This window comes from Echeneis naucrates, chromosome 24, assembly GCF_900963305.1.
Source record: "Echeneis naucrates chromosome 24, fEcheNa1.1, whole genome shotgun sequence".
NCBI classification, from domain to species: Eukaryota; Metazoa; Chordata; class Actinopteri; order Carangiformes; family Echeneidae; genus Echeneis; species Echeneis naucrates.
The window spans coordinates 9,189,745-9,251,937 of NC_042534.1; the positions used below are offsets into that span (position 1 = coordinate 9,189,745).

General features: G+C 40.3%; 6 protein-coding genes across 9 annotated transcripts; 3 read left to right on the top strand and 3 right to left on the bottom strand.

The window, feature by feature from the left end:
- Positions 1 to 2,777: 2,777 nt before the first annotated feature.
- Positions 2,778 to 5,844, top strand: baalcb (BAALC binder of MAP3K1 and KLF4 b). The gene is made up of 3 exons (XM_029496610.1): positions 2,778 to 2,958; positions 4,298 to 4,497; positions 4,867 to 5,844. Exons 1-3 carry the CDS (start codon positions 2,778 to 2,780, stop codon positions 5,029 to 5,031), a joined length of 546 nt encoding a protein of 181 aa, XP_029352470.1. The 3' UTR covers positions 5,032 to 5,844.
- On the bottom strand, positions 4,328 to 9,221 carry nme6 (NME/NM23 nucleoside diphosphate kinase 6). The gene is made up of 6 exons (XM_029496609.1): positions 9,084 to 9,221; positions 8,914 to 9,009; positions 7,666 to 7,768; positions 7,420 to 7,459; positions 6,299 to 6,459; positions 4,328 to 6,208 (listed from the first exon to the last, which is right to left on the bottom strand). The coding sequence occupies exons 2-6, from the start codon at positions 9,004 to 9,006 to the stop codon at positions 6,057 to 6,059; spliced, it is 549 nt and encodes a 182-aa protein (XP_029352469.1). The 5' UTR covers positions 9,007 to 9,009; positions 9,084 to 9,221; the 3' UTR covers positions 4,328 to 6,056.
- A 10,329-nt stretch (positions 9,222 to 19,550) lies between these two features.
- Positions 19,551 to 25,112, top strand: eif2b4 (eukaryotic translation initiation factor 2B, subunit 4 delta). Its single transcript, XM_029496934.1, has 13 exons — positions 19,551 to 19,595; positions 20,072 to 20,109; positions 20,203 to 20,374; positions 20,555 to 20,770; positions 20,855 to 20,937; positions 22,070 to 22,161; positions 22,265 to 22,379; positions 22,648 to 22,724; positions 22,830 to 22,932; positions 23,053 to 23,180; positions 23,455 to 23,632; positions 23,717 to 23,897; positions 24,081 to 25,112. Exons 1-13 carry the CDS (start codon positions 19,574 to 19,576, stop codon positions 24,278 to 24,280), a joined length of 1,605 nt encoding a protein of 534 aa, XP_029352794.1. The 5' UTR covers positions 19,551 to 19,573; the 3' UTR covers positions 24,281 to 25,112.
- atraid (all-trans retinoic acid-induced differentiation factor) lies at positions 24,985 to 27,994 on the bottom strand. Its single transcript, XM_029496935.1, has 7 exons — positions 27,890 to 27,994; positions 27,596 to 27,729; positions 26,968 to 27,036; positions 26,472 to 26,543; positions 26,239 to 26,360; positions 26,051 to 26,151; positions 24,985 to 25,926 (listed from the first exon to the last, which is right to left on the bottom strand). Exons 1-7 carry the CDS (start codon positions 27,986 to 27,988, stop codon positions 25,822 to 25,824), a joined length of 702 nt encoding a protein of 233 aa, XP_029352795.1. The 5' UTR covers positions 27,989 to 27,994; the 3' UTR covers positions 24,985 to 25,821.
- A 654-nt stretch (positions 27,995 to 28,648) lies between these two features.
- On the top strand, positions 28,649 to 51,106 carry snx17 (sorting nexin 17). 3 transcript variants are annotated; one of them, XM_029495946.1, is made up of 15 exons: positions 28,649 to 29,464; positions 33,416 to 33,490; positions 35,082 to 35,199; positions 36,562 to 36,626; positions 38,221 to 38,331; positions 39,611 to 39,701; positions 41,656 to 41,743; positions 44,909 to 44,978; positions 45,384 to 45,476; positions 45,753 to 45,956; positions 48,013 to 48,141; positions 48,288 to 48,365; positions 48,599 to 48,673; positions 48,765 to 48,806; positions 48,982 to 51,106. In XM_029495946.1, the coding sequence occupies exons 1-15, from the start codon at positions 29,168 to 29,170 to the stop codon at positions 49,099 to 49,101; spliced, it is 1,656 nt and encodes a 551-aa protein (XP_029351806.1). In that variant the 5' UTR covers positions 28,649 to 29,167; the 3' UTR covers positions 49,102 to 51,106. The 3 variants fall into 3 exon arrangements, with proteins under 3 accessions (XP_029351806.1, XP_029351807.1, XP_029351808.1); XM_029495947.1 differs by having other exon boundaries at positions 33,416 to 33,454; positions 48,982 to 49,101; XM_029495948.1 differs by lacking the exon at positions 33,416 to 33,490 and having other exon boundaries at positions 48,982 to 49,101.
- A 1,323-nt stretch (positions 51,107 to 52,429) lies between these two features.
- Positions 52,430 to 59,857, bottom strand: znf513a (zinc finger protein 513a). Of its 2 annotated transcripts, none has more exons than XM_029495945.1 (5): positions 59,668 to 59,857; positions 58,465 to 58,601; positions 57,365 to 57,499; positions 54,424 to 55,197; positions 52,430 to 54,319 (listed from the first exon to the last, which is right to left on the bottom strand). In XM_029495945.1, exons 2-5 carry the CDS (start codon positions 58,502 to 58,504, stop codon positions 53,367 to 53,369), a joined length of 1,902 nt encoding a protein of 633 aa, XP_029351805.1. In that variant the 5' UTR covers positions 58,505 to 58,601; positions 59,668 to 59,857; the 3' UTR covers positions 52,430 to 53,366. The 2 variants fall into 2 exon arrangements, with proteins under 2 accessions (XP_029351805.1, XP_029351804.1); XM_029495944.1 differs by having other exon boundaries at positions 52,430 to 54,325.
- Between the last annotated feature and the right edge of the window lie 2,336 nt (positions 59,858 to 62,193).

A 62,193-nucleotide genomic window follows, 5' to 3' on the forward strand; every position in this document is an offset into this window, starting at 1 on the left:
CATTCCCCCTTTCACAGCTCACGCCTGTCTGTGTAGTGGGGGAGGTCTGCAGCTCTTCTGTCATCTTGTCACTGCCTTTCCCGCCATTATAAACTGTCCATTAGTGAAGAAAGATGCGACGTAGAGAGTTTACACACCGATAATGCTCGCAAGACCTGTCATAGACCTGTCACATCTGGCAATTTGAAAGGCTTCATAAAATAATGTATTTTCGTGCATTTCTTCCATCAGATAACGTCTTGACAACAAGCCTCATAAAAAGTGATTCATACTATGTGCAGCCATTAGAGGTGGTCATCACTAATTGACCAGGGCAGACACGGCATGCAGCCACACATTATACTGCTGTATGACGGGGACAAGTGGTGAACTTTCCCATTAGTGAATTGATCTCACAGATAAAGCTCCATGCTTTGTCTGCTTTGTAATGTGCTTTATTGGCAGCTGATGCACCAGAAATAAATGGCCGTCATTTCCCCGAGCAGAGCGCAGAACTTCAGTGAGACAAGGAGGAAGAGAGATGCCATTTATTATTCTCTCAGTTCACCGCAGAAATCAAAAATTCTGACTGACCACGGAAGACATCTGTGCTGAACGTGCACTTTGCTTCCAAGTCTCACAGGCGATCAGTGAAATTTAGTTTCAGGAAAGAAAAGACTCTGTGGTCAGACTTTATATTACCCCTAACATCTCACACGATACAAAATATTTAACTGGTCATTAGCATTAACAAAAGACCACACTGTCCCCTCCTTTTACAAAATCCTACTCTCCAAATTTGAGCAACCTAGGATTCGTTTTACTTTTGAAGAACACGTCTGATCAGATGTAATTCCCTATGGGTATATGAAGCAAAGTCTTCTTCACCTGTGACCTTTTCTTGGTGTGTTTTAATTTCCGCTCTCGATATTTGCATCATACCATGTTACCATGATCCTAATGATCCATAATGAATTGTTTCTTTTTCAATCGTGTCCTTTGTGAAAAGCCCTGATTCACGTTTGTTTTAGGTTTACAGATATGCCAGCTCTGACTCAGCAAAGACAGTAAAAGAAAGAAAACAAACAGACATGATATATTTGAGTCCTTTCTAAATAAAGCCTTTTTTCTAAGGATTAAGGGAGTCTGTTTTACTAGTGAGCCTGGTTGAAGGAGAGAGTTCAGGAGTGCGCTGTGACTGTCCTCTTGTGGTCAAAGTAGTGAAGATCTCATTGCGTCAGGGACAGACCATCACTGTGTCCCTGTAGACCTGTGTGTTTTTCTCCAAAGCAATGAACTTTATTTTGAAAGTCACCACAGCCTAAGGCTTTAAATATGAAATAAATAAATAAAAAATAGGAAGAATCCCTCAATGTTTTATTTTAGTGGAGGGAAATCTATAATGGGCAGCAGATCCTCACTGAGGTTTTCCAGCTCCCACAGCTTTACATGATGAGAGAGCTCATTCTGTAGATATCAGATCAGTTTTGGAGGAACCCTATTTGGGGGGGGGGGTTAATTTACCTGGCAACAGCTGAGGTAATCTCTTTTTACTTTTCTTTAGAGGTGCGGGTTCCTCCTCATCGGTGTTCACAGTCAGTGGGCTGAGGGTGAGCAGGGCGGCCGAGCGGAGCAGCATGGTCCGGGTCTGTGAGGCGGACGACGCGGTCCTCGGTCCTCAGTAAGGCTTTTTCCTCCTTTGTTGTCCATCTGCCTCAGCCCCCTCTCTCCTTCTCATTTCCCCCTTTCCCCCGCCTGATCCGTGCGCATCTGCCGCGTCGTTTTTGCCCGATCAGACCTTCTGCCTCTGCAGCGATGCCCGTCTGGATTCCCTCAAATCTCCGAGGAGAGACGATGAAATCAGTGATCCGACCGACACAATGGTTTATTTGAGGCCTGATAGAGAGCAGCTTATCGGGTGGTCAGAGGATCTGAGCTGGTTTCCAGGCTGCAGGTCTGTTTGGACCTGATTCAGTGTGGTCCAGCTGACTGAGGAAAATGCCAAGAAGAAGACCCAGTGGGCTGTCATTTCCTCACCGGCACACTGTCTTCCTCGTTTTCTTGCCCTGCAGGTGACTGCCTGGTGATGAGCAGCAGGATCCTGTGTAAAACGAGACTCCTTGGCCTGAGTGACAATTAGAAGATGCTGCCTCCAAATGCTCATGAGGAAAAATAAATGTGACTGAGGGACGACTGAAGCCACTGACAGCCTGAGCTTCACCCATATGAGGGCACTCAGCCGGTCCCACAGCTGTGTGCTGTGCTGTAAGTCCAGGTCATCTTACTGGTCCAAAGTCAACAAGTCCAAATAGAAACAGATTATGGTTATTATGGCCAGCTGTGTAGTTATGAGCTAATATATGGTATCATATGTATTATTTATATTGTCAGTTAATAGGTCGTTTTCTTACTCTGCTTGTAAATGTCATGAAATTGTAAAACATGCACAGTCTCCTCAAACACAAGCTGAGGTCTTTCACTGAAGACAGGAAAAGTATCAAATCCATCTGGAATCTTAAAAAAAGAGAACATTTAGAGCTAATTATGACATTTCTTAGTTGTCCAAGTTGTAGAAAAAACTTAATGATGCATAATTTTTAAAAGAAAAAAAATGGGAATACTTCAGTGTCGTAAATGTTGTTACCCCTCTGCACTTTCTTTCAAGATGAGAGAAACTGGTTAGATACAAATTTAGTTCACTCTGTCATCACAGTGGTTAAAGTGGGATCCCACGAAAATCTGTTTTCTTTTCAGAAGAAAAGTTCAGCTGGTAAGAGGAGCAGCCCTGAGGCAGCACAATGGGCTGTGGGGGCAGCAGGACTGACGCTCTGGAGCCTCGCTACCTGGAGAGCTGGACTAAGGAGACTGAGTCGACATGGCTGACCAGCACAGACGCCGACATACCCCTGTCGTCCATCCAGAGCATCGCTTCTGACAACTCTGAGGCCGGCTTCACTTCGGAGAAAACAATCAGCCCTGGTAGGAAGAAAGACTTGTGGTTGAGTGGATGGGTGAGTGTATGCTTAATTGATTTCCTCACAGGATTTCATGTCATTGAACTGCTGAATAGATGGATAATACATTCAAGGTTGTAGAAATTGGCACTCCAGTAGATTCCCACTGCAGAACACAGGTCATCTGCAATTATAAAGTTATTTTTTCTCCTTTTAAATAACTATATGGTATGTTAACTTTCATTTCTTGTTAAATACGTTCATTTTAATTTTGACTATTATTCACACTGGTCTTAAGTTCAAGTTTAGAGTTATACTGGATCAACAGTGTGTGTGTCTGCTGTCTTTTCCCTGAAGGACAAATCCTCAGTGAACCAGCCTTCCCTTTCACATTAAAGGCCTTTAGAAAGTGTGCATGGCTCATTAAAAGAAAGTGGGTACCTTATTGTACAAGGAGTGTTGACATGACGATGAAAAAATGACATGGAGGATGGAGATCGTGTTTTCCTTCTGTGCACAGTTAATCACCTGTTCCTCTGCATCCAGCCGAGAAGGAGATGGATGCAACTACAGTCCTTTTGTTGTGTGCTTGTTTGTCTTTTCCGCTGAACTGGGTTGGAGAATTTTCTTTGAAGCCATCACGATAAACCAGTAAACTGCCATAATAGGTTACATCAAAGCCAGCGTGCTCCAGCAGGACTTGGCTCTCATGGCAACAGATACAGCTGTGAGTGAATGCAGGCGGCAGAGCCTTGATGTTATTGTGGAGAAAAATTCAATGAATCACCTTTTTATGAGATGAATAACCAGAGTTCAACTGAAAGATTATAACAAATAGTAATAAAATAAAAATGCTCAGTGCCGTGTACATCTGTTTGATTGTTGAACATTATGATGTATAATGTGCTGTAAAAAGCTGTGACATTCAGCTCAGCACCTTCAGACTGTCTTCCTTAACTGTTCTCGCTGCAGGCCAATCAGTTCAGTGGAGGCACTAATGGACCAAAAAGCTGTTTTCAACACTCGACCTGCAACTAATGAAGTAAAAATACCAAAACTCAATACGCCTGTAAACATGACACGATCTCCCAAAGCCGAGACACTGATTGGCTCATTTATAATCATCACCAGCATTAAGCTGGCCCAGAAAAAGCCACGCCAGATTGTCCCTGAGATGTTATGTTCACAAGACCCAAAATGTTATGGCAGCACAGGTGGTTGAGTGGTTAGTGCACATGCCATGTGATCACAGTATCTTGGGTTTGGTTCCAATCCAGGACCCTAAACAAGTACTGCACTGTTTTCTGAAAGCTCAATAGAAGAATAAGCAAGTAAACAAAGGAGCTTTTTTTTTTTCGTTTCAGTTCCAGATTTATTTGAGGACAGCCTCCCTCCTCCTGCTCAGGCATATCTGAAAGTCTGCTCAGCTATTTCTGAAGCAAGTCTGAATGATGTGAAACCCAGCAGCGCTCCTCAAATCCTGGCCTCCCCACCCAAAGAGGAGGCCCTGCCTTCACCCAGCGCCATGGTGCAGCGGCGAAGTGTTCTACACACCGAAGAGATCGTAAGCATCTCTGACATTTTTAAAAACTCCCCAATTTAGGAAATCAAACATTAGTTTGATTTTCTTCATTCACTGGGAAAAGTAGTGTGGTAGTAGTAGCTGTGGGCAACCTGCAGGTGACTATTTTTTGTTTTTATGTCTCGCTCATGAACTGAATAACTTTAGGTTTTGTGTTGTTGGCCAGAAAAACCAAGCATCTAACAACATCAGCGGGGCTTTTGAAAAGTGAAAATTTGAATTTACAATATTCTCTTTTGCTTTACAGACAGAACAATGAAAACAAAAGAATACAAATGTGCTCCTTTTCATTACACTACTATTAATATGCAAATTTTTCATATCACATCTGTCATTCTTTACCATTAACAGACAAAATGGCAGGACAATCGCATGTCAACCAAGCAGGTGACGATCACAGTGACACAGAGCATCCATCAGGTGGACAAGAACAGGAAGGTGAAGAAGTCGCTCACCACCTATGAGGTGATGAAACCGGTGGAAACTCTAAAACAAGTATCTGCACAAAACACCTGAGGCGCAGGTGAGAGAGGAAGAAGCCAAAGAAAAAAAATAGTTGGAACAGTTTTTATGTGACACTTAAACACTTAAAAAGGACGTGTGGCTTTACCAGATTGTCATTTTGAAAACACAGCCCTTTTTCTCATATTTGACTTGGATGTATTATATTTTATGCTGTGAGATATAGTTCTATGTTTCCTGTTTCCTGTGGTTGAGTGTTTAACGCGCATGCCATGTTACCACAGCGTATTGGGTTCAATACCAGGACCTGCTGCAGGACCGACTGCAGGTCATTCCCCTCTTTCTACCGACTGCTCTCTGCCACGTAATAATTCAAGTAAAAGCATACAAAGACCGGAAAATAATAATAATAAAAAAAAAGGAAACACAAATGTGAGATTTTACAGCACAAAGAGTATCAGAATATATCGAAGAAGGCCTGGACATAAGAGGAAGTAGGTGTTCCTACAGTGAAATACAATCTCAATTTGAATGTTTTTGAGAGTGAATTTATGTATTTATGTTATTTTAATGTTTTTACTGTGTTGAATTAACAAATTTGAACATACACAAAGCTTAAACTATTATTGTTTTGTTATTTGAAGGTGATGCACAACAGATTATTGCTGCTGTCATAAAATCTGAATGGCTCAGGAAACTGGAATCAATCGGGGCGACTGCACTGTTCAGTTACACCTGTGATATGTTTGTTAATAATGTAAAAGCTGTCTATCTACATTGTGTTGTTTTGTACAACCCAGCGTCCTACTTTCTTATCTAGCCAGTACTGTTTTCTATAATGACAATAAAACATGTATGGCTCTTGTATTAAAATCCAACTTACGGCAGGGAGGGCAAAGTCACATTTAATACCACAGACATGGGCTGAATATATTGGCACTTTGAGAAACTGACAAACCGACAAATGTGCATTTTCAAAACATTAAGTAATGTGTGAGCCCGTCAACACTGAGTTTTTTTTCCTACGAGCATGTCTTTGTGTTTACATCTTTGGCCTGACATTTTATTATATTGTGAGGTCAGCTTTGTGCTGTAAGCGTGTGGATCAGTTTTTGATGGTCAAAGTGGATCTGGCCTGATCTGAACAGTGGCTCTTTTCTCTCCATCCACTCCTTCATACAAAAGTCTGGGAAGAAGAAACTGATCTCTCTTTGTGCCGACTCAACAGAATCTGGAAAAACAAATAAAATTATTATTTTTTTAATCACACTGACCAAACTTAAAAAGAGCTTAAAAAGGACATCCTCCTGAATTTTTCTACCTGAGCCGTGAGTTGTGTTTCGTGTGTCAGTGAGTCCAAACTGGCCCCTGAGGGATGCCGGGGAGGTGTATTTGGCTCTGAACACCTTGGTGGGTCCCATCAGCTCTCTCCAGTGTAGAATGGCATCTTCTCTGGCTAAAATGTAGGCACGCATTGGTCCACTGTGGCAGAGTCCAATAGAGGAGTCAATCATAGTTAAATGTTACGCAGTCCAAGCTTTGTGTGGTTGTTACACACAGAGCTGTGGATGTTTTTAAGCCCCTGAGTGTAGGATTCAGTGGTATCTAGCATTAATGCTTCACATCGCATCCCTTTCCTGTCGACCTGACTTTTCTAAGCACATAAACAAACATTTATGAACAACAACTTAAGGTAACTGTGGGCCACCCCCAAGTGAATTATAGAGGGCTCATTCTTAGCTAATAAAACACAAATATTCTCATTTTCAACTAAATACACATTAATTAAAACATGGGATTGATTGTTATATTCCATTTCAGTTCAATTCCCATAAATCCTGCACACTGTTCTTTTAAAGTCAGGCTAAAAGAATGTTCTCACACATCTATTCACTCCAGAGAGAAGTCTCTTATAAATACATGTCCAATATATACAGATGGATTTAGCAGTTTCAGCAAAGCCATGGAGCCTCAAGCGGACAATGCTATGGATGCAGCCAGGTTGCTGTGGCTGCCACTGACAAGATGAATATGACGTGATTACAAGCACCTTTTACAGTCCAGTGCGTGTTCACTGTATGTGGAGCAATTGTGAGTAGATTACTTTGCAGTTTTCAGACAATTGCCTTCAGGGTGTTTGTGTTTAACAAGGCAGTCCGCTCATGATTGAAACTGCTGTTGTGAAGTTTCAAGAAATGATTTATTGGTGACTTGCTGAGCGTGAAATAGGAGCACCATATCACAGGGGCAAGTTTTTTCTGTGCCAGGCCAGTGGGTTAAGTCATACAGCAATTTTCTTGTTATTCCATTTCTAATACATTTGGCTGAGAACCACATTTATCCAAAGGCAAAAAGCAAGAGTATGTCTCCACATGCAGTGAACCAGCAGTGTCATGGTTTAAGATTTGTGCATTTATGGTGTCAGTGTGAAGTAAGTCTTACCTTGACATGAATTCAACAAGCCTTTGATAGAAGAATCGCTCTGAGAAGTCAAACAAATGTGATCCCCAAAAGGTTATCAGAAATTATTTTCAGTGATGACATGATTTTTTTTTTCCCCTTTCAGTGAGGCTGCTTAAGTATAACGTGAATCACTTGCTTTAACTGACACATATCTGCTAAGACAGGGTGAAGAGTTTGTTTGTTTCGTTGAGTGTTATCAAACTCATCTCCTAGCTGCAGTCTCACCTGAATGTTCAGCGTAAAACTGCTCAGAGTCCTGTCTCCTCCAAGTCAGATCTTTGCACCTAACAATGACAAAGTTGTTGTCCAGGATTTTCTGGTGAAGAGCCTGACAAAAAAGGAAGGTTGTAACTGAGAGAACAGTTGTATATCTGAACATCTTTTCATCATGACTACATGCTGTGTCCTCTGAGCAGAGCTCTTCAACAAAGCTTCAGGGAAAGGAGGATGTGGCACATCTACCACAGGGATGAGACTTACCAGCTTTAGGTCTATAGGTACTGAGTACTTCTTTTAACTTCGAATCCAGCAAATTAAGCTTATTTACCTTTGAATTAAATAAAGATAATAATAGAACAGACTCGGTGGAATGGACAAACAGACAAACTCCCTTAGATTTTGTTGACAAATGAATGTGTGAATTTATACAAATATAAAAACACTTGAATTAACTCCACTCCTGTTTCAGTATGTGAAGTCAAAAAGACATTGGACTGGACAGTATGGATAACTTTATGTGAATGGTTGTTGTTGTGACACAAAAGCCTTGTATTGGGTTTGTTGTCCTATGGACAGTTTTGTGAAATGTTCTTTTTTTGTGTGAATTTCACTGACTGGGTTTAAATTCCCAGTCTCAGACCCCAGCTGTGCATAACAAGTGCACATTTTAAAGATCAGGTTCCTTTCTCCTACAGCTGTGTGAGCAGGAAAATGCTGTTGTGCACATCACATCAATACTGAACGGACTGAAGAGGAAAAGTGGGCAACTTTAGGGACACAAGAGCAAGATGGCCCCGTTCTACTGAAATGGTGTACAGGCTGTACCAGTGTGTAACAGGCTGTAACAGGCTGTATCAGTGTGTAACAGTGTGTATCAGTGTGTAACAGGCTGTATCAGTGTGTAACAGGCTGTATCAGTGTGTAACAGTGTGTAACAGTGTGTTACAGGCTGTACCAGTGTGTAACAGTGTGTAACAGGCTGTACCAGTGTGTAACAGGCTGTATCAGTGTGTAACAGTGTGTTACAGTGTGTTACAGTGTGTAACAGTGTGTTACAGGGTGTTACAGGGTGTATCTGTGTGTATCAGGGTGTTACAGTGTGTATCAGGGTGTTACAGTGTGTTACAGTGTGTATCAGGGTGTTACAGTGTGTATCGGTGTGTTACAGTGTGTATCAGGGTGTTACAGTGTGTATCAGGGTGTTACAGTGTGTATCAGTGTGTTACAGTGTGTATCATTACAGGGTGAGCTCACCTCCATCATCACAGGATGAGCCACTGCGTCCGGTTTGATGACCGCCAGGGTGAGCTGCAGCACTTTGGACAGGCGGCCGGCTGTCGGTAACATGGTCTGCGGGGACACCAGCTTCAGTCAGCGTTTTAACGGTAAAAACATGTCGCCATGTTTCTCAGAAACATACGGACCTGTTTTCAGAGAGCGGCCTCTTCACGTTCAACACAAACACGTTACTGCTTCATTCGCCTGTACAAGTCATTTTAAATGATAATAAACACTCCAATGTGATTATCGGCTTATAGACGCCGGAGTCCACAGTCCGTCCGGAAATACTGTCCCCGGAAACAGGTAGGACAACATGGTTCCCACTGACAGTAAAATGACTAACTGGGACCAAAGATAAATAAAGATAAAGTTATATTTATGTTGCTCGATTAGTAAATAATTACTTTACTACTCTAAATATTACCATGGTTGTCTTGTATCAGCACTCTAATACTACTATATGCTTTATCCACTAACCAGATCATTCCAAAGGTAAGAAGTAGAATTTAATCTGCCACTAACACAACTGAAACAAGAGTATGCCTCCACCTTGTTCATTTTGTTTCAGTCGGTGCAATCGCTTTGGTTTAATTGCAGCCAGTCCTTTGGGAGAACCAGCCACGTTCATCTGCAAGCAGGAACTGGAGCGATTTTGGTCTGAGGAATTTGATCAATGTGAGAGATCAGACAAACAGTATGAGTTACAAACACAGAGCACATTCCAGCAATACACAATGACCACACCCAAGAAAGCAGGATATTATGTGTGTGTGTGTGAGGTTTGACATTCAGAGAGAGAGAATAGGAGGGAAGAAAAGGGGGATGGATGTCCCACATAGGTTTCTCCCACCTGCCGTTGTCATGTGACTCGGGGTGACACCACAGCTGTTACCTCCCATGAGGGGGATGGAGAGGATGAGAGGTGTTGGGTGGCTGTGGAGTTGAATCAGACACATTTATTAAAATAAAGCCTTAAGATCTTTATAGGCATATTTAGTCGTACAGTTCTATATTACAAAGATTTTCCTTTTTTTTTTTTTATTATTATTATTATTTAATGGTCAGAACGTAGGAAGGTATGCCAGGGAAAGGTTCTTATTTTAGTTCTGAGGAAGACCATATAAACACTGAATGTATTACATAGCTTCCATTTCACTATATCTTGATTATATATCTACATGTTTATTTATAGTTTACGCTGTAAGCTACATCACCTGCCCATCGCCTTCTCTGATATCAGACATGCAATAAAGATGAGACAGTAACCAGATCATCAAATGATACGATATACAGTAATCATGCCAGATCACAGTTACACAAGCATCCGGCTTGTTAATGTAGATACCATTTGGCATTGTATTTCCTTCTTTACAATGGGCCAAATACAGCAACACAGAATATTACTGTATCATGGTCAAAAGGCCAGCGATGGGAGCCTTTGGCTTTAAATAAATCCACATATTCAATATAAAAATCTTAAATAATCAGTGTCTGTATATGATGTTGTTTTTTTTGTTTTTGCTTTTTTTAGCCTGACCTAACTGCTAAAACTGAGTGGATGTGAATGAAGGAAAAAGTAATAATAGGCCAATCCAATTTCTACTTTTCTACCAGTATTGGGCTAACACACATAATGGTCTTCCCAGTTTCTCACCACATTGTCAATGTCTGATATCAGAGTCTCATCAGCAGGAAGATTTTTCTATTCTTCATAAAGAGATGGAAGACTTTATTATGTTGATTAAATGACTTACATTTGGTAAGTTGGACAGAACAGAGAGACACACTGATGGCTGCTGACTCTTTCTTTAAACATCCTCAGCTGGGCAGCTGATTCAGCTTACATGTACCCGCCAACCCCCACAGCTCACCCCCATCCCCCGCCGCTCGCTCTCTGCCCATCATAAACCCCATCTCTGTTTTATCTCGGTGTCACCGCTGCTGCTGACTGCTGCTGCTGTTGCTGCTGGCTCTCCTGCAGTTGTCATTCCCTTTTGGTGGAAGTTGGGCAGCAGCTGAGCGACGACCCCCACAGGCTCTTGGGTATCCAAGAGCTGCTCCCCATTCATTCTCCTAAACCACCTAAAGGAAGACGTGAAATGTGTTCCACAAAGCAGCAGGGAAAAGGTTTAGCATTTTGAAACTGCAGGCACAGTTCTGAGGCTCTGAGTAAAGCTCCAGCGGAACAGTATGAGTAATGTGTTTTGTTTTGTTCTTTTTGTATGTGATATAAAGCCTGTGTGTCTGTTGATGCAGCACCTTATACAACTATATGTATTTTAATAAACAAGAAGTGAGCAAATATATTATTATAAAGGAAGGATGGTGTAACTGGGTTAGGGTTAGGCTTTTATGGAGAAAAATGATTATTAATGAACTCTTACTGAATGCTCCTTTCTTTAGTGAGGGTACATCAGGTCTGCTGAACATGCAAACATTAATGCCCTAAATATGAATGACTATTTCGTTGCCTTTAAATAGAGCCGCTCTTTCAAGAAAATTCTTCTGAAAGGCACAAACTACTTATTAATCCAACAGATGATTACATTTGCTCAACGACAGTACCTAAGTACAGCTTTGAAATTTTAGCCCTTCACTTTAGTCTCTAAGTTTTGTATTTCTTCACTGATTAACTTCACAACATCATAGATTATCACAATACTGTTGTCTTTCTCACTCCCCTATATTTGATTTACAGTTCCTGTCATAATGAAGTTCTGAGAATAAGATTTTTTAACAAAAACTGATCACTTTATAAAACTTGATCTACTGGGAAACTCCAGGATTTTATAAAGTTTGCTCCAGCCACAACTTAACCAACCAACTTAACCTTATGTAACATATAAGTAGTAACGCACTTGAATAAATATTTTTTTGAATCTACCTTTAGTGCTGGGGTACATTCTGATTATATTCCAATACTTTTGGTTACATTTTGGATGTGGGATGTTCAGTAGCTGTACATCTTCTTGTATTGAAACCAGCATAAGGAAAAATAAAGGATCAGATGGAGGAATATTGAGATTTACAGTTTACCACAAAAAATAATGTTTTCGTGCCAACACATGCAGTTGTCCTTGTTTCCTGTCTAATACAATTTTGTGATGACCCTCATGAATATCAGTACAGGGTCTTATGTAAATAAACAACATCACTGTTACCACACACTTGAAAAAACCTGTCATGCTGGGTCATGATCGGGCCTCCATGGCGACAACCACGACATGTGGAAATGAAATCTCCCGTCAGTTTTAACCTGCATGCTGCAGTACACATGCATGTGTACTGATCCACCACATTGTAGCTCACCTGTCACCCGGTCACTCAGAGGCCGCCGCACCATTAAAACAGGGCCATTTAGGGGGACGCAGGCCCCAGGGTGACACCCAGGACCCTTTTATGTCTTAATTGTTTGATGTGTGAGAAAAGAAAGATGTGTTTCCTGTCTTAACACCTTTTGGGGCTTCAGTAACAGGTGGGAGCCTAATTGGAGTGTGACATTACTGGAGATGAAACATAATATAATCAAAAGTGACCACCTTTTGATTCACCTTTTGACGGGTGGTGGGGAGCGTCTTTTGATTTTCAGATTGGTTTTCATGTTATGATGAAAACAACACTTGTATTTTACATCCAACGATAAAGATCCTGCTTTATAATCTCTAATTGCTGCAGTTCTTTACTAAACTTAAAGCATCCCTCTAAATCCTTCTGTCCTTTCAGAGAATCACCAGAGTAAGTTGCCTTCACCTCTGCATCACCTGTTCTCTCTTCAGCCTAAATGTTGATGACCTTTGACCTTTTCTGCTCCATTGCCTCTCCACACGGGGCCAGGCTCCTTGCAACAGCTGTGTCAACCTCAGTCCTGGCAACTGGTGTGCCCAGGGAAGGACAGAGTGGCATTAAAATCAGATCACGTATTGAATCAGCAAGATGCTGCAAAGATTTAGTTTTATCTTTGTTGGGATCAAGAAGCTCACTTTTACTTCTTTTCTTGCTGTTGAGGCATTATCGATCGTTCCAACTTTAAAATTTAAGCTTGTATTTTCATCATGTTGTCACTTCTTCCTCCTGTGTGCTGTGATCTTTTTACTCGTGACTTTCGTCTGCTGAGACTTCTAATTTATCTTTTACAAATGTTAGAACTTTGAAGAGTGTTTCTCTACATAATTCCCTACAATCAACTACATGACAACATTTTTACTATCACATACAAACCTAGGTACATTTCTGTGATAGCAAAATATATAAGTACACCACGTTCAGACAGATTTGTAAAGCTAACTCTGCGCCCTCTGTAGGGTTTCCTCTAAAGTACAGAGGTTAATCTCTGAGGTTGTCCCTTCCTGTGCACGGCCAGGACCTGGTCTGGTATCAGCTGCCAGTTTATTTATACCAATCAATGCCATCCACACTTTCTTCTGTTGAAGAAACCGCTCTGGTGTGAGTGAGTCCAAGCCCTACCTGCTGTCCCAAAGGAAATAATTTCCCTCTGCCAACAAAAGCTTTTTTTGTGACATTGGCAATGGGGAAGATGGGCTTGACAGGGGGGAACAAAGTGATTAGCAAACGGGGGCCCCAGTATGTGAACATGAGTTAAAAATAACCATGGTGACCCAGTTTGTAGATAACATGCGACTGGTCTGCTGAGCTCCTGTGCCGTCATTCTCACATTTTGATTTAATTGTTCTTCAAAATCAGGTGGATTTATGAAGGATTCAAATCCAGTGGCGAACTCCATCCTCTAGATAAGCATTTTCCGACATTCAGGCCCATCTTAACTGTAACGTAATGATCGGAGCTTAAATAGAAGAGGGGTTGACAGATAAAAAAAATCAGAGTAATATGAGATCTTTTGCATGATGCGTGACACATGATGAAAGAGAAACAGATGATTAGATGAGGCACTTAGGTTGGTCAGCGTGTTGGCAAATTCTTGGCCTGAGAGCCGGTGTGTGACAGTGATCAGCTGTCCCGTTAAGAGGAACAGCAGGATTATGATTTGTGTCTTAACCATTGTGTCCGGTGCGAGCGAACAAGAGTGCGCTCTACAACAAAAGCCATTTGATATTCCTAGCACCCAGATATATCTGGCCAGGCCTTGGCGCATAGCTGACATGAGTGGAAATGTTGCATTTGTGATACTCCCTGGCCCCTGGCCATGGGAAATATTGAACAACTGTCGAATTTAGACAACATCCTGTGGCAGGGAAAAACGGGAGCTACAAAGATGCGATGGGGTTTCTATTTGTGGACGACGAGTGCCTCGAAAATAGCGAGAGCGTTGGGTTTCAGTGTAAGCCCCCCTCTCTGAGCTCGAGCTTTCTGTGAATGAGGCCCGGGTTCCTATCACACCCAACCCTAGAGCTGATTTTAGAACACAGGTGTTGACCTTAATGGAGCGGCTTGTGCTTGCTGCAGAGGAAAATGAACCCCTGAGCTCGGCCCATTTGCTCCCACAGTATTGGTGATCACAGCGTGATTGCATCGATGCTTCGAAACACACATATATGGACCCACAGGGTCTATATGATCACTGTATGATTTCCAGAAAGTGCAATGAAATACAATGAAAAACAGACTGGATGGCTGATGAGGCAGACATTATTACATTCATTTTTGCGTTGCCAAAGTGCCACAGTGGTCAAATTGTGACCAGTGGAGAATAAATTGGTTGATCGTTGATGCCACAAGATCACAAATATCACTTATTTCCACTCCTGATGTGTCATGAGCTGTTTCATTAAAAGAGGTTTACCTTTCAGCGCATTAAAAGATTTACCATTTAAAACCGCGAAGCAGCTGCCACATGTGGAATAAACTCTTAAGTCATCATTACTGATACAAAATACAAATACACATAAAAATTAGCTTGAAAATCCCTAAATGGTTTTGAGATGCTACTAAATGCTTTTGACAACAGTGTGTGTAATTTTAATGAAACTGAAGTAAAGCCCAATAACCAGACTTGGATGAAATTCAACCTTGGCTTCAGCTGTGACTCATGTCCGCCTGTAACTGCTGTTCTGACTGTAGCCCCAAACCCCATAAAACACGCCCATCATGCAGTTGCTTCCTTGTTTCTCAGTATCCCTCCCTTTCCCCCATTTTCTTTTTTTTTTCCTCCAAAAGGAGCCATTGACATTCGGTGTAAAATAGAGCCGGGGTGGGGTGGGGGGGCTGAACAGAGGAACGGCAGGGGTGTAGGGTGTCTCGAGCCCAGTGTGAACAGCTGAGAGGTGTGATTTCACAGGCCGGCTCCCCCTGTCAGGGCCCTGATTGGGCCGGACAGGAGGCGCAGGAGAGGCCCGGGCTTCTAAAGGACACCAACAGGTGGGAGGCCGCTTTGGAGGGGGGCGCTCCTGGTGGGATAGAAAAGGCCGATCTGCAAGGCCTGTTGTGGGCACAATCCACTGGCCAGATACGGAGGAGGATGGTTGATCACAGGAGAGCTGAGGTGAAGATCTCAGGAAGTGGAGGGACAGTTTGAGATGAGTTTTGGCTTTGAGTGCAAAGGGGAAGCTCCAGGGAGTCAGGTCGGTCTGTGTGTTTTTGTTCTGTATGAACAGAAAAGCCTTTAAGTGATCATTTTGTTTTCATTTAAATCTTTTTACGATGGACTGTTGTACAGTATATTCATGGGTGATGATTTTCTGTAGATCCACATGCAGCAGGGTTTAAGTCCCTCTGTCCTTTAATTCCACTCACTGATTTGTAGCCCAGTGTTGCTGACTTCAGGTGTCAAACCAGCTGCTAGGCGTTTTCTCTCAGTTTTATGACAGCGAAGCTCGCTCTAGAAGAGTCCCACACCTCTGTCAGTTGAAGGGAAGCTGAGGTGTGACACAGGAAAAAATCAGGGGATTGGGTGACTTGATGGGGGAGACTTCCTCATGGCCATTTGGTTTGACACAGCAGATCTATCAAGCAGTCATCATTAGGTAGATAGTGACTGTGTAGGAGAGGCAGTCTGAACCCGCCGTGGCCTCCAGCTCAACTCCAGCTGCTCATCCCCAAGAAAACCTCAAGAGGAGACACACAGAGTTTGAGGAAGGTGAGTAAAATGCAAAGACACCTATTCATGCTCTTGCTATGTGCCTTTTTAACATGATCTTTTATTAACTGTGTCCTCACAACAGTTTTACAAAGGACATTTTTACACAGTTGAGAGGATCAACATGACCTGGCATGGCATGACGTTAAGGGAATAACATGGATTGTGACCTTTGTCTATTGGAAGTTGGTATTTGCCTCGCCCTCTAGAGTTATTTAAACACAGATCATCATCATCATTTGGCACAACCCATCAGAGCGCTGCATGGCCGGGTCTTTGCCAGTCTTAATCTTAAATAGTCTGACGCCTGTTGTCAGGGTCAAACATTTTCTTTTAGAGGTAAAAGGTCATGTTTTAGTAGGATGCACTCTGAACGAACATGAAACTTCCACGAAACACAATTTCTTGTGACTTTGTGGTGCCAATGTTGGAAATGGCCATGATGTGTTTCCGCAGCTCTGTCCCTCTCCCCTCTGTCTGTCACAGTTAACCATTGTTAAGCTGGATGTTCCCGCTACTCTGCATCTGTGACTATGAAAGGGTGCTTTGTGTCCAAGGAGCCGTGAATCCAGTTGTTGCCCCTTGTGAGGACATGCTTCCTTATATCCCCATATTAATACACCACTTATGGAATGTAAGGAAGTGTGTGGTTTCAAGGGGTCCTGAACACCAACCACAGTCGGAAGACATGATGTTTTTGAATTTAGCCTTTATTTCATGATTTCTTCTTTCTTTTATAAGTAACTGACAAGCTCTGAAATATGCAGTAATTGTTTGAGCACGCCTTTGTCTGTTTAATGACTTGGAAGGGGGAATGTAACAGTGTGTGTGTGTGTGTGTGTGTGGTACAAGGCAACAGGTGAAAGGTCTGTTCCCTCTCCTTCAGCTCAGACACGTGTACAGTTAGCATTACTCTCAGGGCCGCTGATCGGGTCTCAGGGACTTCTTGAAAAATTCCTGCCCTGCCCCAACTGCTGACAGTCAAGGAGGATTGACAGACCACAGCTGTCACCCATTATAGCAACCACAGGACTTTCAAAAAAGGCAGCAGGGAGGGAGGGCAGAGATATGGTGCTGTCACTGAGGGTGAAGGTTTCCTCCTGTAGGCTGGCTTTGGAAGGAAAATGGACGATGTCACAGTCTGTCAGGGTTCCCAAACCTCTAAATAGGAACTTTCTGCTTGGTGACACTTGACACTTGTTTCTATGTTGTATCTGAGCAGGTTAGATCAGTAATGGCTCTTTATTGATACCGTATCCTTCTTCTCTCTGTGTTTCTTCAGGTAAGGCAGAAGAAGACATGCCAACCTGCAGATGATGGCCACCTTCCTCTCTTTTTTCCCTCTCTCATTTCCACCTTTTCCGTGCCTTCTACCCCTGTAGCTTCCCCTCCCCTACCCCTCCTGCTCTCTCTTGCTCTGCCTCTTGCAGCTGAAGAAACACGCCTTGCTGTGGCTGGTCAAACGGAACCAAGTCAGGTGTTTCTGTGAGGTTTGGTCCCCTTCAACCAGCTACTGCGTCGTGAATTCAGTCAGCAGACCAGCGTGGAATCAAAGACACAGAGGCGTTGGGGTGTAATGCTGCACAATCTGGAGGTGATAGTCAGCAGTAGATTGTATCTTTCATTTAGTGCTTTGGTGTTTGCTGTTTTTTGGGTCCACTCTGTGTTCTAAAACAAAAATAAAAGATTACTGAAACAGAAAGTGGTGATTTTAAATGTTTGCATATAGTGCCAGGTGGGTAATTTGTGTGGGTGAGTTTCATGTTATTGATCAATGGAGCAGCCATCGTATGACACAAAATAATGTGACTGATTACAACTGCAACACAATTATCATTTATTCATGAAATTAAAAGGCAGGCACTGTTTTACATAAAGCTCAATAAGGGAGTAAAAATGGCACATAACCTGCTCGAGGTGAAAAGTTTAGACTTTTTTCTTGATAATCAATATGGTGCGGGATTACTTAATTGTTAGAGAAGTGCTGTTTTTTATATTATTTATGTACACAAAAAATATTTGTTGCCAATGTAATTATAGCATACTATGTATTTTTATATATACATATATATTTGGAACAATAAAAGCTGCATTAATAGATCCTGAACTATAATCAGCAGGGATATTCTGAATATTTTGAGTCCTCTAAAATAAATGTTTTGGTTTGTCTACATGTCTGTTAATTTTACATTTGACAGTCCGGAGAATCTGATGAATCGGCCCAGGTCAGTGAGATCAGAACCATGGACAGCACCCATCACTCTCACAATAACAATAATTAAGTTGGACGATTGTAGAAAAAAAATGTCCTGCATGACCCATTTGCATCACCCTTCAGTGTGACCTTGAAAACTACAGTGAACCTCTAAAAGCTCACGCATCGTAAAGGAAATTAGAAAATCCTGTACAAAAAAAAAGGTTTTAATAGGTGATGACAATGTGATATGTTTAATACAATAAACTAAATATCACTCTTGACAACCGGGGCGGAAAGTGTGGTTGCGAAATAGCTCCCCAGCAAACAGGTGGCAGGTAACTAAAGACTCTGTGATCGCACCCTTCCAGACGCTGAAGAAAAAATTGCCCAAATCTTAAGGTAATGTTTCCCTCAGCTCAGTGGGTTATATTTCAGTCACCTTGTGAAATCTTACAGGAAATTTCTTAGTTAACAGAAGCAAATGATTATGTTGCAAACCATAATTTGCATTCGTGGCACACGCACCCCCTCAGTCTTAGAGGTTATCCTCTGCAGGAAATCACATGCAGCTGCTCTATCTCATGTGTAAACATGGATTCCTGTATCTATAAATGTTATTTATACATCAGCAAGATTAGGGGGCACACGTGACTCTTTTTTCCCCTCCTTACTTCTGTTTCAATTAACCTTTGGACCAAATCCTCTTCTGTAGTTTCTGACAGCTGTTGGCTGAATAATGTCGAGCACAAGGATTCAAAAATCATTTCTGAAAATAATTCAGTTGATTCAGTTTTTGTGATCACTTTGCAGGATGTGGCTTCCATTGCTGCTAGACTCTACTGGACTATACAGAGAAATGTTTCTGTTAATAAGTTGATATAAACCTGGAGGACATATAACAAAACACTTGTCATGGTGACCCAACAGCACCACAATATGACAAACTGCGGCCTCCAAAAGGCTCAGTACATACAGTTGAATCAACACCTCTTTAAAAAGGTTTCGACACAAACAGTACAACATCTAAATCTTGTTACATATTGTTGAGGACCGTTGATACTTACTGAAAAAATAAGACAAACTTTAGGTTGTGTAGAAGACAGTGGCTGAACAAAAAAGACCTCTACAGACAATAAATACATTTAATTAAAAATGTAAGTAGTTCTCAGACTAGAGATCTGTTAGGGATTCATGAGATTGACTGAGATATAATATACAGCAGTAATTTTGTTCTTTTTTATTTGTAAACTCTAAATCAGAGAACTGGCGATGAATTCCGTATTCACAGCACATCAACGCATGATGGCCTTTCTCCACTGGGGGCGCTATAGTTTGTCGCGGATGTAGACACTGCAGGATGGAGGGAGCGATGAAGCGTCGTAAACATGGCTGACAGTGGAGTGACAGGTGAGTGGAGGAGCGGCTAACATCTGGTCTTTACATCTGCTTCCACCTAGTTTCATGTTTTATGTTTTTTTTTACTCTTATCGCGGCAGTAAAACATCGTTGATGTGTGACTGAGGTCTTATGATGTTTTCTGCTTTGGCCCCCAGCTAAGCTAATCTCCAAATGCTAGCTGCGCTAACGTTAGCATTGCACGCCAGACAGTGCAGTTAAACGTCAGACATCCCAGCGTTATTGCATCATCTTCTCTTTTTTATGTAACGGTGTAACTTTAACAAAAATCAGTATTAAAGTTGTAACTCTGCTGTGAAGATGATGGCTGGATATGAGTTAGGTGACTGCTGTTCAGTGCAGGCAGCTAAACTGAGACAGACAGTAAGGCTAAAGGAAGGCTGGTCCTGTCATCATGAGCTGCTTTCAGCAAACAAAACACAAATCTTTGATACATCTGTATGTATCACTGCCCGGTTGTTTTGCAGATGGACCTGAGAACAGAGATGACATTGAACGAGCAAAGGTTGGTGTGTGTCTATCGTCGCATTCTGACATTTTTGCCCTTTAGCTGCTCGGTCTGAGCGACACGTCAGGTTTTCTTTTGACACTGTTGCAGACTGAAGGCAAAGAGCTGACGAAGGAGGAGAAGCAACGGCTGAGGAAAGAGAAGAAACAGCAGAAGAAAAACAAAGAGAAGAAGGATGAGAAGGCTTCACGGGAAAGTGACAAAGAAAAGAAATCAGCTGCTCCAGCATCCCAACCTCCAACCCAACACACAGCACAGAAAGGTAAATGTCACGTAGGCAGGAAACAGCACCACTTGGCCACTCGTTACAACTCAAGGGGGCAACATTTGTCACAACACACACTTGCTAATGCTGGGTATGTAACTTAGGTTTAGTTTTACTTCAGTAAAGTACACTTCCTGTCTGTTGACACCTTTGTCTGTGTGTTTGTGTCTTCTCCAGCTCCTTTAGCAGTGCCTGCTTCTGCACCAGTTCCTCTGCCTGCCTCAGAAGCTCCTGTCCCGGCAGACAAGCCCGCTAAGAGTAAAGCAGAGCTAAAAGCTGAGAGGCGAGCTCGGCAAGAGGCAGAGAGGGCATCCAAGCAGGGCAAGAAGGGAGAGGTGGGTCAGCAGGCTGCAACGGGCAAAGCCAAAGCACCGCCGAGTGAGCTGCAGCCAGGTACTGTAGCAGCAAGGAGGTCAGCACAGGTCCCCACAATCATTCAGACAAGCTGAACGTACATGTTGTGTACTATATTTTCAGTGGTAAAGAGGCTCCCAGAACATATCCAAGTGGACAACCCAGATGTTTTAAAGAAATTGGCCAAGAAGTTGGAAAGACAACAGGTTTGCTACTTTATTTATTTCTAAAACTTTTATTTGTGTAAGCATGCTTTGTTATGACAGTGACATATTTTTTAATGCTCCTCTGTGTGTATCCAAAGTCTTGAGCGCATTAAAGATAAATTCAGTTTGAAAACATAAATAACTAACCATAGGTGGAGGGCTCTATTTTACTGAAAAGTAGTAGAGCTTTGTGGGAACTCCTAAGATCTTGGTTCTTGAAATCAGGTATCTGTTACAAACAATGTCTCATTCGAGGCAAGCACTCTGTGGAATGAAATATGTGAAAGAAAATTCCAAAGAAGGCCTTTGTGTACTTTTTTTATACAATCAAAAGTATCTAGACTGAATAACTACCAGATGATGGTTCAAAATGTAAAAATGTAAGATAATGAAAACTTGATGTCTGCCTAAACATTAATGATGAAGAACATCATGAAGCTCTCTGGCATTTCCTGTAAAACAAGTGTCACACAAACTTCTCTATTAGCCGAACAGGATGGTTTATTATTCTAATTTTTTTTTACTTATTGTTACCTTTTTTCACATAATTGTCAGTCATAACTGCATGTGATGTGTACCTAACATTTCTTTCAGACACATGGGTACAATGCTGCTGTAAAGGTCAAGGTCTGATTTTTTTGAATGTGTGCCATTGACATGTGCCTCATTTTGTTCCGTTTGCTATCGTTTTACAACATCGCTCATTAATTGGAAAGTTAGAGATGTAGATTTTCTGTTGAACACAGTTGGTATTTCTGTTGATGGGTGTGTTTGGGGAGTTGTTGAGAGCTTGTGTAGTGTTTGTTTTCTGTTCTCTGGGCTCATTTACAAAACACAACTGTTTGCTGTGCAGATATTTAGTTGTAATCCATGCTGCTTTTCTGTTTGTGTTTGGAAAATTGCAACAAAATCAATGACAATGGAAAACATGGACAAGTCTCTGTCAATATAATCTAATTGTAGACCTTTTTAGTAGCTGGTAGTAAATAAAATTTTTCTCTGTGGTCCACAGACTAATCTGTTATTGAATCACGCTCAGGTTGTGCTGTGACTGTTTCCCAGACTGTGTCCATTTTTAACCCCTGATCTGCAAGGTATTTATGTCTGTCAATTGTAATTTGCTTAATTTCAGATCCCACTTCGGTCAGACTATGGCTACAAAGTCAGTCTGTTTTCTCACCTTCACCAGTACAGCCGCAAAGCCCCTCTAACACAGCAGCTCAGGTAATTGGACTGTGTGCAGTAACGCTGTCTGAGAAAGGTTTGATGTATGTATTGCAGCACCTTCATTCTTAAATTCCCCATTGACTCTGTTTTTCTGTCGCAGCATTCCCTCCACAGTGATTCACCCTGCTATTGTTCGACTGGGTCTCCAGTATTCACAGGGCATTGTGGCGGGATCGAACGCTCGCTCTGTAGCCTTGCTACATGCCTTCAAGCAGGTAGACACACAGAACGTAGACCAATCATTCTGAGCGTTGTACAGTCTTACTGCAGTAAAGAAATTCAGTATCTGTGTGAAATTATAGTTTTGAGTTGTTAAACTTTTAGTTTTACGAACAAGGAAACAAGATAAGTGAACTTTTTGCATTGATTATGAAAGAATGTTCGACTCCAAAAGTGCACCCAGCATGTGGCCTACTTTTAACAAGGTTTCCATTTGTGCTGAATAAAATTAATAACTTGCACATGTACTGTTTTAATCCTCAGGTTATAAGGGACTACACCACACCCCCTAAAGAGGAGCTATCGAGAGACTTGGTCAACAAGCTGAAACCGTATATCAGGTACGGTTCAGTCAGTTAAGTCTCATAGTAAATCAAGTCAAACAAACTCATAAGCTATAACATTCCTTTTCACAGAAAAACACTTAACTCTTTTCCCCCTCTCAGTTTTTTGAATCAGTGTCGCCCTCTGTCAGCCAGCATGGGTAACGCAATCAAGTACATCAAGAAGGAGATCTCCAATATTCCTAGTCAGTGCAAAGAAGAAGAGGTTGTTGTCACATTTGTTTTTTCTCACAATCTCACCAGATATCATGTTATAGCTCACATCTTCCATAGACAGAGATTGCATTTAACAGATATTAATTTAATCTTTTCTTTCTCTGTTTAGGCAAAGAGAAAACTGCTCAACTGTATCGAGTGCTATATTAATGAAAAGATTGTTCTGGCTGCTAAAGCTATAGCCAAGTACTCCATAGAGAAGATCAGTGATGGAGATGTCATCTTAGTTTATGGATGGTAATCCTCTTTAAAATGCTATGCTATCTAACCCCTTGTGCTTAGTTTCAGTCATTAAACCTCTGGTTCTTTGTGACTTACTATTGCTAAATTGTTAGTCACCATAAAGAAATGCAACATTTGTGTATCCAGATAGCTTTTTTTTATTTTTTGCCACCCTTTAACGCTTTCTCTTCCCTGTTTTTTTTCTTGCGTTCCCCCTTCCTTCCACATTTTTGTCTGACTTTATCACATTACCACATTACCATCTCTCGCCTCCCTTTCCTCTGCTCAGCTCGTCGCTTGTCAATCACATCCTGTGTGAGGCTTTTGAGAAAGGCAGGAAGTTCCGTGTGATAGTGGTGGACAGCAGGCCACGGCTAGAGGGCAGAGAGGCCCTGAGGCGCCTGGTCCAGAGAGGTATCAGCTGCACCTACGTCCTCATCTCTGCAGTCTCTTACATCCTTCCAGAGGTAATAATACGAGCAGGTTATGATTCATGGAATAGCCAAAGTGTTTTTGCTCCAAACACATAAAACTTTCTGATTCTCATGTAGGTGTCAAAGGTGTTCCTTGGTGCTCATGCTTTGCTGGCCAACGGCTACGTCATGTCTCGCGTGGGGACGTCACAGATTGCCCTGGTGGCTAAAGCCTTTAACGTGCCTGTGCTGGTGTGTTGTGAAACCTACAAGTTTTGTGAGAGGGTGCAGACTGATTCTTTCGTGTCCAATGAACTTGGTAAGGAAAATACTGTGGCATATTAGATTTTTGGAATCATCATAGTGCTTGATTCTTAGAAATTAGATCATTGTTTCATCCTTTGAGTTTAAAGGCTGTTTTTATTACTTTCTAAATCAATTTAAGTCCAAGTCATTCAGTTAGAGCTGCCAGAATCACCACTTCTATCACCACCTGTTCTAGATGACCCTGATGACCTCATTGTGACTCGTAAAGGAAAAACTCAGCTAGAGGACTGGCAGAAAGTGGACTCTCTTGGCCTGCTTAACTTGGTGTATGATGTGACGCCTCCTGATTTTGTGGATCTGGTCATCACAGATCTGGGAATGATCCCATGCACCTCAGTTCCTGTGGTGCTGCGAGTCAAAAATGTGGACCAGTAAATGACCTCTAACTCCCATCAGCCTGAGCCAAGAGTCTGTCTCTCTGTGGTTTGATGGAGGAGTTTGTGTGCTTGGAAGCTTGCACACAACACACAATATCGTGCTTTTAGCATGCAATAAATATATATCTGAAATGGCATAAGCTTTTTAAACAGAGTCCTTGTGTGTTTTGTGGTAGCATTAGAGGCTGATTGATTGATTTTTAACACTGGGGAAAAGACTAGATATGTTAATCTAGTCATGTTATGAAGTTTTTTTTGTTTTTTTTTTTTAAACACATAACTGTTGAATAGCCAGTTTTTGGAGCAGAACAATTCTATGACGGTTTACAACATGCTCTGGTTGTCAGCCACTGCATGCAATTTGAAACTAGCCACAAATGGTTCCTTAATTACACTTGGATCTTGGATCAGCAATATCTCAGAGGAATTTTATAGCTGCCATAAATTCTGAAAACTCCTTTTAATGACTTGATCGACTTTAAATCATTTGTTATTCTGTCCTCATGGCTCAACACATGATACTCAACTGGTTCAACTTTTATATTGGCACAAATATTAGTTGACCACAAGGGAAAGCTAATGTTGGAAAAGGCAACATGTTTTGCATGTTGCTTGTTTCTTTGCAGGATCATTTCTGTTGTTGCGGTATTTGATATTCAATGTATTAATGCATTGCAGTGACAATCAGACATTAAGTCATCTTGAAGTTGATATTTTGTCCATCTTTATTTAGACTCCAGATAAGTGATTGTATTCTATGTATACACATAACTCTTCATATCGAGCATATGCATGTGTTGATAGTGGGAGTTCAAAAAAAAAGGAACAGATGTACTGTTTTGAAATCTTTGTTACCCTGAACCCTTTTGGGAGGAAGAACTGCAATTACTTGCACTACCCATGACAGATTAATACTGACAAGTACACATTTTTATCAGACACTGGAATAACCCAGCAATACGCTCACCAGACTGAAATAAACCATATACGGTCATAATAAGTGACAAATAAGTAGTTAAAATTAATACTTTTGATGATGTACATGATAATTGTTCCATTAACCTGACTTCAAAAATTATCTCAAGATGCAGTAAATGGTGAAATTTTACAACTCCCTTCAAAAAAGCTTGAGAAAATGTAGTCTCACTGTATAAACCTAGTCACTGCGTGTTCAGCACAGTTAAATGAGAGTCAAAGTAATTGTACCACAACCCATTAATCAATAACCTGTGTTAGTCCACTATACTGAAAGTATTAACAGTGGTCCTTTTTGGTAAGAATTAAATAAAGTAATGGGAAAAACCTTTCCCTAAAATTGCACTTAAAATTTGGAAATAAAAAAAAAAAAAAGTAAAATGCAAGACTTTTAAAATTTCCGTCAGTAAAACAGCTGCCCCAGGAAGGTGTAAAATTAAATAAAGTGTCTAAAAGCAACCTGGGGTCACCTCAGACCATGTGTCAGCATTTTTCAGAATAGTCAGTTTCAGCTCAGCAGATCATCGCAGGTCAAATGAAAAACCGGACCACGGCAGTTCAGCGTCACAGGGATTTGGCCTTTCTTCTCTGGGTGACCCACAGCAGGAAAGAGATCATGACTGTGGATGCTCCAAGAGGTCCAAACACCTGGACAGCTGGGAACTCACCCTATTAATTATGTTGAAAAATGCACAACTTAAATAATCTGAAGATTCAAGTGCACTCTTGTTGAACTTGGTATTAAAATTATTGATAAAATGAATAATTCAAATAAAGCTATTTCAGAACTGACCTTCCGAAGACACTTGTATCCATGATAGTTGTCAGCACAGCTGCACTCAAAGAAGCCGGGGCCATACGGGGCACAGAGGGAGTTCTCTGGGCAGGTCATGGCTGAGGATAGTCAGTTATTATGAGATGAACAGATGTCACATGTTCCCAAAAAGCTACCGCAGTTTTAATTTCTTTGTGGGAACTTACACAGTTGTCCAGTCTGGTTGCACATATTTTTCTGTCCTTCGCAGATACGATTTCCAGCATTGACCTCCACCTTAGACCAAGATATGTTGCCCCCTGGACAAATTATGTCTCCAGGCAAAATCCTGAAGAGACTCAACTTGAGTATATTGGAATAAAACTTAACTTAATTAACTTTATACTCATGAGTGTTATATACAAGCTTAGTGACAGGCTTTTTAGAAGAATATACTTACATGTAATTTAACTCAGTAAATCCTTGAAATGCAGTGTCACTGATGTTGACGGCAGGATTGAGTGAGAGATCTCTGCAAAAAAAAAAAAAAAAAAAAGTTTTTAAAGCAAATTACTTTTGAGGCAAAGATGAAATGTTTCATACAGACAAAGAAATTAATATAACTTTGTGGGAGGCAAATTTGATTTTGCTTTGTTTACCTCAGTCTTTGCCAGTAGGAAAGATTCACATTTTTATTTCCCACAGTGGAAAAATTTTTTGCAACACCAAGAACATTTGGAGAAATGTGGGACATGCGGAAATCTGCAACTATTTTTCATGTGGTGCAGGCTTATTTTATCGGAAAGAATCATCAGGCACAGTGGTGATGAACACGGTTCTGCAGTGTTTTAGTCTTAAAAACAATGTAATAGAGTCACAGTTAGAATTCAAGCTGGGTACTCATTGCTTTGTTTTCCCTCTATGAATTGGTATGACATTGTATTTCCTATACATACATCATTAACGCTGTTGATGCCTCATGAAGATCCTCAACATGAGTCAGTGAACAATTGGATAGATCCAACCTAACAAAGAAAAATAGCATTTTTAAATATTAATAAAATTACATTGCGAAGATCTGAAATGCCCGTGTTGTATTTGGTGGCAACAGACACAATGACAACATTCACTGGCAAGCTAGAATACACAACAAGTCTCTTTTGACACAAATTAATGATTAAGCAATAAAAACTTTTCTCAACTCAAAAAACTAAATTTCCAATTTTGATTGTTTCTAATGGAGATAACTCAAACCACATGCATTTTCTCTTGGTAATAGTTTTTGGTGATTAGTGACAATCAAAGCAAAGCAATAAAAACAAGAAACGGACCAAAATTAAAATACAGAAATATAAAAACAAATACAGAATTACTGAGAAAAAATACGGAAATAATTTCTATCTTACTTGTTTTTCTATTATTTGTTCATTGGCCTTTCTACCATATTCTTGTATTTTTTTTATTGCCGATCTTCAGCACAGTTTTATGAACTTTCCCAAATCTCTATATTCACAGCCAACTCGCTGAAACTTAGCTAAATCTTTATATTTCCGACACACCCTGGAGGCAACATCGAAGTCCTACCCGATGATGTGTTCAGGGTCGGTCGTGTTGTCATTCCTCCGGCAGCAGCGCCCGTCGATCTGCCCAGCGGATAAAGAGCAAAAGTGGGCCACGGCGGAGTCCTTCAGGACGAGCCCGGTGCAGAGCTTACATACCTGGCATCAGAAATCAGCACGGAGATAAATGAAACTAAATCTCCCCTCATCGGAGACTCGTACAGGACAGCAACCAAAACATTGTGTTTATCGGCGATCTGCGTCATTTCTTTGTTCCAGTAAAGACCGCGGTTGTGATGTTGACAAATCCCAATCTTACCTGCTGCTCAGACAGCTGACAGCTCGCGTTAAAACACAGATTTACAATCAAAATAACCACCACGGGTTGCTGCTGGCTGTGTCCAGCTTTCATTTTCATCGACTGAGGTCATATGATCCTAATGTAGCGGACATGTGACAGGAAGGTGGTTCAACAAAACTTTGCTAGCTTTTTGCGCTGTAATTACGCATAGAATATTTTTACTATTTTAACTATTTAGTAGGGGGGTGTACATGTAAAGCAAAAATTATGTTTGTTCATTTGTGTAGAAAATATGATGGTATGTTGAAATACCTGATTCTAAATCTAAACAAAAAAAAAAAAAACCCAAACAAACAAACAAGTTTTGGTTTATTAAAATGCTGTATAAAAGGTATTCCAATTTTATTTCATTACATATAGTGAGGGAAAATTAGTGAGGGAAACAATAATAGTTGCATTTATTTCATAGAATTTTGGACAAAAATCGAGATACATTTTTTTCTGACTAATAAATTCTGGCTGCGCTTTCACTGTCATTTTGGATGTCACCAACCAATCGGGGACATCCTGTTAGACGCTTCATAATATTCAAAATGAATTCAAATTCGCGTATGTGGAACTTGAGTAAAAATAATTACATATTATAAATTTCTGTGTAAAACAAGAGACGGGAAAAAAAATGAAGTGTTGCATATTTTTTAGTCGGAATGATTGAGGACACCCCCGGCTGGGGGTGAGATGGTTTGCCCCATCATAGATTGTTGCAATGCCTCTCGACGGGCCAGCAGATACACGCAGCGGAGAAACTGCTCGGAGCTGAGTGTACGTACGTCGGCGTTTTCCTATGATTTCTGTCACATTTTATCCATCTTTACATTCCTTCGCCGGTAACGCTTCTTTTTGGCAAATGTAGGGGAAAAGGAAAGAACAAAAACAAGCAAAAGAAGCAAGTGCAACTGCCCCCTCTCATATTCCGAAAGGTTTTTTTAACCAACGGCTCTGCGACGGTGAGGGCTCCACAAGAACCGACTAAATCTTTTAACCCACAAACTTCGTCTCTTGCCGCCAATGAACCGAATAACCTGTGATTTTTTTTTCCTCTAACAGTGAGTGGCTTTAACTAATCACCGTTTACTTATAAAATAAAAGCACAAAAAAGTTCGTGCGAAGAGATATTTCCACGCCAACACTGAATGTGTAATTACTTAACACTTGCAACATGGCTGCTACGGGGACGCCAGTGAGAAAAGTTTAACACTGACGTGGGAGAAGTTTTATGTGAACGCTAGCTGGTACATGAGTTGTCGTCCTGATAACGAAGTCGTCGGCATAGCTTTTCCCCGGATTTCCAAACCAGTGGATGATCCGAGATCCAGCCTCCTCCTCCTCTGTAGTCAGCGCCGACAGTCACTGCAGTGGACTTTGTGGGGAAACTCTGGTGTCTTCTCCATCGTAGGCTGTGCTGACGTTGAAGGACTTGGCAACAGCACAGTTTTTTTTTTTTTGTTTTTGTTTTTTTTTGTTCCTGTTAAAATGCATTTTTCCATCCCCGAAACTGAGGTTTGTTCTGGAGAAAATGGATCGACCTATGTGGTAAGCATGATAATTTGTGTGTTTGTTTTCTTTTCGGTTTTAGCTGGCCACGGGTCAGGCTAACGTCAATGCAGCACTAGTTTTTGTGTTTACTGTTATAAATGATCTGATTGCAATAGGAATGATGTGTCAGCACAGAACAAACGGATGCCAAGTGTACTAAAAGATCACTGTTATGACACAACATGCCCATTTGTAACACATGCAGTTAATGCTTTCTATAAGGATAGAGTCCAAACAGGTAAATAAACTTGATTTGGATAAAAGTGAGGACGTCATGAAAAAAAGAGGTTTTCTTTCCAAGTGATTCCTGTTTAGATAAGATTGCCACCGAAAACATCCCCAGGAAAGCAACCCCTGGCCTAGCCCATGATTTAACGTTTTACCTGACATTGAACTTTATCTAACATGGTAAATTTGATACCGTGGTCCTAAAATGTTGCACTGCTCTGGTACTTCTTAAGTTGGCTCAAACTGACAAGTCATTTATTGACACTGGATGACCTCAAAAGAGTCCCTTTTTTTAACAGGTTTGAGAGTCAGCATTTGAGTTTTGCCATCATCATGATATTGCAATCCTCCTACTTTTTTTTATTTAGAATAAAAATATTCCCTAAATTACTGAACCGCAGGCTCTCATAGCCTGGGTTTTTATTTCTATTCTCTCTATTCGGTTTCCCATTGTCTTTTTGAATGTGGTTTTATACCCCATCTAATACACTTTGAATGACTGCATCCCTTGGACACATTGGCAGACAGTCACTGTAGTGGTGAGAGGGTATAATTCATGGGGCTTGGTCAAGGACGGTCACAGTGAAGAATCAGACATAAAACATTTTAAGCTTTTCATCACTGTTTTCAGTCACAGAGACAGACAGGATAGATTGTCCTAATATGTGGCAGACACTGCATTATTCTAAACAGTCTTGTCAACTCAAAATCATCTTCACATGATGATTTAATAACTACACTACAACACTGATCTGAATGTATATCCTTCACATGGCTATAAACAAGATCTACCCATGAAACAAAAATCCTTATGTTGCTAGGTAACGGTTAAGTTCAAGTTTATTTCTTGTCTCTTATGATTATGGTATATACATAAACTAAAACAACAAACAGATGTATAGCATTAGGTCTATTATTTTTAGCTAAAAATAAATAAATAGATGTACAGAAGAATCATTACTCCAGCTACTGTCATGCACCATATGAAGATCTGCAACGTCTGATTTCAATGCAGTACCACACTGGCCATTCTCAATGTCACAGAACTTGCTTATGCCCTTCTTGCATTTTGACTCCATGTACTCCAAAGAGGAAGGAGTTTGTTTTTTCTTGTTTTTATTTTTTACTTGTGTGTTCATTGTTGATGTTGTACAAACATGTTCAAAATTAGCTGTGGTTATAAATTTAGATTAGTCCCTTGAACAAATTATCAACATAGTATTTTATGTGGAGTAATTTAGGCTATTATCCATTATTCTCCTTCCATAATGTTGTGCAAACACTTGCCACTGCTGCTGGAAGCCTGTATCTTTCTAAACTGGGCACTTAAGGTGCCATATCTAGTCCCTTTCAACCTGGCAGTGCATTTTAGCCTGTACTGCAGTGGGAGCTTTAGCGACAGCGTTTCACTTTTCATCTGATAGTCCCATGACTGTCATTGTGACTGTCCCATAACCAGTCCATAGGAACGGACTTTGCTTGATTATAATGCTGAGAGATGTGTTGTGTACCTTGGAACCAGTAGGCCCCATAATCTGCAGTTTGCACAGAGCTTTTTAGAATAACAGCTGCAGTTTTTTTTTTAAATATGGAGGAAACTATTATTGTGCATACAAAGACAATATTTATTTCTGCTTGTGTTTCCTCTTATTTAATACACTCACTGTATCTTCTTTGTTGTTCACGTGATATTTGCAGTATCTTAATTTTATTGTGGGTGTGTAAAAGAGAAATAGACTTTGGTGATACTGTAAGTGATAGTGAGTCATTTACTTTGGGTGAAGTAGGCTAAGTTTTCGATATTCATCTGTTTCCCTATATGGTTTTGAAATTGTGGAAGGCATGCTCAGCAGCATACGTTTTATCAACCCGTACCTGGGAGAGAGAACTATTTGGAAACAAACAAACATGATATAAAATGTGTTCAAATGGGCTCTCAACTTTGTGATCCCAGTCGGATCTTTGTCATACAAAAAATGTATAGGCAATGCTTTGATCCCAGTTTGCACAAAAAGATTTGGATGACATTTCAATTGTAGTTAGATCTTGCTGTTCAAAATTTAACCCGATGAAGATCCAACTGGGATCAAAATGTACAGACTTTAAATAGATTTCTGATTTGGATGTAGAGCAAAAGGTCACCTATTCAAAGATAGTCATTTACCCTGCTTAACTGTCCTTGAGTTGAAAGGCTTGCAATTCACAATTTTTTTTTTTTTTTTTTTCCCTGTTTCTTTCTTTATAGCTTTATCAAGCAAAGCCCAACATATTGTGCATACTCATTCTTCCTTCCTGGCTGAAAACTGCCTGCATGCACATTTTTCATCTCAGCTATTGGCTTTCCTCCAATGTTTTAGTCTTCCTCTTTCTTACAAGAACTTTTAATTTGTGCAATTCCTGTTCCTATTGATTATAGTTCAATGTACGACTGTAGGTCTTCAAGAATCCTTTTGTTTTGACAGATGGCCCACCATGATGATTATAGACATTCACTGAGACAGAAGGGAAAGGTTATTAAAGCAGTGAGAGTTTGTGCATTGACACCCAGATAGGAAATCTCCTCCAAAAGCATACCGATCACATTTCCTCTCATCCCTGGCCAGAGCGCTATGCAGCCAGTTGGAAGCACATATTTCTTTGTAAGTCAAGAAGGCAGTTTTACCACCAGTAACAAAGTAGCTCAGACATCATGAGTTAATTTCTTCAAATTTAGGTGCTCTTAGTGAATTTTTTTGCAGGATTAAGGAAAGGTCTTCAAAAGTGTAAAATTTGTATTATTTATTTATTTTTAAAGGAATCAATAGCAGCCATCAATTGTCTTTAATCACATCAGCAGCTTTTGACCATGAGTTTTAATTTGTAGTGTCATATTTTTATCTTTAAAAAAAAAAACAAAAAACCCAAAACAAATAAAGTAGAGGATTGACAGTGGCTACAAAGTCTTGTTGTACACTGAAAAACACTACATTCTTTTGCCATGTAGAGTGCTGTTATGTGAGTGAGAATATGCTTGGAAAAGAGTCCCACCTTCACTTTGTTATTCATGTGGTTTAGTGTTATTTCCAACACTTAATTAGGCAATTGATTAAATATGTGCCTGCAAGTTGATAGCAGATACCAATTGGTGGTTTTGTGGAGGAATATGCAACAATAGCTCCTTTCAAAATAAGCAAGGGATGTCTTCGAGAATGAATTAAAGACTATCTATGTGCCCCATATTTGTTAACCTCAGCATAATGCAAGTGACAGCTGTTTTTATTGGAAAATATGCAGCAGGTTATGTTTTTCCCTGTGGAAGTCAGAAGGCTTGATTGAATCCACATTCATACTTCATTTGGTCTTCCTTAAGGAAAACAAAGAGGAGGAAACACTCAGCAGTAAGATAAGATGGAGAGGGAGTTTGTTTTGAGGTCCTATGTGGGTTGAACTGCTTTTGCTTTGATGCCCTTCGGATTTTCTTGTACATTTAATTTATAAATTGTACCCTTGGGAAATGTTTTCAACTTTGGTGTATTTTCCTTTGTGGAACCTGTAGTTGAAGCAAAGATATTTTTATTTAATGTAAAGTGTGAGTTTTATTTTGACATTTAATGTCTGTGATTCCACCTACACATCTGTTTTACATGGTTTATTACAAGAATTGAAGTCAAGTCTCTTTACAGTGTATCCATTGTTTTAAACAGTCTGTCTCCTCACATTTGTCTCCACTTCTTCCCATAGGCATACAACATACATGTCAATGGTGTCCTGCACTGTCGGGTACGCTACAGTCAACTTCTTGGCCTCCACGAACAGGTAAGCTATCATACTTACTGCTGTCAGTGTGGTTTAGATCAAACATGACTGGCCCTGAATGTGTGGCACAGCACTGTTTAAATGCCACCACGTCCACCCAGTGTGACCTTTCACTTTTCTTTGTGTTGGTATGGCCGATATCCCATCACTTTCAATCATGAGCGTGATAGCTTGAAGTCTTGTGCTGTTGTCCCTCTGCGAGTTCAGACTATTGCATGTAAATGGGCAGCATTGTGGAAGAGGTTGGAGGGGGTAAGTGACACAGAAGGAATGTTCTTGGCCTTTCTTTCACTTCACCTGCTGGGAAAAGGAACTTAATCTGAAAAAGCAATGTTGTTGGAAAGTGTAGTGTTGCCGTCTCTGCCTTAGTGTAACTTCACACAGAACCACAACTGTTTGTTAGAGCTGTGTTATTGCGCAATTAATACACTTGTCACGTACTTGTTTTTTTTTTTTTTTTTTTTTAATAGTGCAGTAGTTGAAAATGAAAATAGTTGTTGGAATTGGCTTTTATTGTTTATAAAGGTGGTAGTTGCATTCCTGGTTGACTTCCTGTGAGCTCTATGTGCTATAAAATCACAGTCACAACACAATAGTGTAACAGATGTTCACATTTTTCTTTTGTATTAATAAATAAACATGCAAGGGTCAAACTTCTATCCTTCTATGCTATCCTCTTCACGGTGTTAACCAGCCTGACAGTTGCTGTTGCCTGGCAACAGGGTGTGGGGAAGACACACTTGAATCCTTAAGCATCAACCCCAAAGGGCTCACCCCATAACATGCTGGTGATTGCAGAGCACAAACTCTTGCCAAGAAAATGTTAATGTTTATCACTGATCTTGTTTTTGTTCGTGTAAAGACTTTCAACAATCTGAAATTTATTTCAGATTTAGGGTACTCCACTGAATCTGTAACTTGTGCTGAGTGTCTGCTCAGTGAGCTGATTTGTATGTGTAACCAGTTCTGCCTCTGGTGTACTGAAAATACCAAAGGGCAGTATGGTGATGTGAAAATCACCTCTTTTTCTCTGGTGCCTTCCTGCCTCCGTCACACCATATGTGCAGTACCCAAGTATATTACAATGGGAAAATGTGAATTTCTAATGATTAGTGTGATGCACACCTTTTGCCTGCAGCAAGATACAGGTTAAATTTAAACACATTTGATGTGTATATATTGGTGAGGACTAAGACCTCCACAGTTCATAGCTACCAGCTTTTAGATGACACGAAATGGGAAGAAATGAGTCAAGAAGCTGGAAGACAAAGTAAACTTGGAATGACGAGACATTCATGGTGCCAGATGTGTCTGTGTGAGTGTGTGCGTTAGGGACGGAAACTCCACAAGCTAGCAGTTGAAATGGGGCTTAAAATAAACGTGTGATTCATCTCAAAATGCATGAATGTATCCACAACTTTTAAAATTCATGGGACTGCCACATTTCTGCTTTCACAGATGTTTTAATTTGACTTGATAAAATTTATTTAGCTATCTAATTTCACTCATATTTATTCTGTCGTATAACTTTGTATATCTTTAAATACAGCACCCTCTGTTTAGGTTCATAACTTGTGTTTTGCACAAACAGATCAAGAAAGAATATGGCAGCAATGTGGTGCCTGCCTTTCCTCCAAAGAAAATCTTCACACTGACTCCTGCTGAGGTTGAACAGAGACGAGAACAACTGGAGAAATACATGCAGGCTGGTAAGTTATACATGGTGAATGGAATTTTTACTTGTACATTGTGTCACATTGCATGATATTTCTGGCTAAATTTGAATTCTAGCCACAATGCAGTTCTTTTTAGCAAATATTTAATTTAGTAAGTTGTCAAATCTCAAATTCATATGCTCCTGCTAATTTATAAATTTTTGAAACTTGTGCGCAAAACTAGTTGATATGTTCACTTCTGCACATCAATTGCAATAATAACTTGACTGTGTGTCTATGGGGAGGCCGGCCATACACTGCTCCTTTCATGTCATAGAAAAGTGTTTCGTCAAAGAACTGATGATCTGAGCACAGTCAGCTGGGACACTGAGCTGAAGCCTGGCTAGACAAAGTTATGCTGACAAACCTGGAAAAAAAAATCCCAACTCAGGATTTCAGAAGTGGTAGAGTTTTTGAAAGTTTTATGGGCTTGGATCCCAGAGTAATGATCTGCTTCTTCTGGGGACGTTTAAGTTTTACCTCAATGAAAAACGGAATTTCATAAAATATGGCATGTCTGGTATCATATTTAAAAAGCCAACTGTAGTTTCATATCCTGTTTGGGGAGGTTTTCAACATGTCGCCCAAATTTTGTAAACAGGTCGAGGGTGAGCGTTTTTGGACACACACGAGTATGTGGAACTGGTTTGTTTTAATCCTCTCAAGCACCAGCAGTTACAGCAGAACAAGGAAGCGTTGTTTCAGTGTGTATTTGCTCATAGTCTGGAAGCATACGCACACAGGGTGTTCTTGGCTACAAGTTCACTTAGTTACATCATAGCTTTTTACATAGTTATGGAAAATGAACTGCCATAGATACAATCTGCTCTGACGCAGATGACTAACAAAGCTTTCATGTTTTTGTAAAATAGTTATTTGTAAAAGTGACAATAGTGGGTGACCCACATATTTGTTGTCACACTGGCTACAAACAAACAAACTGCTTTGCAACTGTAAACAGTGTCAATAGAAAGTAAAAGATATGAGTAAAATAGAGCTAATCCAATTCTGTAGACTACATGATATTGAAACAGGTTTTTAATCATTTACAGTTAATTCAACTCGTACCAGAAAACAAAATAAATTTTCACTCTCCTGCCTTCATAAAGAGCAGTTTTTTTTACAGGATGTTATGGTAAATTGTCTGAGTGAATGTCTTGAAAGGTCAAGCCCATACCACAGGAAACTAAATCAACTTAGTCTATGCCTAAGGAGGTTTATGTTTATACTACACTAAAAGGCAATTGACTATATCCTGGCAAATATCTCCTTTTGACTTCCACTGCTCCTTCCACTGAACAATGCATGCATTTTGTTGCTCTTTATGTTTCCTTATTTTTTTATTTTCTTTTACAGTACGTCAGGATCCTTTACTTGGATCCAGTGAGATGTTCAACAGCTTCTTAAGGAAAGCACAGCAGGTAGGTGGTAGTTTTTTTTTGTTTCGTTTTGTTTTTTTTCTCCCCACCTACCTGCATTAGGCTGTTTTCTGTTGGTCAACAGGCCTTATGAGGAGGTAGGGCGTGCTCCTTGAACCAAAAGCCTGATGCAGTCATTTCTGCCTGGCTAGTAATTACTTCTGGCATTGTGGTGGAGTGAGGTAAGTGAGGTAGGTGTACTCTTACTGTGTGTCACAGTCCGTGGAAGCATCTACATTAATCTTGGATTTTGCCATCTGTAGTTTAAAATGCTTGTCCTATGTGGTTACTTTTTTGTTTGTATTCAGAGATCTGTGAAATAATTAGGTGAAACATGCAGCTGAAGGAATTTTCTAAATTTTTCAGAGAGATATGGCATTTTGGTTGTATTGTGTGTGGGTTCTTGGATCCTTTTGAACTTTATATCATTAGAAAAAGGAAATGTGAGCCACCCAATGATTCATCTCCATGAGGCTAGGCAAAATTGTCTTTCAGCAGCATTAAATGTAAGAAAACCCTCAGTTGGGTTAATAATGCACACTCGTGGTATATTTGTTGCCCGGTTACAGAAAAGATGCATGATGTGTCATTGACTTGTTCAGACCAAGTAGCAGGGCTGATTTGTTATCATTCAAGCTGTGACCTGTATCACCAGCAGGGCTGTAAATCCAATAACCTTCATGGACAGATTATTCTATCTGCAGCCACATCACAACCATTCAGCTTCTCTTTCTCTATCTTCTGCTCCCATTATTATTGGGTGTTTGCGCCCCCCCCTTACAGTATGCACAACGAGGACAGCAGGTGCAGAATAGAAGATGAGTTACCACCCGTTATTGTCATTTCATCTGTACATTTAGTGCCAAGCATGTACTTAGAGGCTCCCTGCAGAGGAAACAGGAAAGATAAGAGATGATTTAGCAGTGGTGGTGCCTCAGGACAGGGAAGACTGGGGTTATCCAGTTTAACATTTCATATTTAGTGTCATCAGTTCAGAAGCTACTGTTTTAGTTTTGAAATATTAAAAGCTTTTTGCAGTCCAGTTTATTTTTCTTAGTTACTTTTTGCTGATTTTGGTGGGTTTTATTCCTCCTTCTATTTCTTCCAGTTAAGACATAAACAAACGCATGCACACAGTAATAATGACGAATATACCTGTCTTAATTTCTGAGCGCTAAGCTGACAGAGCTAAAATAAAATGGATTGGAAAAGTATGACTGACACAAAATGTGTATGTAACTACTTTTTTTGAATTGAATTATTCTAAATTTATTAAATATTCTGGATTAAACTCTGTACCTAGGGAAAGATGTGGCCCATTGTGTCAGTTGTTGATCAGGCCTGTTTGACTAAAGAGGAGAATCATCATAGGTTGATTCTATTTTCCAGAATATGATGGTATTCAAGACACTTGCATTTAAGATGTAATGATAAATTGTGCATCTTTTACCTTCTGCCTTTATCTCCACTGGAGCTTCAACTTCATTCAATTCTATGTGACATGATTGGGTTTTGTTGTTGCCTGATAGGAACAAATAGGCCAAGCTTACTCGTGAAGCTAAATAAAAGCCTGTTATGTTTTGTGTCCTTCCCACAGGAGACGCAGCAGATTCCCACAGAAGATGTTTCTCTTGACATCTGCCTCTCAAACAGTCAGAAGGTTACAGTCAACATCCTGACCTCAGATCAGACGGAGGATGTGCTTGATGTAAGTGTAGTTGAATTCAAGGAATTTAATCTATGCTGTTCACATCAGTGGTGACAGAAACCTATGATCTCCTGCTGGCAGGCCAAATTCTTGTAGACTCTACCATAAACTCACCAGACAGTTTGTAAATCAGATGATGTCAAACTCACTAATATAGACTGTCTTAACCAAAGCAGTGCTGTAAGAAGTCATGGTTATTTAGAGCTATCTTATAAAAAAAAACACAACATAATAATATGCTAACAAAGCCAAGTAAAATATGATTAAAGACCTGATGAGCATGTGCAACATAAAAACAACAACCTACAACAAATTAAGAAAGGGAAAATTAAAGCATTAAGGACAAAATGAACAATTTAAATTATATAACGAAGCAAATATACAGTCAGATGCATCATGGATATTTAAAGTGTATTTTTTTTCATTCCATGGATGAAGTAGTGGACACACCTTTTAGAACATGCATTTCATCTCTGATCTGCATTGACCATAATCACACACAACCTATCACTGCACACACTCTAAAATAACACATCACAGTAAATGTGTTGATGCTTCATCATAATGTCCTTGACTGTAAATCTAGATTGTTGGAATGCTTTAAGTACTCTCATGAAAGTTTAACTACAGATGTCCTCCATCCACCACAGCAGAATATATTTCAGTCAGAACAGTTTCACGATATGTGTGCCTGGAAGGGGATGTTGGGCTGTGTATGCATGTGTGGTTTCTTAACTTGTCTCAGCTGTAATTGTGTTTCTAAAAATTAAACTACTATCACTTATGTTGCAATTGTGTTACAGGAATTAAAAACAAGATCAAAGAATACATTTTGCCATTAAAACAGACAAAGGTAGTTTTTTATATCCAAGTTGTCATGGATGAACAATATAACAGAAGTGACAGTAATAATACTTGATAAGTTGAGTCAAATCATCCATTTAAAATCTGTCACTTTAGAGATTTTATTGTAGTATAGATTGTAGCATATGATCACGGTTAATCAGTTTTTTTCTGCATTCCTCATGTCTTCCTGAAAGAAAATCTGATTAAAGGTTGAAATAATGGAATCTGATTTAAAATAAACGGCTCTCGGCTCTCGGCTCTCGGCTCTCTCTCTCTCTCTCTCTCTCTCTCTCTCTCTCTCTCTCTCTCTCTCTCTCTCTCTCTCTCTCTCTCTCTCTCTCTCTCTCTCTCTCTTGCTCTCTCTCTCTCTCTCTTGCTCTCTCTCTTGCTCTCTCTTGCTCTCTCTCTTTCTGTTCTTTTCATCTCTCCTCAGGCTGTGGCAACAAAACTTGACCTTCCGGATGACCTTGTTGGATATTTCAGTCTCTTCCTCATTCGTGAGGGTATGGATGGCGGTTTAACATGTGAGTTTGAACATCAAATCCTTAAAAGAAAAAGGAGTAAAAAAAATCTTGTTTGACATTTACTTGTCTCTGTAATTATTAGAGTGCATTCTCAATAATATACACAAAAATAATTATTAATTATTGACTACATCACCACATGTTTTTAGGGTGTGGGGTCGGGGCTAGGTACATATTTATCATTACATAAACATTACATGAACGTAACATTTTAAAGAAATTGATTAAGCTTGTGAATTTTGCAAGAAATAATTGATTCCACAATCTAATGAGCTGCCTGTGTGTGCAGAGAGCAGCTGCACACACCCCTCAAAGTGGGTTGTGGGTTTCCAGGTTGTGGTAACAGATGAGTTGGAGTTACATGTATGTATGTGTGTGGGTTGTCTGTTGCTCTTGTCTTTTATACACAAGCTGGCGAAATTGGATAATGTCAGACAAATATGCAAAACGTATAGATGAGTGAAGGACAGTTATTTATTATAAAGGTAAAGGGTGATGCAAATTAGTTTTCTAGGAGAATCAACACAGGAAGGTGCCGGAAGATTAATTTGAAATGTGGGAGACTCCTGGGAAAAACAGGAGTGGTGACATGCATGCACAAGAGACGTAATGCATCACTGGCTAAATTGCATGATTCATCTTTTTGGTGCTTGGAAGCTGTGAGACCCAAGCTCTGTGTGTTTGATGGCTGGATCATTCAAAACAGTTGTGCAGTGTTTAGAGTGGCTGGGGCTGCCACACCAGGCTATATGCAATGTATTCAAGTAAAGAATACAGCCGATGTTGTAAATTCAAGCTCTAATACCTAGTAACCTTTCCTTTATAAAGAGGAGACCTCTCAAATGAATTTATGCTTAAAACGGCTACTCCACTAAAACAACAATCTGTAAATTTCAAGATAATTATGCTTTTTTATAACAAGCCATAACTAAGCTGCTCTAAATCATTTACAGTTGATTCAAACTGCAGCTGTCAGAATACTCACTCCAACAAACCGTCTGTCTCACATTATTTCTTACCCTCCATTTGCCTCCTGTAAATTTTTGAATAAACAAGTTCCTGATGATTACATATAATGGGGGGGGGCAGGGCAGGCATGGATTGTTGTGCACTTACTTTTCGCACCACCTGCATTGTGACAAGAACAATCACAGTGACTCAGACAACAGAACAGGCAGCAGCAAGACCTTCCTGCATCAAGATTTTTAAGTTTGCCAATTCATTTTCCTTTTCATCAGAGCCCTGTTAGATCAAATCCCCAATCAGTCCCATGACGCTGCTCTTCTCTCGTTCACCACCTGCCAAAACACTTCTCACACTAAATCCACTGTCGCTGAAAATGGTGCCAGGTGAATTCAGAGGAATATTTAAATATTCCAAGAATGTTGCATATTCTGGGCACAGCTTCAATCTGAAAATCTGAGTGGTCTGAAGGAGAAATGCTGTGTGTTAATATGACTTGAATACTAGAATAAATACGGCATAGTAGGCTGTGGATAAAACACAACTACTGGTGGGAGTATTGATGTGGATGGCAAGGAAAAACTCCAGTCCCTACTGACAGGCAGCAAGTTTCCCAGAAGTATGAGTCAAAATCAATATATGCGATAAACTATGCATAGGCATGTTTTTGTGTGCCCACTGATGATTTTCTTCACCAAGGAATACTCAGTATTTAAAGCTCTGGCTTGTATGAGGGTTTTTTTGTGCTTGAGATCTCCTTCAATCTCCTGAGGGAAAGGGTTGCAATGAAAACTGTTTTCAGATTTAAGCACTTGCACCCAAATATTACACAAATATAAGCACACAAAGTTTTATCCCTCTGGAACCTGTCCAGATGGACTCTTCCCATCTGGAATTGTGTGTAGTTGGCATCATTATCTAAATGTCCTTGAGAATTTATTGCATTTGTGTCTTATTCCCCTCTTTCTATCTTCCTTTGTTTCCTTCCTAGTTGTGCGGAAGCTGCAAGAGTTTGAGCTACCTTATGTATCTATTACCAGCCTACGGAGCTCTGAATTTCACATACTCCTACGGAAAAGGTACCCACCACCTGTTCACATCATGTCTTTGAATTTCATCATGTACTTCCCTAAAGTTCTCTCCTGCACATCCACTGTAATTATAGCTGTTATTCATTGTCCCAAACATTCAGGGTTTATTTATCTAATCCTGTAATAATGCTGGTTGCAGATTTTGTTTGTGTTTAGCAAGACCCCATAAGCTATATCTGTTGTACTTGTTATTTTAATTCAGTATTTTCAGTAATTCAATAAAATCATTCCGGGTGTTAGTCATTTCATTGCTTATCTGCAGGGAAGCACTGGAATCACACACCAACTTCAATTCTCCTCAAATAGTAAATAAATAAATAATAGAAATATTTCAACTTGTCTTTAAAGTTGCAGTTGCTAGAACAAGCAGTCTAACTATCAAACTAGAAGGTAAATCAGCGAAATTATGCAAACAACATAGCACATTTTAGATTTAAAAAAGAGATGTAATCATGTTTGTTTTTATAGCTGTTAGGTTATTTTGCCCAGCATTGCTGCAGTGTGTAACCACTGCCTTGCAAGTCGAATGGGAAACTCCACCACTTTTAGTAACAAAGTCTGCTTTACTGTTTTGGTGCGTGTTACAACATAGTTGGGGGAAAAAAACTGTATAAAACAGTTTGTGTCTCCATAGGGAGCTGCATAAAATCTGATAAATAGCCTCAAGTAAAGGAATCGTCATCATCTGAGGCTAAAGGCTACAGTTTGGAAAATGAAGAATCTGTGGATTTGAACTTAGAGAGATGTGAGGTTACCAGACTTATAGTGCCTGCCCTTCAGCGGCCCCATTGCTCAGAGGCCCAAAGCTACATTACTGCTAGATTGATGAGGAAGTGATATTGCTTGTTTTGCTGTATTTATTAATACTATCTATCCTGAGTCTAATGTGTGTCGTAGTTAATTGGTGTAGTTTGATCTTAAGCTTTTTCTTTTTTGTTTGAATTGTAAAAATCTACATTTGTTGTATGAAAGCTATTTAAATCAAAGTTAGAATTATTAGTATAATGGTCAAAATTACATCTACTGAAACATGGATTTAGTCAGGTCAGTTATGTGATGTAAGAAGACTTGATGCAAAAATATTTTTTGTCACATTTCTTGACAACCAGTGTACAGGGCTGTGTACAGGGCAATTCTCTCAGATTGGAAATGTATTTTAGTGTTTGAAGTGAGGAGGCCCATCAAACAGGAGGCAAGTTTCAAACCAAATCCATTGGTTTAAACAGGAACACTTAGTGTTAAATTGTCAAAGATTGTAGGTCCTTAAACTTCTCTGCCCCTCCAACAACAGCACTCACATGGTGTATACTCCAATATTTCTTCTAGTCCTACAGAATAATCCTTGGGTGCTGGTATTTTTATGTTTCTGTCATAATTATTGAAATCAGTTTTCAGTCAGAGACAAATTCACAAGTGTAGGTTTGCACAAAGAAAGGGGTCAGGGGCTGCTTTTGCAAGGGAATAAGCCTCTTTCATCATGCTAACAAGTGTTGAAAAACTAATTCTGTGTATGGAAAATACAGATATTGCCCCCCCCCCAGCCTTAAATTACAGACTGCTTCCCTATTCAGCTGAACATTTTTCTACTTCCTCATTTGCTTTTTCTTTCGTCACCCTACCCCCTGCTGCCTGAGGTACACAGGATGTTTACTTTCTTTCTGCCTCAAGGAAAGTCTTAGTCCTCCTGACCTAGTTTCACTGTGGAGTATGGAGCAGCAAGAGTGAATGTAGAGCTAAAAAGTGGAGATTGAGGGAAAACAGACCCCCAGTGAGATTCAACGAAGGACCAGGCTAAGAATGAGGGAAATGCTGTCTCAGTCCAGTGAAAACATTAAGTCATCATGCCAGCCTTTTCATGTTGTGCAGTACAGCAAAGAATTAATAAAATAAAAACAGGCATATGAATAATATTGAGACATTTTTGTAGGTCAGCGGCAAATAAGCTATGTATTACGAGAATTCAAATACAGTCTGTATGTCTCAGCAGGGGTTCTCAGTCTACTTTTGACTGCTACTGAAACTGCAAAACATCTAACAGATACAGGCACAGTCATGTCCTTTCATTCTCTTCCTTCCATTCTCCTCTCAATCTCACTCTGTCTTGTGTATCTCTCATTACCATTACCTGATGTGGTAAGGAAGCATGCTGCTTGAAAAACTTCATCCATCAGCACGCCTTGTCTCATGAAATTACAGCATGTTAAATTTCACACTGGTGCTAAAGTGTGGGAAGACATGAATGATCATTTGCTTGAGCACAAGGATGGAAAAAAAAGTCAGTGCTGCTCTAAGTCAGATGGCAATCATTCTTTCCTGAGGTATGAAACCTGTGTTTAATCAGTCTGAATGGAAAATTTGGTCCAAATAATTTTCATCAGGAGTAATTGGTTTGCCAGATGTTATCTTTCCAACTTTCTTTAAACTTTTTTTGTGATCAGATTTGTGGCATTTGCATATGGCCCCACTTCAGATCGCCTCTCTCACTGCTTCAACAATTGGATTGGATTTCATACATTATTTTTATGTCACACTCTATTCCTCAAGCTGCCCTGCAGCACCAACACATTAGCAATACTCCTAACCCACCTCAATATACTAACACTGCTATCCCCCTGATGAGGCAAATTTTATTTTGCATTTCATATCACAAATCAATTTAAGTGATGACACTGTTGAAAGTAATTGCTGACCTGTAGGCCCATAGTGTTAATGTTGTCAAACCATGTACTTCTAAATGAGGTTTTCTTGAGATTTTCAGGTAAACTAAGAAATAGGAGACAACTATCATGCTTCTTAATCCACATAAACCGTTTAAATACAGTGAATTATCTGAAAAATACTTTTGAGATAAATTATTTATATACAATACAATAGAAACAGAAACCATCATGTTAGAAGGGCTTATCGGGTAACTTGTCTAACACTGAATAGGATCACAACGCAGTGTAATGTTCAGTATGCAGACAGAGGTAAAAGACCTTTCAACAAAGACCATGGTAATCTTCTTTCATTGTGTTTCAGGCTTTTTAAGCCTCCATTAAAATTGGCACCATCAAAAGCAACCATTTACCTAAATTTCAATATTAATATAAATTTCCATATTAGAATATAGATTTGTAGAAACTCACTCCTGGGGCTATTTCCCCTCTGCAGCTACTGGGACATGGCGTATGATGCTGACATGATGGACAACAGAGTTGGCCTGAATTTGCTATATGCCCAGGTAAGTGATTTCATGGCTCGGGTAAATCCAGGTCTGTTATGAATTTTCAGCTGTAGTAGTGATCATGATCACATGATCCTATTAATAACAGATTCCCTTTGCTGCGACAGCTGTCATCTTTTCTATGAAGCATTTTTGGTGTGGCTAATTTGATTAAAATCTGCAACTGCTGAATTTTCCTCTGTGCAGCAAAAATGCATTTTAAAAAAAGTTAACATCTAAGAAGAATAAATAGTTTTTGGTGCATGTGTATTTGTGCATGTTTATTTGCTGAGCTGCACTGTTTATATGAAAGCCACTGGCTATAATTTCTCCCACATGTGTAAATGGAAACAAAAAAGAAAAAACTTAGTGTATTCCTCTGTGTAGCAAGAAGAACTTCAGTTCTTGTTTTTCCTTCACCAGACAGTGTCTGACATTGAGAGAGGCTGGATACTGGTCAACAAAGACCAGCACAGGCAGCTGAAATCACTGCAAGAAAAGGGCTCCAAGAAAGAGGTAAGCAAGGGCATGTTCAAGGTTATTCAGCCTCAACGGCATCTAAGTTAAATCCAGCTGATTCTCAGAAATGTTTTTGTCCCAGGATAAACCTGTAGACCTGAGTACTGCCTCTGGTGTATTCTGTCTTATACAATTAGCTTATGTTTCTCTTGATATATATTTTTAATGAAGTATGGTAGAGAATTAAAACTTTTATCGCCAAGGATTAGAGAAAGGCAAGACTTTTAGAAACCATTGTCATCTAAAATAGCTTTTGTTGTGTTTCCTTTCCAGTTCATTCATCTAGGCCAGACGCTGAAATATTATGGCTATATCAAGTTTGACCCATGTATCACTGACTTTCCTGAGAAGGGCTGCCAAGTCATCGTCAGTGCTGGCAACAACGAACTCAACTTCCATGTCAAGCTGCCCAACGAGCAGATGAAGGAGGGAAGTTTCAAGGTCACACGCATGAGATGCTGGCGAGTCACATCCTCTGTAAGTGGAATTGTAAGACAGTATTAGGATGACTGACTTTACCTTTAACCATGTGTATATCTCTGAGGGTTGGAAAGAATAAAACTTGAATCCTATACATTACTGAGTCACCCTTATGTAGCTAGACCCCCTCTCAAACCAAACAGGCCCTCCACTGTGCCACAAACGAATATCCTTAGTCTTACCAAGCATCACTTTTTACTTCTACTGCTTGCTTAAAGTGCTGACCTCCACACCATCTATCTTCTTCAGTTCAATTACCTAAACACTCAGTCCACACAGGGATAGTGCTTTATTGATCCAGCAGTATCCTGTGTTTAAACGGATAATTGTCCTTTAGTGAGGAGGGGCTATAATGGCATCCAGGTGGCATGCATTGAAACAATTACAACTAAACCTGTGAAATAATATACGGATGAATTTATGTGAAACAGTGTTGTTTAGACTTGTCACCTAAAAACTGACATGCTCCCATGTCTCTCAGCACCGTACATGAGCAGATGACAGTGATGGATTGATCAGCCCCATGCATTTTACATCGTAAACAAATAGAGGGTACTGTTGAGGGGAAAAAAGGAAAAACAGGAACTTTTCCAGTATTTTATACTTTCTTGAGGCAGTGAAAGACTTTTGTGTCTGAAAAAGCAAGACAAGAAAACTACCACATATTACTGTAAAATATGAAACATGAACTTGAAGTATGTTTAATAGGCACACCAAATGGGTTGTATGGTAAGTTGGGGTTGAGGATTTAGTGGAGATTCAGATGAAATTGCGAGTGGTTGTGGAATTTGTTTCTAAAAGGATCAAGCACCAGTTGTGAGCATTGTTTTTTAAGCATGTTTCTATATGAAGGTGCCAAAAATATTGTCAAAATATTTGAATTTGACTGGACACATTTAACTCTGTAGTTTTCTCTTTATTTTCAAACTGCAACAGCTGGCAATATATACAGCACAAATCCCTTATCGAGTGAATGAAATAAAACATAACTTTCACGCAGAACTGCCTCAGAAAAATTGGGTACAAATTAAAACCACCATCCACCACATAGTTAATCTGCCTCAAATGTGCTTTATTTTCTCTGCAAGAGACAGTTCCTCTAAATGCTGGAACAGTTTACTTCCACTTCTTTGAATAGCATTACAGGCAGCTCTACCCACATAATTTCTGCCACGATTTGAAAGATGAATGTTTACAGACACAAGATTAAATAGAGACGAAGTAAACAGATCACATTTGTATTGCATTAGTGCTCAAGCTGGAGTTACATATGACTCTCCAGTTCATGTGCACAGAAATCTGGACAAATTAAAATGCTGCCCTCCCCAGGATGATCAATTCATCAGCTCATTTTCAGAGGCTGAAGTCATTTTAATGTGTGACTATTCAAAACATTTCATTCTGTGCTGCATTGAACCCCCTTGTAGCCAAATTTCAAATTACATTTGGAAGAGCCCATGTAAACAGTGTGTGTGTATGGTGGTGGTCTGCATACATCAGACTTTTTTGTTTTTCGCAGCTCTTTATTGATGCTATTTTCCTGTATGTGGTTAGCATGGGAGGTAGAGCCAGTTTCTTGCCCAGCAGAAACTGTCTCAGTGAAGACCACATGCTTCATAAATGTGGAATGAGAGCTCGACTCCAGGGAACTGTGGGCCACTGAGCTTCACAAACTTTCGAAGGCAGTTAAAATTCTGCGCAAGTCCACATTTCTTCACTATCTGCACTCATTTTAATCTTTTAGCACCTGCTGTCTCAACATTTGGCTGGCTGTCACTTGTGATGCAGCAGGTCAAAAAGGACAGCCTAAGAAGAGATGCAGGCTAGAAAATGTGATTTTTGGCTGCTCACATGTACACATGACCTCCCAGCCATGAAGCAGAACAGGCAAACTAAATCTAGTTTGTTGTTCTTGAACTACTGAGGAAATATATCTTTTTCATTTATTTATTTATTTATTTAACTAAATTATAAGAGGCTGCTGTTAACAGCTGTAGCATTTGTGGTGTACTGATGGTGGCACAAATGATGGTCCTTTTGTCCATCTCTGCAGCAAGTTCCAATAGCCAATGGTACAACCAATCCCTGCAGCTCAGCCAAGTGTGAGGTCAAGCTAGAGCTGGCCTTTGAGTATCTGATGAGTAAGGACCGTCTTCAGTGGGTCACCATCACCAGTCAACAGGTAAGATGCAGCAACAAGCAGCAATAAGCATCACATTAAATTGTTTTTGTTTGGTAGGAATGACTAAGGAAGATTTTTCATTTAAAACTTGATTCAGCAAGTTTACAGTATTTCAGATTTTACCGACTTTCAATCTGTGATTTCAGGCTATCATGATGAGTATCTGTCTTCAGTCAATGGTGGATGAATTGATGGTGAAAAAGTCAGGTGGCAGCATAAAAAAGGTTTGTTATGCAAAATTGTGGTTGTAACGACACTCACAAATACACATTTCACACATTTTATTTAAAAAAGAAGTTTTACATTTCTCATTTCATTCATGGATTTGCTATGACTAACTAATGTAGTTGATTGTTGCTCAACTATTATTTGCAAGTTGCTCTTCTGAAAGCACATTACATGCAAATGTAAAGTGAACCTCACAATAATATGTTTTTGGCTTCTGCTCACCTTCCAGATGCTGAGGAAAAGACATAATGGCTCCATACACAGAACAGACAGTCAGCAAGCTGTGAAATCTCCCCCTCTGCTGGTGAGGAACAGGATTTCTTTAGGTTTTGAACCTGATCTGTATCTCATGCTCTCAACAGTTTTGTTCTTAACGTGACATGTTTTGACTGCAGGACTCTCCTGACCCGAACCGTGAACAAATTGTCAAACTCTCAGTGAGTATATTCTTTTCTTTTTTTTTTTTGGTTTGGTTTTGGTGTGCTGCATAATTAAAAAAACAAATGTGTAGGAAAAAAATGAAAAGTGCAGCAGCTGGAACAGAAGCTGAAACATGTTATAATAAGTCAATGTCAGTCTGGTGTTGATTACAGTATTGATTATTCTATTTAGACCAAGCTAAGTTCAGTGTCCCTTCGAGGGATCAGCGCCTCCAACTCAGCAAATGACATCAGTGGCAATGATTTCCACGGCAACTATGCTTTCGAAGGAATTGGGGATGATGACCTGTAGCCCCTCCGCCCCCGTCGATTCTCCCTCCTCCCCTTTTCATTTCACTGTCAACAACTAGTATGACAAAGATCATGAGCTGAGCGGACCACACATATTCGTCCCATTCTGTAAGATTGTAGCTTCTTCCTGGAGAAATCGCTGCCTTAAGTTCTCATGCAATCTTTGACTGTGTCCTCCATTTCAAACTCCGAAAAGCTCATCTTGATTTGTGTTTGAGTTACAGTCAGTACATCCAATTGTAATTCTGCCCATATTTTTTGAACTTGTAGCAACATATAGTACAGGGCATGTTAAGTTACAGGCACTCAAATAGAGAAGCTTTCTGTATGTTACTGTCTGATAAATTCCCTCTTTTCACATGCACAAATTACTGTATCATCAGCAGTACGTCTAAAGGCCCAGAATGCGGTTGTATTCTTGAGGTACAATTAAAATATTATAAACTATATGAAGAAGACCTGACGACTGCATGTTCCTTTTCCAACCAGAGCCAAATGTCTACATAGACCTGGCACTAGTGATATCACAGGAGTCCTGGAAGGGGCTAGTTCTCATACAGCAAATGTGTTGAAACTGATCACAAAACTGTAGACTATCCAGAGCACCTGCTTATATGGATGATCAACGTTTGGCTTGGCTAGATACCAAAATGTCATGCTTTATATTTTTGTGATCCTCTATGTGCCAAGTCAGTAAATATCTCAGCAAGATGCCAGTGGTGTTTCCAGTTTCCACTCATACTGCCTTCAGCAATAGTCTGATGCCTTAACTTTTACGTTGTTTTTTTTATTTTTGCCTCCTGGGCTACTCTGTCATGGGTTCAAACTTCGCAGGTGTTACCTAGAATCTTGCAGAGCTTGATAGATGGTTGATTGGCCGCACTGCTTGCACTTGCTGAACTGATCATTTTGCACAGTATTACAGGTGGAGATGAGTGTTTGAGTAAAGCCTGAGCTGGACTTCAAACATTCTGTGTAGATTGTTTCAGAGGGACTTTGTAAATCCATCTGTGATTTATTATTCTTTTTTTTTTTTTTTTTTTACCAATTTTTTAAGGTTTCTCATAAATGCCAAATTATAGTTTACTAAAGCATTTTGCACAAAATAAGCATAAAGAATTATGAAAATGTCACTTTCTATATTATGTACATGCAATTAAATATTCTGAGCATTTACTAATATCTTTATCATCATAGCTTATTGTAATCAAATAGATCAAATGTAATCTAAAATGTATAGAACAAAGTTTGAATGGACTAACATTTATCATTGTTTACATAATGTTTAGGGGACTTTTTAGTTAATGTTAAGTGTTTACAAATTTAGCATCTGATTTCCTTTGTCTTGTTTGTTTCGGGCGAGTGATGGTGGAGCAGTCATAAATGCTTCAGTTCATTGTCATTGGTACGAGCATTGTGCCAATCATCTCAGAGGATTTTGCTGAAAAAGGTGCTTTGTGGCGTGAAGGGGCTTGTGTGATTACAGTTGCTGGGGTGAGTTATGTCACGGAGGGGAGGCAACAAGAGGAGCATATCCCACTGTTGTATAATTCAGTCAGCCCATTTTCTTTTAATTTCTCAGCATGTTCTGAAACCTTTAAATATGAATCAGTGCCAACCTATAAACAGCTTTTATTCTTGCTGGTAGCCACAACTGTAAACAGAACGATCTCAATATAAATGTCTTGTTATTTCACTGCTGTGCTTCTTTGGTTTCAGCTGTATTTTTAGTAGTGGGATGTGGACACGATCAGTCATCTTTATTTTCTCTCTATTCCTATACCAAGTACAAACACACTGCAGTGGTCCTGGGTGTTAATACATGTGTAGGTGCCAAATCACATCTTGAGTGCATTAATGTCAACATCATCATTAAACTAAATGTAAAATTTCATAAAGATTGTACTGACTCAAGGCATTCCATTTCGATTTTAGTGGTAAAGTCAGTGATAACTGTCTGGTCTGTTTGTCATGATACTAAAATAAACTCTGAAATTAGGTGACCATTCGGCTCTCAGTTGTCAGTTAATGGTTCACTTGAGTCATTTCTTCATTACTGCTCTGCATATTACTCCCACGTTTGTTTTCCTGCAGCAGCTTTGGTCCTCTCCCATGTCATATGTCTTTTACAGTTCCTTTTCACACAATACCGACAAACAAGGAAAAAGAGAACAATGGCCACAGTCATCATTAAATGCTGCTGTCAATCTGATCTGGGCTTCATAGCAGAGCGGTCGTACAGATGCCCCTCCTCTTAGTCTGATGAAACTAACTGAAGTGTCCAGTTTCAACAGGAGTAGTTGAAGGACAACACTGAATGACAGAGCGGCTCAGCTGGTGTCCACTGGCAGTCCATCCAATCTGACAGCATACGCCATTCACGTGCTGCCTCATGTAAGTTTTTTTTATATATCTATATCTACTATTCTTAAACTCTTCATTTTGTCATTATGGAGTATTGATGTTATTGATGACAGACTGCAACATAACACAATGAAAAACTGAAGGGGTCTGAGCACTTTCGGAGATAACACACACTGTAATCAGTGTTGCCCCGAAGCCATTCCTACTGAAGTCTGCAATGTGAAGTTATTGTGCTAGTATGTTGAAAAGAAACGAGAAGCAGTCTGATGTCTGACAATCTATTAAATTAATCCCATTTGTTTATTTCAAAATCCTCACTTTAAGGCATTTATGAGACACTGCATAAGGACAAAAATGGACACTTGGGGGACGTCAGTATTAATCAATGTGTTCGATGCTCCGTTATGTCATGGGAAGTTGGCAACCTGAAAAATATATAACTTGCATATAATAGTCATTCACAAAGAGTAAGTTTAAATTGCTGCCCCTATTGTCCCCCCCCCATGGTAACTAAATGACACACCACACATTCAAATTAAATAAAAAGATCCTAGTGCTATAAATTAAAGTATGCTCTTCTAGGAGTATATTATGGCCACATTAGAAAAATAAAACAACTATTACACACTCACATGCTTATCGTTTTTTCAAGTAAAAAACACAAAAGTGGGCTAATTTCACAGTCAATATTACATAGTAATCCAAAGGAGAATGATGGGACCGAAGACGTCTCAAAAGGATTCAATTTAAGACCAAAACATGTAAAGATTACTGATATTTAACACGTTTTTGGGGGAAATTCTGTCACCAACATGCCAATGTATAATTTATGTCACTCCTCAACCATAAATATTAGCTGCATTGATACTTTTTCCTTTTCAAATTAATCTTAAATCTGTCAAAAGCAGCTGAGTGTGTATAATTGTGCTTTCCCTTTAACCATACAACCAAATTGAAAACCAAAATGCTTGTGCATGCAATTTTAGTGTTAGAATAACTAAAATTTTTTTTTTTTCTTTGACCAACATTTTAGCATTCCACATCCCTCTTTTCCATCCTGAGGGGTTTGGCAAAGTGACACAAGAGTTTGGAACACAGGAGATCATTTAGTAAGGTTAACAGGACCTTGACCAACATAGGGTGTAAAACAAGTCCACATTGCTAGTAGCACATACATCAGGAAATTCATCAGAAGGCATGCTATTACCAGAGCTTGGGCTCCAATGCAAAGAAAGCACAATACTGGCCCTAGCAGGGACCCATGTTTAGCTGCACTGTGTAGTTTCATGAAATTAATTCATCATTCAGAACATGTTTTCATTTAATGCTAAAATTACCTCATGAATCGAACCAAATGTAAATAGGATTTTTTTTTTCCTGTAAATGTGATATAATGGTGAAAAGAAAAGCTCATTATCAGTTACATTCATTTTATTTCATTAGGTTTTGGTAAACTTGCATGATGCCTTCGATTAAAAACAGAAATTAGATTTTTTTTTAACAGTGCAACTCAACGGTTTGGGGATAAATGTGCATGAGTTCCATGTATTGAGGGGACACTTGGTAGAAATAGTGTTGTAGAGTTGTGAGAGGGAAGTAGTATTATGAGTGTAGAGTACAGAATGAGACAGTGGAAGGACTTTGACAGTAGAGACAGTCCATTTGTCTTGACACAAACACAGAGTAAAGGACAAACTATGAACAAACCCATCCACCTTACTTGACCCCAAAGGCATCATAATATTCAGAACAATAATTGTGCGAGATTCTACAAATAAACAATTAGCAGCCTCTGAAGACATCAAAACACTAAAAGAACAACATACACTAAAACTATAGAAAGGCTCTGTGGGGAAAAAAAAAAAATGAGTTGCTGGTAGCTTAGTTCTGCTGAGTTATATTTCATACAATCTCAAGTTTATAGCACGAGTGTATTGTCTGCCCTCCCTCCCGGGGCATATACTGCATATCAACTCCTGCTTCCTTTCTGTGAGTTTGGACTCCGGCTCCCATCCCTTTTCGCACTTCGTTGTCTTCGTCATTTCCTGACATCGGAACCTTGACCCAGCCGTCGGTGGCCAGGCCGTGTTTCTTCTGGTGTCTCTTGTAATTGTCCCAGTGGCCGGTGGTGTAGCCACACTCCTGACATTTGTACGGCTTTTCTCCGGTGTGCCGAAGCATATGCCGCTTCAGGTTCATGCTCTGGTTACAGCTGTAGCTGCACACGGCACACTGGAACGGTTTGGCGCCCGAATGCACTCGTTGGTGGCGCTTGAGGTTGGCCAGGTTCCCGCAAGCGTAATCGCACAAATGGCACTTATAAGGTTTCTCGCCCGTGTGCACTCTGTGGTGGCGCTTGAGGTTGTCGAAATGCGCTGAGGCATAGTCGCACTGTGGGCACTTGTACGGTTTCTCACCGCTATGAGTTTTCATGTGGCGTGCCAAGTGATTTGGATAGTGCGTGAGGAAAGGGCAGGCGGCACAGGTGTACACCTTGTCACTGCGCTCGCCAGGGCTGTTGGGAGATGATGAAGCGTCTTTAGTCAGCATTTCAAGGGTACACTTGGCACAAATTTGGGCGGAGGAGCCGTCCTCGTCCTCCAGGACGATGCCGCATAAACGGCATGTAAAAGGAAAAAGTGAAGGGGGAAGGGCAGCGCCATCTGCTACGCCCCCTCTAGCTGGCCTGCTGGACCCGCTGCCTGTGGTTTGGAGAAGAGACGGGGGCTGGTGGCCAGGAGCTGGGTTAGAGGGTGGTATCGGTGGTGGCGAAGCCCCCTTTAAGTCATCAAAGACTGATAGGGAGTCATTGTTCTGGGCTCCCATACTCAGGTTTGATGTTGGCCGTGCAACATCTGAAACTTGACACAAAGTTAAAACATTCAGTCATTACATGGATTAAAGATTGGCACCTTAAAACTAAGCTGGAGTTACTGAGGGAAGGCAAAAGCATACATACCCTTGGTTGAAGCACCAGGCTCTTCCCCATTGACTCTTTGCCTGGCCACATGACGCTTCAAACTGTTCTGGCTGCTGGCAGGTCGTGGTGGGACGTCTTGTCCCAGCCCTGCAGAGGGCACATGCATTCGCTGGTGTCTCTTGAGGTTGCCAAGCGAACTGCAGGCGAATGTGCAGCTGTCACATTTGTATGGTTTCTCGCCAGTGTGAATGCGCAGGTGCCTTTGCAGGTTCACCAGCTGAGCTGAGGCATAAGTGCACAAGGGGCAATTATAGGGCTTCTCCCCATTGTGTGTCTTCATGTGCCGCTTCACATGGTTGGCATAACGTGAGGAGAAGCCACAGAGGTGACATGAGTGCAGTTTGGGCAATTTGTCCTCCGCTGTCAGTGATTTGTCACCCATACCGTTTCCAACCCCTTCACCATCAAGCTGAGCGTGAGAACATGAGCGAGACATCCCACTTATGCCTCCAAAAGGTGTACAGAAGTCAATGTTTTTGGCTTCCCTGGAGGCTTTACAGCACCTCAGGCAGTAAGGGCCAACAAGGTCTATGCCAGGTCCCAGAGGTTCATCCCGGAGCTGTCCACAGCCCCTGCAGGAAAGATACGGAGGAAAACTGGGCTCCGACTGGGCTGCTCTGCCCTCGTCTTCCCTCCCATTGTCTGTTGTGCTGCGAGAGTTGTCTGTTTCACTTTCCATGCTGAGCTGGCCGTAGGCAGGGCTCTCCTCATCACCCAGAGGATACACAGAGAAACCAATCTCAGCAGCTACTTCTGTGAAGGGAAGACAAAGAGGGGAAAAAAAAAAATCCAAAAAACCTTTCAGCACCAAAACACAATACATTACAATAACACAAACACAATACACTGCGGCTATGCTGTCACAGCAACGTCTATATCCATTACTCTTCTGTGTGTCATACAGTTAAACTCGATTAAACTCAGACATCTGAGAAGAAAAGAAGACCTTCAACATGCATCAAAGAGTCAGACAGCTATTGTTATAGAGAGTGACATGACTGAATTAAAATGTGACAGATTGAATAAACACAGTTTTATATAGAAACATGCTAGACTCATAAACAAAGAATCTTTCATCACATAAAATGAAGACACCCAAAGGCACCCATCTGTCTCCAACAGTTAAAAAAGCGAAAATAAACTGAACTATTCTGATAACGCCCCAGAAAATGCATCACCCTGAGTGAGTCAACTTCAGAACAGAGCATCACTTCTCGGAAAACAGACCACAACATTTGATACTCACAGTTCTACCAGCAATGCCAACTGAATCTGAGCTGTTGGTAGACTATCTTGAGTTTTTCGGACAAAAAAAAGAGCCAATTTCCCAGGCGGTAGAACAAAAAGCATCGCTTTGACACACAGCTCCCTCCGACTTCAATGGGTGAAGTCGAACAAGGCTGAGGAAAAGCTCCATCCTTCAGACACCAAGGCAGGATGTGAGGAAGGTATGAGCCAAGACTGCCCTTTTATCCTGCCCCATGGAAACCCCTTGTGGATGATTACCAAGCCTAATGATAATGATGATGACTGTAATGGGGAGGCGGCTGCTGCTGCTGATGATGATGATGATAATGATGATGATGATGATGATGATGAGGGGGGAATGATAATGGCAGTGGGGTAGTGGGAGCAAAGGCAGCTGATGATGATGATGATGATAATGATGATGGTGGTGGTATTGGGGGTGGTGGGGATGATGATGATGATGATGATGATGATGATGATGATGATGAATAAAGGCCCTCTTATAATGGTGCCCTTGATGGTAATGGTCCTATTTTTATGACCCTTATATAATAATGGCGTCTCAGCTACTTTCTCTACTTTTCCATTTTTCAGAGCTCTCCCTCTGACAAAGAGCCATGCTGGGGAATATGAGTTGGTGGTGCCATTTCTCTCACTGTTGCACAGAGGGGCTACGCTTCATCACCAAGGAACCAGTGGTAAAAGTCCTGTTTGTGGTGCGACCACTTCATTTCCTTAAGTGGTTAAGCCATTAAAGCCATTTGCATTTTTAATTCATGTACATCTTCATGGTTATCAACAACAGGAAGTGAAATTTGGGGGCTTGCACAAAATATAATGATACTATTGTCCTATCACCAGGCGAGTGTAGTTCAAACTGGGGACTAAATTGAAATGTACTATAATAGCTGTGTGTCCCTTAATCAATAGGAACATTTTCTATGGGATGTCAGGAAATACACAAAACACAGTGGGCACGGGCAACATCTGAAAACATTAAACTCCAAGAAAAAACTTTTGGACTAAGAGTATAAATATGGACAGTCAAATATAATCAACACAAAGCTGCAATCCTTAATTATTCAGAAAATGACATCCTGATTTTGAGACTATTTTAAAAAGGGTCTCCCATGCAATGATTCATTTGTAGCAGTTTGTCACAACATCAACACATATTGACTTGTTTCTTTTTGGTATTTCAAAAGGAGTAAAATGTTAAATCTGCAGTCGGTGCATTGAGCCACTCAGACTTTGTCACTCTGTTCTCAATCCCCACATCTTTCTATTGTCATCTGTCTTTTGTGAGTGTGCATAGGGTTTGAATGTATGACCTTGGTCATACATTAAAAATGCATCTAGAAAACATGACATATGCGCTTGTTTTTTCTGCAGGTGACTCAGTTTGAACATTTCCAGCAGTGTGAAAATCCAATTGCAGGTGCAATTATTCTTGACAACAGCAGTTTGCTTGGCTGCATTAGAACTGTTATACTGGATGTGCTTGTGTTGTGTTTCTGACACAGTAGCTCAATGAATGTTTGCTATTGCATTGCTCTGCACTCCCCGTTACCTCGGTAACAGCAGGAGTTGCCAAATTCATGGGAATGAATTCTCAAGCATCATGACTTCAGATACATGATAATAAAAAAAAAAAATAAATAAAATTACAAACCTGAGAACTTTTCCAGACCTAAAAGCTTGTTGTCATGATCAGGATCATCAAACTCAAGGTCTTGTCCAAGAAGAAAGTCAGTATCTAAGCTGAGGTTTCCAGGAGCTTCAATGGCTACACCATCTTCAGAATCCACTACAATCATAGAACCAATGAACAGCATTAAAGGAAAACTACAAGTCATTCAAAGGGGTTGTTTCTTTGTTTGCAAGAATAAGCAAAATGAATCATTTCAAAGAAAAATGACAATTGTCTACGGCTCAGCTGGAAATGTTTTCAATAACCCAACAACAAAAAATACTAATCTTTAGGAATCTTGATGTTAGGGAAGTCAGCAGCAAAATGTTACTGACCTAAACATGCCTTGCTTGACTGAAACAGCTTCAAAGTAATGACAGTGTTGCCTTAAACTACGCCAGATTACTGGTGTAAGTGGTTTAACTGATGCAACTCTCTTCCTACAGCATACAAAAGCATTTCATGAACAAAACATGATCTGTTAACAGTTAACAGATGGAGCTATTTTACTGCCGTTGTGGCTAATGATGCCTGAAATGCTAACTTGGTCTCTGAAACTTGATGGAATCCAAACAACTATTGCACAGCTGTCACTCTTCAGAAAAGTACTTTCAGGCCAAGTCAAGGACATCACACCCAGCAGCTCCTTCTGGCAAATCCTTAAATGCCAGCCTCATACTACCATCTACTGGTCATTTTGGTGTTTGACATAATGACAACAATATATCTTGTATGTAGGTGATGGAAAGTATATATTCTTACACAGAGTGATTTGAGGTCAACCAATTGAAAACTTGCTATTAAAGGATCCAGATAGGATCATGAAGATGATTCATAGCAGATGGCCATGCTAGTTTGCCGATTAAATTTTGGTTCATGAAGAAAAAAAAAAAAGTTGAGTTAAATAAATATAATTCAGCTTGATGACAGTGACTATTTAGTGCTAGTGAGAGGTTACAGCATTGGAGAAATGATTTTAAGCTTCACAAATGGCACCTGAAGAAAATGCAAGGCAGTAGTTTACGCTCTGTTTGCAGATTGTCAGATTAAAAAAAAATAAAATAAAATCTGTGCCCACTTACACTTGACTGGCTGTGGATTCTGCTGTTTTTTTCTTGGCATCTTCCACTCAGCCTCTCCCTTTTTTGTAACGTCTTCTCACAGACTTCCACAACCATCAGCTCATTCTCAGAAGTCTGGGAGATATTCTTCAGTATATCTTTGGATGCAAGAAGGAAGACACGTCTTGATATGCAACATAATACATTCATAAACCTAAATAAACATTAATAGGAGAGCCTGTTAGTGAAATATAATTCATGCAAATTATTTTCACAATTACTAGTTTAATGGCTTCGCTTATAAGATAAAATGCAATAAAAATAATAATCTCTAGAGCCCAGTGACATTTACTATAAACAGGCAATGCCCACAGCAAGGAGAGGGTCATATATTTAGATCTGACAACCTATGACTGACCAAAATGTGAAATTTTAAAAAAAGGAAAGGAATACATTATCATTTAAATAGCTGCTGATTAAACTTTCAGTTGATCAACTTACCACTAACACATTTTTCCAGCTCCAAATTCTACCTACAATCAGAGAATCCCCCATCAGGACACATTGGGGTCCTTTAAGTGGACATCAGGGTTGTTGGAAACACACAACACGGTTTAAATGTCACTTTGCTAAAACTGCCTTCCATCTGTGTGGAAATGGAAGAACTCGCCATGAATACTAAGAAGCAGTGAATGACTAATTCACAGCAAACCTCCTCCATCCAAATGAAGCCAAACTGCGGTGTAATTAACACGCTGTAATCCGGCTCTCCATTTTATCACTTGGAGGAACATCTCTAAAAAGCCAACTACAACTACGTCTCTTTTGTCTTCTAGCTGCTGTAGTGCTGAGGACAGAAAAGCCATTATTATGTAGCTAACCGCCGAGCTACTTTAACAAAATGGCTAACACGTTAGCTCAGGTCTCCGTCAGAGACCAATCAAGCGAGTCAGCTAGCAGATTTTAACATGAGACACATCTCCACATAGCACACAGCTACTGATACCGCTGTCCGACGGGACATGTCGGTGAAATATGGGGGGGGAAACGACGGAACTGAGCCCCGATGAGTGGCTACGACAAACACCTCTTGATCGGCACATAGTAATGCCTGACAGATGCCACCTTGAGTTAATATCAGCCGTAGCTAAACACGTTAACCTACGGCTAAATTAGCAGAGCAGCAAATGTCAACTTCAGTTGTTAGCTGCCGTGCTAACTTACCTAAAAAACGTAAATATCCCTGTCGATCGAGGTGCTTTCTGTGGACGGGAAACACGCCATTAGGTGTCGAGTGTTTGTCCTCAAATGTGAAACGTCTGGAGATCCGCCATTTCTTCATGAGCTGCGGTGACAAAGAAAGGCAATTAATGGTATTTTTCATAACTTAATTGATTTTCAGATTCGCTTGTGATCCGACAGCAGCGAGAACAAGACTTCCGGTTCGAGTCCTTCAGAGTGGGTGCTGTTTATTCACGTTACAGCAAAGGTAGTTTTGCTATAACACTGGATTGATTTGGTTTTTAGCAGCACGAATGTGTATTTGTTTCAGTTGTTTAGTGGGAAGGAGATGGAAAAAATGCCGAGGGTGAAGTGTAGTAGCAAAGCCTGATGCTTGTGGAGCATTTCAGCGTAGACATCCTTCTTACGAAATACCAAAGACCTCATTTGGTCGTTCAATAAAAAAAAGATCAAGTTTATTCAGCAGTTTCTTTGTCTGCTGTGGTTTGGGTTTTGATTTTCCGGACAGGTTACTATAAAACGTGCTCAAAAATAATTCAAAGGCGCCATCTTGCCTTAAGGCCAATGCGTTTTAAATTTTCCATTTTCACAAGGACAGATTTCTACCATTTAAGATAGAAGAACATTAGATCCCAGTGAACACATTCTCCCTATTATCAAACTTCACCTAGTTCATGCTACTTTATGTTTCCTTAGGATCGGGCATTGTTTTGGAGAAAAAGAAACCTCCCATCATACAATCACACAGGGTTAGTAGTTATAACTGCAGTCTCTCCATGGTACAGTTATTTGTGTATTTATGTGGCCGTTGTGAGAAAAAAAAATCGAAAATACAGCAGGCCAATGATCTTCACAACTCTCAACAACCTTCGAGGTGATAAAAAGTCTTCGCTTTTATTCTGAAGGCCGGAGGCACTCACCGGATGTCTTACTGTTGCAGGAGAGCTGCATCTTGATTTTATTGTATACATCTAGGTGTTTCCGCTTCCGAAAATAATTTCCGGTTGCTATGCCTCACGGGATCATTGTACTTGTAGTCTTTATAACAGAACGTCCTTATTAGGATCATCATGGCTGAATTGTTTGAGATCTTTTATGGGCTATAATGTTTCGACGACAGGTAATAATTAACCTCTTACCTGAAACTAAGTTTATATATTTACTAATCTTTAATTAAAGATCCTGCCCTGTAGGACTAGATTTAGAACACAAGGGAGAAAATATAGTGGCATAAAGATTTCTACGTTTATGAAAAGTGTCCTGTGGGACTTTGTCCTATCTCCATTTACAAAAGAAATAAACCCAAACTGAACAGAACTCACTGATGCAAGCAGTCCATCGTATTGTAACTGAACATGCTATAATCAGACTGCTCTGATGGGGTGTGTCAATGGGCCCGTAGACCTGACTGGGACTTAAAACTAGGCCAACTTGAAAGATGTATAGGGTGTCCTGAAAATGTCCACAGGAGTATTCATGATCATGCCCCACCTTGGATGGATGTTGTACGTGTTTGTGTTATTTTCAGCAGCATAAACAAAGCAGCACTAGAGTAAGTCCTTAAAGATGTGGGAGGGATCCCAAAGATAAAGATGACGTTCACTTTACTGGTCTCATTATGTCTATAATAATAATAATAATAATAATAATAATGACATTTCTTAGAGTTCTGTTCTGGACCACAACACAAACACAGGTGCCACTTGTGTACCTCTGGCGGTGAAAACAACGTGACAGCCGGTGTTTGGTGGGCACGGAGGTTTATGAATAGGAGATCCTGGGATTCTGCGTCCTCCCATTGGCTCCTGTCACCGCAGTGAGCCTCCCCTCACGCCGCGCAGCAGAGCCAGCAGTCCGCCGCCGCGCCGGGTGGAAGGCTGCCCCGTCTTCCCCGCCGCGGATCTCCTGCCTACCGCCCCGGCTTCCCCTCCGGCATCGGACCGGTCCGGACCGAGCCATCACAGCCCTCCGCAACCATTGACGGTCATTGATGCTGTCGGCGCAGCGGTGAGGAGGAGGGAGGAGGGGGAGGAGGGGGAGGAGGGGGACACTGCTGCTCTCCCGTTTGGTCCTCAAGGGGCGGAGCCAGTTGTTGATTCTACGCTGCAAAGAGAAGGCGCCGTGCGGAGAGGTAAGACACCGTTTACGTAATAGAAATTATAGTGCGATTTATCCGATGCTCCGGGTAGACTCTCAGCTGCACGTTTAGACGCATTTTTTTTTATTTATTAATTTATTTTCTGTTAATCCCCCCCCCCCCCCCAACCCCCCACACACACCCATGAGGGATAGGTACATGGAGGTGGAGGTGAATGCGAACACGTAGTGTTTTAAACATGCCACTCCCTGCAAGAGCTCAGTGATGCCCCGAGCAGACCTCTCCTTCAAATGGTTCCAACGCAGGAGAGAGAAAGTGTGTGTATATTTACTTGAAATCATTGCAGACACCACCATGTTCCATCCTTTGGCTTGGTCGATGTTTGTAACACCCATAAATTACATTTGCAT

Coding starts and splice junctions, on each gene's coding strand:
- atraid (XM_029496935.1), bottom strand. CDS start 27,988: ATGAAAATGAAAGCTGGACACAGCCAGCAGCAACCCGTGGTGGTTATT. Junction 27,037..27,595: donor GACCCTGAACACATCATCGG/GTAGGACTTCGA, acceptor TTTCTTTGTTAG/GTTGGATCTATCCAATTGTT. Junction 25,927..26,050: donor GATACAAGTGTCTTCGGAAG/GTCAGTTCTGAA, acceptor CATAATTAATAG/GGTGAGTTCCCAGCTGTCCA.
- znf513a (XM_029495944.1), bottom strand. CDS start 58,504: ATGCCAAGAAAAAAACAGCAGAATCCACAGCCAGTCAAGT. Junction 55,198..57,364: donor AGGTCTGGAAAAGTTCTCAG/GTTTGTAATTTT, acceptor TTCCCTTCACAG/AAGTAGCTGCTGAGATTGGT. Junction 54,326..54,423: donor GCCTGGTGCTTCAACCAAGG/GTATGTATGCTT, acceptor CTTTGTGTCAAG/TTTCAGATGTTGCACGGCCA.
- snx17 (XM_029495946.1), top strand. CDS start 29,168: ATGAGTTGTCGTCCTGATAACGAAGTCGTCGGCATAGCTTTTCCCCGG. Junction 36,627..38,220: donor TCTTAAGGAAAGCACAGCAG/GTAGGTGGTAGT, acceptor TCCTTCCCACAG/GAGACGCAGCAGATTCCCAC. Junction 41,744..44,908: donor CACATACTCCTACGGAAAAG/GTACCCACCACC, acceptor TCCCCTCTGCAG/CTACTGGGACATGGCGTATG.
- baalcb (XM_029496610.1), top strand. CDS start 2,778: ATGGGCTGTGGGGGCAGCAGGACTGACGCTCTGGAGCCTCGCTACCTG. Junction 2,959..4,297: donor GGAGAAAACAATCAGCCCTG/GTAGGAAGAAAG, acceptor TTTTCGTTTCAG/TTCCAGATTTATTTGAGGAC. Junction 4,498..4,866: donor TTCTACACACCGAAGAGATC/GTAAGCATCTCT, acceptor TACCATTAACAG/ACAAAATGGCAGGACAATCG.
- eif2b4 (XM_029496934.1), top strand. CDS start 19,574: ATGGCTGACAGTGGAGTGACAG. Junction 20,375..20,554: donor CCAACACACAGCACAGAAAG/GTAAATGTCACG, acceptor TGTCTTCTCCAG/CTCCTTTAGCAGTGCCTGCT. Junction 22,725..22,829: donor AAGCTGAAACCGTATATCAG/GTACGGTTCAGT, acceptor TCCCCCTCTCAG/TTTTTTGAATCAGTGTCGCC.
- nme6 (XM_029496609.1), bottom strand. CDS start 9,006: ATGTTACCGACAGCCGGCCGCCTGTCCAAAGTGCTGCAGCTCACCCTG. Junction 6,460..7,419: donor CTTGTTGAATTCATGTCAAG/GTAAGACTTACT, acceptor ACTCTGCCACAG/TGGACCAATGCGTGCCTACA. Junction 6,209..6,298: donor AAACACAACTCACGGCTCAG/GTAGAAAAATTC, acceptor TTGTTTTTCCAG/ATTCTGTTGAGTCGGCACAA.